At 34.8% G+C, this 60,948-nt stretch overlaps 5 protein-coding genes across 8 annotated transcripts; 3 read left to right on the forward strand and 2 right to left on the reverse strand.

Moving 5' to 3' along the window:
* Nucleotides 1-4,895: 4,895 nt before the first annotated feature.
* On the reverse strand, nt 4,896-7,556 carry LOC105978077 (subtilisin-like protease SBT3). The gene has a single exon (XM_013003487.2). It carries the CDS (start codon nt 7,416-7,418, stop codon nt 5,118-5,120), a length of 2,301 nt encoding a protein of 766 aa, XP_012858941.2. The 5' UTR covers nt 7,419-7,556; the 3' UTR covers nt 4,896-5,117.
* A 26,793-nt stretch (nt 7,557-34,349) lies between these two features.
* Nucleotides 34,350-35,050, forward strand: LOC105978078 (brassinosteroid-responsive RING protein 1). Its single transcript, XM_013003489.2, has one exon. The coding sequence runs from the start codon at nt 34,419-34,421 to the stop codon at nt 34,914-34,916; it is 498 nt and encodes a 165-aa protein (XP_012858943.2). The 5' UTR covers nt 34,350-34,418; the 3' UTR covers nt 34,917-35,050.
* An 801-nt stretch (nt 35,051-35,851) lies between these two features.
* LOC105978043 (subtilisin-like protease SBT3.5) lies at nt 35,852-39,594 on the reverse strand. Its single transcript, XM_013003454.2, has 10 exons — nt 39,468-39,594; nt 39,047-39,138; nt 38,851-38,948; nt 38,523-38,678; nt 37,738-38,414; nt 37,560-37,651; nt 37,227-37,469; nt 37,021-37,138; nt 36,745-36,937; nt 35,852-36,652 (listed from the first exon to the last, which is right to left on the reverse strand). The coding sequence occupies exons 1-10, from the start codon at nt 39,564-39,566 to the stop codon at nt 36,090-36,092; spliced, it is 2,331 nt and encodes a 776-aa protein (XP_012858908.2). The 5' UTR covers nt 39,567-39,594; the 3' UTR covers nt 35,852-36,089.
* A 4,744-nt stretch (nt 39,595-44,338) lies between these two features.
* LOC105978105 (beta-1,6-galactosyltransferase GALT31A) lies at nt 44,339-47,950 on the forward strand. 4 transcript variants are annotated; one of them, XM_013003522.2, is made up of 10 exons: nt 44,339-44,820; nt 45,977-46,079; nt 46,172-46,203; nt 46,294-46,569; nt 46,669-46,741; nt 46,853-46,973; nt 47,061-47,148; nt 47,258-47,383; nt 47,492-47,601; nt 47,686-47,950. In XM_013003522.2, the coding sequence occupies exons 1-10, from the start codon at nt 44,687-44,689 to the stop codon at nt 47,820-47,822; spliced, it is 1,200 nt and encodes a 399-aa protein (XP_012858976.2). In that variant the 5' UTR covers nt 44,339-44,686; the 3' UTR covers nt 47,823-47,950. The 4 variants fall into 4 exon arrangements, with proteins under 4 accessions (XP_012858976.2, XP_012858977.2, XP_088675781.1 ...); XM_013003523.2 differs by having other exon boundaries at nt 47,689-47,950; XM_088819655.1 differs by lacking the exon at nt 46,172-46,203 and having other exon boundaries at nt 44,473-44,820; nt 45,977-46,083; nt 46,260-46,569; nt 47,689-47,950.
* A 7,386-nt stretch (nt 47,951-55,336) lies between these two features.
* Nucleotides 55,337-58,313, forward strand: LOC105978081 (uncharacterized). Its single transcript, XM_013003492.2, has 6 exons — nt 55,337-56,263; nt 56,347-56,509; nt 56,627-56,803; nt 56,941-57,024; nt 57,404-57,485; nt 57,596-58,313. The coding sequence occupies exons 1-6, from the start codon at nt 55,971-55,973 to the stop codon at nt 58,045-58,047; spliced, it is 1,251 nt and encodes a 416-aa protein (XP_012858946.2). The 5' UTR covers nt 55,337-55,970; the 3' UTR covers nt 58,048-58,313.
* Nucleotides 58,314-60,948: the final 2,635 nt, after the last annotated feature.

The following is a 60,948-nucleotide window of genomic DNA, read 5'->3' on the forward strand; positions in this document are numbered from 1 at the left end:
GCGCGTGTATCTCACGCGCGGACTTCGAGGCGGCGCGTGTGTCGCGTGCGTCGTCGGCTTGGTGGCTGTTCTTCGATTCTTCAATCTTCCTCCTCTCGGATTTCACCTCGTATACTTCGATCTACTAAAACGTGGCACTAGACACGAAGTAGTTAGAATTAACGGAAGAAAAAGAAAGAAGAAAAGAGTACCGAAAAGGATCGGCCAATTGATGGCCGATTCCGGTCACGGCGGAGCAACGGCGGCGCGGTGGTGGCCGATGGGAGAGAGGCCGAGAGAGAGAGAGAGTGTAGCGGCTAGGGTTAGGGTTAGCTCTTATATATGTGTGCAAGGCCTATAAATCAAGTATTTATAGTCCCTTGCATAAAACCCTAGCGGGCTTAAGTTGGACCGGGCCCAACAGCTTAAGTCCGTTAGTATCTTTACTTGCTCGTCTCTCTTAATTCAATGACCGAAAAATTGCAACGATTACATTTTCGGATTCATTATAACTTCCTCGTCATTATGAGTGCCATCTCTCATTTTCCAACTTTCCAAAAGTGGAAACCCTAGTTCAGTGCACTTTCTAAATTTGGAAACTTCCCGATTTAGAAAGTTCACTCATATGTTCGCCTATTCTTTTCCTTTTCTTATTCTCATTCATAATTCCAAATTACGAATGTTGGACTCAATCATATTGACTTCCAATCATGCAAAGATAAACTATTTTATCTCTGACCGTTTATTCAAAGATCTCATGTGCACGAGCAGTGTGACCCTCGATGGTTCAGGTGTAAGCTAGCCGTGGGCCCACAACTCTTTGTGGTCAAAACTCGTCCCTTAGAGTTACGATTAAGATGAAGCTCGTTTCACCTTAATCACCCAACGAATCAAGATTGGCGTCTAGCAACTACGCGTCATGATTCCCTAGATACAAATGAAGTGCCTGCAAGCACCTTCAGATATAGTTAACGTACAGTACGGTCCCTTCGATACATATGTCCCGATCGAACTAGAGGCATTGGTTCATCGAGACCTCTTTATATGTTCGATGACGGTGCGATCGTTCCAAGTGTTGTAATCGTCACGTGCATGACTTAGAGAATCGAATTCTCTAATCATCACTTAGTCAGCTCTGGCCAGAGACTTAGAATGATTACAAACTTTCAGAACACACAGGACATCCAAGACTATTCTAGCGATCGAATCCCCGACTACAATGCACAGACCTCCCACTAGATTTCGGACTGCACGAACACTGGCCCTTGGGATGGTCCTCGGTGGAACTCAGAGACAGGTCACGATACAGCTGGTCCTCTAGTGAAGTCACGGTGATGTCTAGGTCATAAGGACTAATGGTGTACAACTATACCATAGATATCTCTACTCGATTATTGGGAACCACTTAGAGATTTCTAGGGTGAGGGAGTTCAGTGAACTCGTCAACTTACGAGCACCCACTTATGCATGCCGATATCACAATACCGTTTACTGATGAGATGCAGTACACATACACTAAGTGCTAGTCTTCTAATGGGAAAGGCCGATATCCTCATTGGTGGCGTAACCCTTCGACTAGGAACACGTTTAACAGTTATAATACTTAAGTAAATATCTCACGATCCTAACGATCAATTACTAGTACTTGTAATAACTGTATGGACTATATCTATGCTTGTGACAAAGGGACAAAGATATAGAATGCCAAGGTGTTTTATCATTAATACGAATAAAGGTTCGTTTATTACAGTAATAAATACGAAAGACCACAACCACAAGTTGGCTTGTTGGTCACCTACTCTAACATACACACACTAATGTATAAGGACTATTATTCTAAAATTGGGGGCCCCTAAACTTCATAAAAGATTAGGGGCCCGAAGCGACCGCCTTTCCTGTCTTCCCTCAGAACCGAGCCTGAGTGTAATCATGTGTGACACCACCTAGCAACCGTTGCCAAGGGAATTTGGATTTGGGTCAATTGCGAACCAAAAATCCCTTTTTACTGACATTCAAAGTGTTCTACATCCATCACCTCATTTTATATATTATGATTGATAGGTTAAAAATTAGATCAAAGCCTCAAGAATAGGTATGGCTTTTAGATACATCAAATTCTCCACCATAAAAGGTACGCTTTATTTTACTCACATCATCTTGTGTTAAGGTTTTAATATGCAGAACCATATTTCATCTGAGTTTTATTACGTTTCGGAAAGAAATCTCATAATACCCAAGAGATCATATCAATGAATGTTAGGATTGGAATTATTATTTCAATTAATTCTTAGTTATTGGTTACTTAGAGTTATGGTTATAAATGGTTACCATTAGTTAGGTGTTACCCCTTAGTCGGTGACATCGGCTATGACTCGAGTGTGGCCGAGTCATGGGCGAGAAAGGGTGCCAAGCAAGGGTTGGCACGAAACAGCCACACAATCGGCCAATGAGTGGTCGAGTGTTGGGCAAGCATCTGGGGTGTTTGTCCGACAAATCAAGGAATGACTTGATTCAAGTGGGAGCGGTGATCGAAAGTACTTGTGAGCTAGCACGAGCGTTGCTCGGCAGCGAATGCGGACAAGCGTGAGCAGTAATCGGCATGTGGCCGAGAACTTGGGCAAACGAACGTTCGAAAGAAATTGACCACGACTTGACAAGTGTGGGCAAGTTGGCACGACTGGTTGGCAAGTCAAGGAAGACAACCCTATGAGTGGGTGTGCTAATGACCGTGTGGCAAAGAACTGGCAAGTAATTGGCAAGGCGAGCAAAGTATGCGGACAAGGCAAGGCACACGGAGTGCCTAGCAACCGATCGGGCTGTTTTGGCCATTCAGTGCGCGCACGCGCGCTGTAAGGCTTAACATTCGACAACCGAGATTGGGAGCCGGGAGACTCATCTCATAGCTCAAGGAATGAAATGAGATTGGGAAGCAAAAGATTCATCTCATAGCTCAAATGAGATTGGGAGCGAGAAGGCTCATCTCATAGCTCAATTAATGAAATGAGACTGGAAACCAAAATATTCATCTCATAGCTCGAACGAGATTGGGAGCCAGAAGACTCATCTCATAAGTACAATGATTTATGAGAAAATGAGATTGAGAGCTCGAAGACTCATCTCATAATTCAAGGATTTCCTCGACAACCTAAGATTGATTTTAAAGAGGTATATACTCTGATGGTGAATTTTATTAAATACGTGGTCACAAAGTATCTTAGGGGGATCTAAATACAAATATTTATATAAAACTCCCTAAAGGACTATATTTTTCCAAGACAATCCAGACCACGGGACATAAACTTAGTTGAGCTGAGACGTTCACTTAAATTATGGTTTGAAGTATTCCGGAAGAATATATAATAATCGCCTAAGTGAATATTGCTCTGGAATAGAATATTTGAACAATAATCGATTTTGATTGTTCTTATTACTACAATTTATGTTAAGGACACGCACTCGATTTGGACTCCTTAAGAAGTTAAGTAAGAAAAACTCAATTGTTGTAAATTTGAGTTCAATATCAAAAATCTAAATGAGACTAATTTGGTGTTTCTGCTGACTTAAAATTTCTCATGTCAATTAGATTTTTGTCCATCAATCAAAATTACATCCAGAAAATGTTATGGATAAAGTCAAATTATCGAGTAACACCTATGGAAGTTCGACAGTGGAATAGGTCCAATGATTCATTCCGTCCTATGGAGGAGGACGATGAAGTGTCAGCACCAGAAATACCATATGTAAATGCAATATATGCATTATTATACTTAACTCCATGCACTCGATATGATTTAATTTTTTTAGTAAATTTATTAGGTAGATTTAGCTCACCTTACCGACACGCCGTATGCATCACTAAAATGTGTGAAGCTTGTGGTTTATATTTGCTCATTCACAATCTATGGTTTAATATCGGGAAAATAGTATGTCTTGGGGTTCTGTGAAAAGTACATTAGTTGTCACTATGTTAAATCATGCATGATGTTTGCTTTAGGAGATAGTGAGTGATGGCATGAAGTCATGATTATGCATGTTCGAAATTCCTGTGAATTGACTAATAAAGAAGATCCTACAGAACTGTATTTTACTGTATGTGCAAATGAAGATGGACTTCATTAAATGTGACAACTCCAAATACATAACTTTGGAGTTTTCTTCAATCAACAACAAAAATAGCTTAAACAAAATAATAACTCCGCATATCAAAATTCGAGATAACTACTCCAACTTTTAGACTAAGTTTTTCCTAAAGTTAACTTTTGAAAACATGATAAGGCTATTGACTTGAGTAGATTATCCGAGTTTTCTCCCTTGTACATTGAGGGGGAGTACCGTGTAGGTGCTCAGTATCCAGAATATACCCAGATGCCATATCGTACTATTTTTCCTTCGTGCGAAATTTAATATTCCCACGGGGTTTTCGTTACTCGCCAAGGTTTCAACAAGGCGACACATGCTGATTGAAAAGATTGTGCGTTGTACTATTTTTTAACCGAGGTTGTTTTTTTCTCATTAGGTTTTTATTACTCGGAAGGTTTTAACGAGGCAATATGATAAGTATAGTAGTGTTTTGATAGGAATCCCCAAGGGGAAGTGTTATAAATAACATGGAAAAATTGGTCTTCCTATCCTAACACATGAGAGGTTGTAACCTCCATATTTCACTATAGATTCTCAACATCTCACTATCCCATTATACCCACACTTTGTAGTGGTTTTAACTCCTATGTAACTTCCGGTGGATTACACATATATAATGAGAATCTTCCTTTCCCTAAAGACCCACATTTGCCTCTCTACGTTTGTCTCTCTGGTTGTTCATTTGTGTTCTCTCCTTCTCCTCCATCTATTATCGTTATTTACGTTCTTATGTATTTTCACAATCACAAACCAAAGAGTTAGATTAAATAGGCTAGTTTACAACACTAATAAAATTCTTTATACGCTTGTGAGAGTCTTTATATGCAAATATGCAAATATTGCATATTTGCCAAAAAATACATTCACCGTGTACATCAAATTGCATATTTGCCAAAAAATGCATATTGCTGGTCCAGAGGAAGGTTACTGGATTATATATTATATCCCACCTTCATTCATGCTTTTATGCTTATTCAAATTACAAGCATTTCCAAAAACTAGGAAAAATTATCAGCTCCAGCTGAAACCATAATTGGACTTCTCACCGTGTACTTGCCGCTCTGCTCGATCCAAGTGAGCGAACCTGGCCTATGTTGTGTTTCAATATCACCGTTATAACGAATCGTAACAGTGTAGCTCTGTTTCTCATTCTTCTTTTGAAACACCAAAGTCTGTGGCCGAACTCTGACCGTCGTATTCACCGGTGCTTCGACTTTCACTCGGTACTTGGCTGCTGCGTCCCCTACATTCGTCACCGTCCTCTCAAATCTCCTTGTCAAAACCCTTCCTATATCCTCAAAGTTAATGAGAGCAACGAAAGATGGATAGTTGAGATCCGATGAAGGATTCGAGCAATTGTAGTTTGTCGACCTTACAATCGTTTGAGTTTGTTCGCTTGTGAAATTCATGGAGCAAACAAGATTCACGAGGTCCTGTGTTGTAGCATCGTAAATTAGGCCCGGATTGAGTGCTCGGTTCGGATCAACCTGGCCCGATCCGATGCCTAGAGGTGTGGCAACTGTGCCATCGACTTCCCTGATTGGCTGATTCGTATTATCGAGAGGATTAGCAGTTGTCATCATAGCGGACTGAATAGCTGCTGGACTCCAATCGGGGTGCGCGGATTTGAGAAGCGCAGCAGTTCCGGAGATGTGAGGGCAAGCCATTGATGTGCCTGATAAGAGAGTGTAGTCCGTCGTTAAGAATATGTTGTTTCCGATTGTTGGTGTACTCGTTGCGTACGGACTGTACGCTGCTAGAATCGACACTCCGGGCCCCATCAAATCGGGCTTCAAAATGCCCTCGTAGCTCAATCCCGGGCCTCTCGACGAATCGTCCGATAGTGCTGGAGCTGCTCTCGGCTCGGTCCCGAGAATCGTCTGTTGGAAAGCGATGCTTGCTGTTGGCGCAGAGCTATTAGCTGCATAGCTGATTACCTCTCGTGCTTCGTTCGGTGTGATTACGACTCCCGGGTAAGGAAACGAATTGAATCGAAATATACGTGGATCTTCAGCGATTACGATAGCTGCTCTGACATTAGAATCGGGTAGATTTCTCATCACGGTGTCGAAACCTGTATTTCCGGTGGTGACATCACACACGATGATGCTTTGGTCGGGGGCTTGCGCCAGCTCAGCTGAGCTGCAGGCCGATAAAGTTTCGTTGTAAACGAGGGGCAAGTTTCTGATTGCGGCTCTTGCGGGAAATGTGGTCCATCCCGTGATGACTTTTCCGTTGCCTAAAGTCAACTTCCCGGCGAGCCAACGGTCAACGGTGCCAGCTGCGACAACTACAGCCCATGGGATTCCGGATCGTATACTCCGAACAAACGGGCCCCGGTTCCCTGCCGAGAGACAAACTATGATTCCCTTCTCTCTAGCGCCGAAGCTAGCTATCGAAAGAGGGTTCTCGTATAGATCGATCCGATTGGTGCCTAAAGAAATCGAGAGTACATCGACTCCATCGGCCACGGCCTGGTCGATACCCGCGAGTATATCGGACGAAACGCCCCCGCCCCAGAGGACCTTGTAGACCGCCAGCCTGGCGCGTGGGGCCACCCCTCTGGCGGTCCCCGGTGCGTAACCGAAGAAGGAAACGCCGTCGACATAATTACCGGCGGCAATTGACGAGACATGGGACCCGTGGCCGTCCACGTCCCTCGCCGAGTTCATGGTTATTACGGAGTCGGGATTATCGGCCCGATAGCCTTGGTTGAAATACCGGGCCCCGATGATCTTCTTGTTGCACGACGATGAGTTGAATTCTTGGCCCGTTTGGCAAATACCCTTCCATCTCGGGGGTATTTCGGTCATTCCGATGTCGCTGAAGCTCCGACTTTCCGGCCAAATACCGGTGTCGATGACTCCGATAATCACGTCTTTGCCGTAGTCGGAAGCCGGCCATAGCCCGGTGGCGGTGTTGAGGGAGAGGAATTTAGTGGAGTGGGTGGTGTCTGCGGTGATGACGTCATCGGGGTAGGAAGAAATAAAACCTGGGGATTTCTTTAATGCTTCCAATTCATATTCAGACATGACTGCACTAAATCCATGGAAGGCGTTGTCGTAAGTATAGATAAGGTTTGTTTTGACTTTGTTGTTGTTCGGAAGTGATGATTTAGCAGTAGAATGAAGAAGAATGGAAGAATACCAATGATGGTGGCTGGAGAAGGCTTTGGGCATGTAGGATTTATCCATGTGTACAATATATGTGGATCTTTTTGCTGCACCATATGCATATTCAAATTCATTACACAATAATATTAACAGAATCAGAGAAACTATATAACTGGTAATCTTCATTTTCTGCAATCTGAATCTTGGCTTCAATTTAGAGTTCTAATAAATAAGCTTTTTGCTCAATTATTATTCATTATAGTATAATAGCTATAGCTTGTCTTTTTCTTCATATGCTTTGATTCTTATTTAGTGCATTAATTAATAATAGTGCATTTTGACCTTTGAAAAATCTGTTTGTCTGCAATCTTTTATGGGTTTTTTTTTCTTTTTTTTTTTTTGCAAAAACAATCCCCAAGTAATCTTGAATTGCCTAAGAAGTTCTTATATTAAAAATATTAGAACAAACCCACCTATGAAAATTAGTCGAACGCAATAAAGACAATGAGAGTTCGCCGTTTGATATACTCGTGATTTGTGCAACTGGATAATGTCTTTTGACTGTAAAAGACCTAAATACCCTTTCAATCAAAATCTTAAAAATTACAGATTTACCCTATAATTTTCATAACCAAAAATGAAGTTTTAAATTTTTCAATCAATCCCTAGCATTTTCAAGAAACTCACTCTCCAAATCATCAAAACCCTATCCCCATTTTCTTTCCCTAGAATTTAAATTCATAAACAAAATACAGCAAACAAATAAACCCTACGCGAAAACAACACACTAATTGCCCTAGACAAGAAGCCTTCGTCGCCTCGTGCAGCACCGGCACAACCGCGCTCTGGATGTCACCTAGTGAGATGGTCCGAGGCAAAGAGGCAAAAGCGGTAGGGCTTATAAAATGTGTTGATGAAAATTTAGAATTAATTAATAATTAAAAGTTATTACAAAAATACAAAGTAATTATAAAATATTTAGATAAAATTAATATAAAATATTTAATTATAGAATATATTTAAAAAATGCAAAAGAATAAATAAATAATATTTATAAAATAATAAAATTTTGATGCAATTAGGGGTCCGGGGTATTTTTTCCAGTTATAGACGGTATTTTTTTTTATTTATAATTAATGGTAAGTTAGTCATTTCCGATAAGGCAACAGCCCATTTCTCAAGGGCATTGTACTTTGTCAAAAACAATATAAGAAGATTTGTGCTCATTTTTTTAAAACATGGGCTGTTTAGCTATTCAAGATTATATATGGGGTTATGTGCAATTAACTCAATCTTTTATTCAAAACACACCCCCAAAAAAATATCCATCAAATATAATATAGTTGAAACAAATCAGAATGAAAAAAGAAATGAACATCAATTAGCTGCCGACAAAATAATATAGGATGCGCAAATCTTTGAATGTTCAACGTTATGGTCCCCATGCATGCATATTTAATTTGATAAGATATTCATTATTTTAAATTTAGTTATTAAAATTGAACTAGTAAAGATCTGTGTTGAACGGACATTTTTAGGAGATGAAGAGTCCCCGTATTCAATACCTGGACACTCGGACACGCTCGGACACGGCTCGGATCCGTACCGCGCCGTGTTGTAATTTTGCTAAAAGTAGGACACCCGTGTCGGACAGTGTCTGCAATTTTAAAAAAGTTTGGACACTTCTCTTGTGTTTTAAGGGAAAAACCTAATAAAAAATATGCATTGTTTTTGAGTAAATTTAAGTCCGTTACAAGCGGAAGTAGGAAGTAGGGGGAGGGGAGGACTCGAACCCTAGACCTTTTACCATATTGGTAAGGCTATACACCAACTCTCTTAATCATGGTTGGTTGCATATTCTTTTCTATGCAACCCATATTTCCTCTATTTTATTTGAGAGTCCACCCAAAAGTCCAAAACTCTAGCCACGACGGCGACCAAGAACACGAGCAGCAAGGCCGATCGACTCTCTTATGCGATTTGGCGACTTATGAATATGTTTTTACAATTTTTAAATGAACCCCTATTTTTTTAATAATTTATAAATGTACCCTTATATGTTTTTTATTTACGCATGTTCCCGCGTGTCCGTATTCTAATTTTTTGAAATGTCGTATCACCGTGTTTGTATCCGCTTATCGCTGTGTCCACGTATCCGTGTCCGTACAGCATAGGTAAAGATATATGATTCAACTATTGGAGGCATATTTTTCTAGAGAATTTGCATATTGGAGGTAGAAGTTTATTAGGATTAATACACTAAGTTTTCGATGCATAAGTCGGAGAAATGGTTAGGTGTGATTATTTTAATAAAAACAATATATTTTATTGTAAAATATAATAATGAGTTTGACCACTTTTACGAGGGTCATTAGATAGTGAATCTTCAAAGTCATTATTGTTCTACATAAAACACTATAAATGCCTATAATTCTATATTAAATAGAGGTTTTTATGGGAGTCATATTATATAATACATAAAGTGGGCATTGTGGCTTTGAAAATGTATGAGAGAAGATAAAAAGAAGGGTCAATTACACTCACATCCCTTAGGTATACTTAAATAACTTTAAGCCCATAACTCTATGTTGTCCGTTAGAACTCTATCGGAATAACGCATCGAATGCATTATCCCATTAGAGATTAACTACGTTTCAGAGGGGGTGAGTGTAATTATGAATACCATATGTACCTTAAAGTTATTTAAGTATACATCAGGGGTGTGGGTGTAATTTACCCTAAAAATAAATACTTTTCTTATATAGTATATATGTATACTTTGGCCTTTTGTTGTGTGGTGTAAGTTTCTGCTTCACTTGAACGTGCAGTTTCAGTGAAGTTACAGCGGAGAGATAAACCCAAGCTGTTGTATCCCATAGGCGACACGATCGGAACCTTTATGCACCTCATTAGAGAAGGGGTCGCGAAATTTGTCTTAAGAGAGCGACCTAGTCCCCGCATCACCTTGCCTATCTCCATTATATTATGTATATTATTGCAGCTAATAGAGTACAAGCTTCAATCCGTCAATTTCGCGATCGTTCGTCAAAGTGCAGCCGTGTGGTTCAAACAATTTAAGACGGATTTTCAACCCGTGAAAATGAGCTTTGGCGATGATCCAAAATAAGAGACGTTTCAGCCTTTGATATGAAAATGGAGATGATATGTTCCATTTTATATTTTGGTTTTAATTTGACAAAAAAAATTAATGATCTAATTATTGTTGTAGGTGACTTTTCGTGTAATTCACGAGTTATTACTTGGAGGCCAGTTTCGGACCTGATACTCTCCGAATTTAAGAATGAGTAAAAGACGAAAGTTTCAGGATTTTGTGTTGGCTGTCCGAAACATCTTGAGTCGCTGAAATCGGACATCGAACAAGAGAGATATGCTCCAAAATACTGAGCACTGCCAGAGCTGTCAATTGCGCACGTTTTTTAGGTATCGAAAGAATTTTTGATTGAAATTCATCGAATCTGGTATGTTCTTCAATTCCAAATTAATTATGATGTCTTACAATACAATAGTAAGTTTGTGATAGTTGTGTGAAGAATAATTGCATACAAAATGATATCTCTAAAAGCATGGTAAAAAGAAAAGTCAAAATGCATGTTCTGCCATTTAATTGTTGCTTTGAACAATTTATTGCATTTCATTGTATTGTTTATATCTATAAACGTATGTGTAACTTATCTAATATATGAGATATATTGATTTGAATTTCAATATAATATGTGATCGTTTATATAATATAAGCTATAAATTAAATGATTTCAAATTATACTATTTGCTCAGTATTTGCAATGACTGTTATGATTTATGCGTAGACGATGAAATAGAACATTTAAAAATAAAAATTAATAGCAATTATATTGTTGAACATGTTGGGTGGTAAACCTAAGTGGATTATTTCTTGTTATTTTGTGCTGGTGTCTTGCACTCAAGATGAACTACATGACCAGTATGAAATATGGGTTTTTTTGCCCCTGCGTTATCTCTAATTGCCAGAAAACCACTTGTGATAAAATTATTAGCAAATGCCCCCTATGAAATTTAGTCAAGGTCACAAAACCCCCTGACAACTTTTCGTGTAGCGCTAGCGCAAATTATGCGAATGGTTATGTATTTCGCGTCAAAAAATACCCTTAAAAGTCAAAAATACCCTTAAATTTATTAAAGAACCGAACGACGTCGTTTTATATCTTCTTCCCGATATAATGGGTTTTTGCTTGTCTTCTTCCCACAATTTCTTCAGTTTATTTTCTGCAATTCCCAGCAAATTAGAGAAATAATATCTTCTCACACCTCAAGCAACGCGACGAAGAGAAAAGAATGCAAGCCATATATGGATCTGAGGTATCCATTTAACCCATTTTGTTTCTGCAATTTCAAATCTTGTATAAGGGTGGTCGAAACTACAGCAAAACCATTAAAATGAAGATTATATTATTCTTGTCAGTTTCGTCAATGCCATTTTTTCCATTGGTGTGACCCGTATCGAGCAACTTGGGAGCCCATTGGGATGACTATACAATATCCAAGTTGGGAATATGCTGATCAAGCTCTGCCATATGATATCGAAGAACTAGATGAAGTTATTTCTAAAGCTAGTGTCGCTGAGAAAAGAGAAAACCATCGGCATAATCGAATCTTATTGAAAATCTCATGGGTTATATGCATAGCATTGTTCACCATCGTTCTGGTGTTGTTAATGAAGATTTGAAACCTTTAATCAATTTAATATATTTTATTCAATGCAAGATGTAATGTAGTGTTGTTGTTTATCAGTGTAATATTGATAATGTTATTATTCAAGTATTATTGAGAATTTGAGATGTTATTTGTTCATTATTTGTTCAAATTTGCAATGGTAAAATTATGTAATTTCCCTTTACGAAGTTACCAGTATTTGGTTACCAAATTAGCAAATAACCCAACATATAAACAAATATCAGAAGCACCCCCTTATGATTTGAAATTAATTAGCAAATAAACCCTTATGAAAATTGGCAAGTATCTCCACTATATTTTCAATTTCCCTGTATTTGCCAGTAACACACCAATTCATATATCAACAATAACCAACAAGCAACATCTAAAAATAAACAATAACCTAATATTCAACTGCAAGTAACCAATCCATAAAAAAAACATCAAAATATCTCAAACAAACAACAATATTTTTCAGAAACAACCAACAACAAAAAACAAATATCACAATATCGCCAAATACATCAAAATATTTCCAACAAAAATAATGTTCAATAAACAGCCAACATTTCATCAAGAAACCATCACGGGCTGTTACAATTGCATCAAAAATCACAAAAAAACCATCAAAAGTCATCAAAAAAACATGTTCAACTTTCAACACATGTAAATCAAACTTTCCAAATGCGCTTCTTCTTGGAAGCCTCCCTAATATTATGAAGGACTTCAGATATTTGAGGCTTGCTTTTGCGCACTAGAGGGTTACTGGAATTTGGAAGATTTGGAGGAACATTAGTTGTTGCCATTGGAGGAACAATTGCTTGTGAAGTTGGAGGAACCATTGCTACAACAAAATGCACTTTTTGTGTTTGATTTATTGCCCGCGCTTTTTTGATTTTCTTACTTCTTCCTAATAAACCCTCATTTCTTCTTCACACATATACCTACAAGTGTAACCTATGAGTTAGAAAAATAAATGGGGCAGAAAGATAAAACAATTTTAAATGTTTCTAACCCTTTCTGGTGGAGCAGCAGGTGCAACAAAGCTAGATTGTTCTTGAATGGAAGAAGCTTGAGTAGAAGATGGTGCAAAAGAACTGGAAATATTAGACCTTGGTGTAGAAGAGCTTGTTTGAACAGATGTTGGTGCAACAGAGGTTGATGGTCCTTGACTGGAAGATGGAGGAGCACCTTGAGAATTTTGAACTTCCTCAGTTGCAGGGTTTCCCTATCACAAAAAAATAAACCAACAAATAACATATAATAATGCTTGAAATCCTTTAAAACAATTCAAGTAATTAAAAGGAAAAAAATTTATAAAAGCTACAAGTACCTTGTAAAGTTTAGACCTTGGATTTGTAGGATTTTTACACGATGTCTTATTATGGCCTAGTTGTAGGCAGTTCTTACAAGTATGTGTGAGACCCTTTCTGTAAGAAGTGGTGTGAAGTTCATATGGACCTCTTCTTCTCATTTTCTTAGGTCTCTCAGCTTTCTTGTTCAACATTGGGGCTGCAAGTGGCTCAAAAGAGGTCGTGGTGTAGTCTTTTGGTCCAGGGACTACATATATCATATATGCATAAACCTTCAAGTATGTATCTTTTATATACCACGAGTTCACATAGTCCTATACCTCCTATCTGCAATGCAAGCCAATGCATGATGACAAGGATACCCATTTAATTGAAACAGTCCACATGTGCATGTTCTGGTAGCTAGGTCCACGACATATCTGTCATTATGAATATCCACTTCAAATTCTTCTTGTCCATGCCATCTTGGAAAACAATTTCTTGCAAGTTGTTGAGACTTGTTGATCTTCTTCAAGATATTTGGACAGATAGACCCTTCGCACTTCTCCATTCCAACCTTTTTTGTTTGAATTCTACTTGTCAATTTACTTCTGATCTACTCAAACATGCTAATGATAGGCTTCTCTCTGGCCTCAAGGATGTAGCTATTGAAGGATTCACAAAGATTGTTTACTAACACATCCGTCTTCCAGCTTCTTGAGAAATAAGATCTGGCCCAATGACATGGAGGAATTTTTCTTAGATATTCTGCTGCTGCAGCTTTATCAAACCTGCTAATCTCCACCATAACTGCCTCAAACTCATTCTTGTTGCCTGTTGAAGCAGCTCTCCATAACATTGTTTTCAGCTCCAAAGCTGGCTATCGTTTCTTGAAGTTGTGATAGATGTGCCTCACACAAAACCCGTGATCACAACCAGGGGCAACATCTTTAATAGCTTCAAGAAGATCTTTTTGCCTGTCAGAAATGAAGGTCCATTTCCTTTCTTCAACACCTTCAATTTCTTCTAGCAAATCACCCAAAAACCATGTCCAAGATTCTTTGTTCTCAACTGGAACCACAACTAGGGAAATTGGAAAAAGGTTATCATTCTCATCCCTTCCAACATCACAAAGGAGCTGCCCTCCATGTGGTGTTTTAAAAAAATTGCCATCTAATCCAATTAGTGGCATGCATCCTGCAAGAAATCCCAACATCATTGGGGGAAGGCTGAAATACATCATCTCAAAGATTGGAGGATCTGAATAAATAATCTTTCTCAGCAATAACTTAGCACCAGGATTTCTAGCTCTAACAGTTTTACAGTAGTCCCACAGGCGACTGTATTCTTGAGCATCCTGTCCCCTTATTTTGTTTAGTGCATCTTTTTTTGCCCTCAAAGTCTTCCAATAGCCAGCTTCTACACCCACCTTTCTCATCATTGAGTTTCCAAGATTGCTTATTTCAACATCTGGATTGTCTTTAATGGAGTCTCCCATTCTCCTTCCAATATATTTTGCACTGGCATGCTTGTTAATTATTTTCCTTGAACGGGTGTGTTCACCAGTTAGTTTCTTGATCTGCAATAAATAAATTAAAAAATACTCAGTTAAAAAACAATACAGAATAGATAAGTACATAAATATTACAAAGACAAAAAAAAAAAACCCGGAAACCAAGAAACCATAATATAAAATAGAATAGTACACAAAAAATATAATATTTGAATACCTGAATACTCGACCACCTTATACAACAGATGCATGGATTCTCCAACTACATCTTTTTTCTTTGCATTCTGCAGTTACCCTTTTCTTTTCATTTTTCAAAAAATCAATTTCATACGCAATTTCTCACTAACCAATTTGTGAGAGCCTCTCTAAATGCATTAACATTTGAAAATTTCATTAACTCTTCCAAATTTTTATTCTTCATACTTTGTCCTTCACTGAATATAGGGCATTTGACTTTAGTTGAGTCATCCAGATTCTCAATAATATCATCAACTTCTGGCTCATTGTACCATTGGGTTGTAGATGGCTGCACTGCACATTTCTGCAACCTTCTAGCTGGTCTTTTGGATTTCTTGCCCATTCTTTTCAACTTTTTGATCAAGTCTTGCTTACTGAACTGTCTATCCAAAAAAATGTCATCATCTGAAGACCCCTCAATGTCTTATAACTCTTCACTTGGAGCATCAGAATGTACATAAATATCATCTGAACAATCTTCAGGTTGAATGTAGTCACCATCATCTGAATCGTCATCCTCAGAAAACATTACATCATCATTTCTGGTCTCTTCATATCCTGGTTCTTCAGTTGGTTGTTGTTCATTTCTTCAGCAAACAAATCTCGAAGTGTTGGTTCTTCAGTGGTTAGGAATTCAGCAAAAATCTCTTCAAGTGTTGGTTCTTCAGGCTGTACGTCTTTAGCTGTTTTCATGATGTAGTTCTTCACTTGTTGGTTCTTCAGGCTGTACTTCTTCACTTGTTGGTTCTTCAGGCTGTACTTCTTCAACTGTTGGTTCGTCAGGTTGTGGTTCTTCATTTGTCGGTTCTTTATGCTGGGGTTCTTCATTTGTTGGTTCTTCAAGCTGATGTTGTTTGTAATGACCGTAATTTTGTGTTAATATCTTTTATTATTATGCAGTTATAGAATTTATTTATTATTTAAATCAAATAAATTCTAATTGGACTAGGAAACCCTAGATTAAGAAAAATGCGTGAGAGAGCGATAAACGATAGTTTAAGAAGAAGGGGTCGTACGGCGATTTTTTGAGAATAGAGGGAAGGAGGTTGCATACCAATTTATTTGACCTTTAGAAAAGTGTGTTTCTTCCGATGAATACACAGGATTGAACTAATTCACAAAGGTAATATTATATAGGCAGAGTGTGTGTGTGTGTGTGTGTGTGCGTGTGCGTGCGCGTGCGTGTGTTGTGTTTATGCATGTATGATTGCTTGTGTGCACGAATATAATATATAAATAAGTATATGTATACAACGTGTGTGTATGTGGTGGATGTATGTCTCTATTAGTATTGTTTTCTCGTTTTATACTAAACTACCAAATGGAAGTTTAATTGTGTGTAACAGTAGTCTTATAGGATATTGTTAGATATTTTATTTGTGTTACTGAGGTGTGTATATGAAACACCGATTGTGAAGTTGAATTCCTCTTTATTTGGTTGTCCATAGGTCGTGGTGCGGAATGTGGTGAATTAATGTGATCACTTGCGGTGGATTGATTTAACGAATTTAAGGTAGGGGTTTTGATTTTGAAGTTTTTAATACATGTGAATGTCAGTGTGATTTATAATGTTTGTTTACTCGTTCCAATCGATCTTTTCTGAAAGTCTTTATTTCAAAGGGTTGTTATGAGAGTTGTGAATTTGATAAGCGAAATGGTTTGAAGTTGTTGTGATGTGTACGTGGTGAAATTAAGTTGGGCTCGACTAGCTCCGCGGTGAAAGACCGGAAATATGCGCATGAGGTAACTTTTCCTTCGGGGTAGCACCCTGTAAAGAGGGCAAAGTCCATAAGGGACTATAACGGGATCACTGTGTGTGATCACGGGCATAGTTCATGAGAAACTATAACGGGACCGGCTGTATACGGTAACGGGCAAAGTCCATAAGGGACTATTACGTACATTACATGATTTGGTTTAAACTGTGAGCTCTGAAAGTAATGAATTCTGACTTGCTCATTAAAGATGTTCAAAAACTATTTTCTATAAAGTATTTCATGTTTCAGCATGCATTGTGAGTTGCATAATCGTTTACTTTATTAAATCTTTAAAATCATTATTTCTACGGAGCTTTTGCTCACCCCCTACTATTTTTGAGGTGATAAGTTAGGTCCAACGAATGATTGAATCAAGAATGTGTTTTGGAGTGGATTTGCGTATTTTGTTTATGAGACGTTTCATGTTTACGCTTATTGGTACCTTTAGATGTTGAGAACTCATTTTTGAGATGTTGGCTTGAAGTGAATATGTTTCCTTTGCTTTAGATTTTATTATTGTGGTTATGAATGAAATTTGGGATCTTGAGATGTAACTTTATGTTGGATATACATTATTGGGTTGATCTTAACATCCGTTTGATGGTGAATTCTGATATTCAAAAGCTATGATATTTTATTTTCATATTGATTATCTTGTTAGCTTCAGATTCATATCGAGTTTGTTGAAATTGAATTTCAACTGAATGAGTTATGATTTTGTTTTCAAAACCTGGACAGTTTTACGCGAGTTTTGAATTATACTTAAAACCTCAATTTTAGTTATCGGATCGAACCGAGTCCAATTTCATTTGAAACTAGACTCATAAAACTTGACTACTGCGACATTTCATATTTTTCGGGTGAAGATCGATTTTGTTATGAATTTTTTTTTGTTTCTTCCACTGGATATAAGTTTTTTCTGTCAGCACTGTACTGTTTTGGTTATTACTCAAAATCTGTTAAATATTTTATAAAACTGTTTTACGGGCATATTTTACAGTTAATTATGAGTATTACGTTAAATTTTCAGATTTTTCCGATACGTAGTTTGAGAGAAATAAATTTTTGAAATTACAACAGTGAAGCTGCCCGATTTCTTTAATTTGTGTTCTTCATTCTTAAATTTATTAGTTATTAATCATGTCTGCATTTCGGGGCGTGACAACTTGGTATCAGAGCTCTGGGTTTGAATACTTGGAGCCATGGGAATTAATATAGTGTGGTTTGATGTGTTGGCTTGTTGTGTATTATATGCTACATTGGCTTGTATTACTTGCAAAAGTGTTAATTGACCACCGTGATTATCGGGTTATATGTTTTGCTGGTTTGAGTAAATTGGCTCATGTGCGTGATTGAATACGATTAATTTTACATGATATTGCGAGTGAATTAGTTAATTAATGTGGTTATCTTAATTAGAGAAATGTCTACTAGAGGTAGAGGCAGGAGAGGCGGCGGCGGTAGAGGCGGGGGCGATATTCCAACTGGGAACCCAAGTGCAAACGAGAACAATGCTGGAAATGCTGCACATAGGAATACTACAAACGTTCCATCTACCCAACCTATCCCATAACAGTTTATGAATGAAGTAGTCAATACTTTAAAGGTGATGGCCAGCGCATTTGGACAAGGAAATTCTGCACAAGTAGTTGGAGATAATCCGGCATCAGCTTCCATAGCTTTGAAAGAGTTTTTACGTCTAGACACACCCACATTTCACGGTGAACCAAACCCTTTAGCAGCAGAGGAGTGGTTGGAGCAGATTACCCGTAACTTAGATACTTCAAGGATCACTGATGGGGGTATGAGAGTGTCTTTCGTTGTACACCAACTGAAAGGCGATGCATATCATTGGTGGAAACGTGTGAGGTCGACCGTTGTTGATAATTTTGAGACCTTCTCCAGAGTGTTCTTGGAGAGGTACTTTCCAGAGACGACTAGGGATACATTTCGACAGCAATTCATGGACATTATTCAGGGTAATATGACTGTTGCCTAATACGAGGCCAAGTTTACATCCCTAGCACGTTTTGCGAACGAGCTTGTTTCAACTGAAGAGTTGAGGTGCAAGAGATTTGAGAGGGGTTTGAAGATATCTATTAGAGATCGTGTTGCAGCTTTGAGGACTCTCATCTATTCTGATCTTGTCGACACAGCAGCTACAGTGGAGGATACTCTCCAGGATACAAAGAGGATTCGAGATTCTAGGCCACAACAAGTAGATCTGATGCAGTCTGAAGGTCGGTTTGCTAAACGACAAAAATCCTCGAACACCACATCACTTTCTCAAGGACAACATCAATCCTCGAAGTCAGCTCCTATGGCATCAATAGCTTCTACTGGACAATCTTCTCAGAATACAATATGTTATCATTGTCACCAGGTAGGACATCGTCGATTCGATTGTCCTGAGAGACCACAAATATGTTATAATTGTGGTCAAGCAGGACATATCAGTCGTTACTGCCCGCATAACCAAGGTATGGCGATGATGACTCAACCTTATCAGTCAGCTCATTCGACCCCATCTATGCCGGCACGCCATGAGTATGGACCACCACATCATGCAACAACATCTCAGGCTCCCAGGAATAATTATGGGTCCAGTTCTTTATTTTCTTCTCAGCATCAACAAACACAAGTAGGTGGAAAGCAAGGGCAGGGAGGTCAGAGAACTCAAGGTCGTGTCTATTCAGTTGCGAGAGCACCCAACCCGACATGGGAATTTACAGATCCTTCATTTTAGAGTTTAATTCCAGGGCATTTGTTTTTATTGACACTGGAGCATCTCATTCATTCATATCTTTGGCATTTGCATTATCCTTGGGTTTGAAAATGGAGTCTTTGGATGTCCCTTTTAGTATAGATACCCCGGTTAGTGGTGGGGTTACCTTGAGGAAAATTTGTAAATCTTGTGAGAAAGATTGCAGACCGTTCTTTAGTTTTTGACTTGATTGTGTTAGACATGACCAGTTTTGACGTCATTCTTGGGATGGATTGGTTAACTTCCTATCGTGCCAACATTGATTGTTATAGAATGAGGGTCACTGTCTCGACAGGAGCAGGCAATTATTCTTATGCCTTTGGTAATAGAGGAGATGGTCTAAGTTCATCTATAAATTGGTCGCGTACTACCAAGAGATCCAATATTCTCTTTGCCATTTTAGCCGATGAAGTTAGTGCTACCAGTAAAGAACTTCCACCTGTGGTATGTGATTTCCGGATGTTTTTCCAAAGGAATTGCACGAGGTAGCACCGCACCGGGAGGTTGAGTTTTCTATTGATCTTATTCCCGGCACAACTCCTATTTCTATGGCTCCTTATAGATTTGCTCCAGCAGAGTTGAGTGAGTTAAAGGTGCAACTTCAAGAATTACTAGATAAAGGCTTTATTCGCCCTAGTACTTCACCGTCGGGAGCTCCTGCTTTGTTTGTGAAGAAGAAAGATAGTTCTTTATGTATGTGTATTGATTATAGGAAGCTCAACATAGGTACTATCAAGAACAAGTACCATTTACCAAGGATCGATGACTTATTTGATCAACTTAAAGGCTCATCCTGTTTTTCAAAAATCGATTTGAGGTCAGGTACCACCAATTGAGAGTTAGAGAAGAGGACATCCCAAAAACGGCTTTCCGAACTAGATATGGGCACTATGAGTTTCTTGTTATGCCTTTCGGTTTGACAAATGCACCTGCAGTATTTATGGACTTGATGAATCGTATCTTTCGCCCTTATCTTGACAAGTTTGTTGTAGTTTTTGTCGATGATATCTTGAATTACTCTCCGTCAAAGAAAGCGCACGAGGAACACTTGGAAACTGTCCTACTGGTGCTAAGAGATCACAAGTTGTACGCAAAGTACGAGAAGTGTGAGTTTTGGATGACTGAGGTTAAATTCCTTGGCCATGTTGTGTCAGACAATGGAGTTTTAGTTGATCCCTCGAAGATAGAAGCAATAATGAACTGGGGACAACCGAAGACGGTGTTTGAGATTCGTAGTTTTCTTGGGCTTGCAGGCTACTATCGCAGATTTGTAGAGGATTTTTCACGTCTTACTTCACCATTAACACGTCTTACGCGAAAGGGAGTCAAATTTATATGGGACGAAGCTTGTGAGCTATCTTTCTTGGAATTGAAGAAGAGATTGACATCAGCACCAGTACTTGTAATACCCGAAAGAGGCTTGGGTTATACAGTTTATTGTGATGCTTCTCGTGATGGTTTGGGTTGTGTACTCATGCAGTTGGGAAGGGTTGTTCCGTACGGTTCTCGTCAACTAAAGACACATGAAAAAAATTACCCCACTCATGATTTGGAGTTAACAGCTGTCATTTTCGCACTAAAGAGCTGGAGACACTATTTGTATGGTGAGAAATTCGAAGTATTTTCTGACCACAAGAGCTTGAAATACTTATTTTCTTATAAGGATCTTAATCTACGACAACGGCGCTGGATGGAGTACATGGAAGATTATGATTTTGAATTAGAGTACCACCCAGGCAAGGCAAATGTTGTAGCAGATGCTCTTAGTAGGAAATCACTTCATAGCATAGTAGGCGTTGCAGTTAAGGAGTGGGAGATGATGGGAGCTATTAGAGACTTTGGTTTGTACCTTAGTGAAACAACTGAAAGGTTTGCCTTATTCTCCATCGTGTCACAACTTGCGCTTGTTACTCGAGTGCTTGAGGATCAAAAAAAAGATGTTGAAGCTGAGTCTATTCGTACAAGTATTTCTAGTGGTGGTGGTCTATCGGGTTGGAGTCTTCATTCTGATCAAGGTTTGAGGTTTATGGATAAATTATTTGTCCCACAATGTTGTCGAGATAACGTACTTCAAGAATTTCATCACTCTCGTCTAGCCGTACACCCAGGTGGAACAAAGATGTATCATGATCTACGTCGACAATTTTGGTGGAGAGGTATGAAGAAAGACATAGCGCATTTTGTTTCAAAATGTTTGACTTGTCAACAAGTCAAGACCGAACACCAGAGACCTGCTGGATTACTTCAGCCACTACCAATTTCAGAGTGGAAGTGGGAACACGTTAGAATGGATTTTGTGAGTGGACTTCCAAGGTCGCCTAGAGGGCGCAATTCGATTTAGGTTATCATCGATCGTTTGACAAAGTCTGCTCATTTTCTTTCTATTTGTATTACTGATTCGATTGATATTCTTAGCAAACTTTACATTAGAGAGATTGTCAAGCTTCATGGTGTCCCAGTTTCTATTGTTTCATACCGTGATTCATGGTTTACTTCTCGCTTTTGGCAGGGTCTGCAATCAGCTCTAGGGACCGATTTGCGATTCAGCACTGCTTATCATCGTCAGACAGATGGCCAGTCAGAACGAACTATTCAAATTCTAGAAGATATGTTGAGGGCATGTGTACTCGAATTTCAAGGTTCATGGGAGGATCACCTACAATTAGTGGAGTTTGCTTACTATAATAGCTACCAGTCAAGTATATGGCGCTAACTCATGAAGCCCTATCATGCCCTCACCCATGTCGGAGGATTCCTCCAGCAAGCCTGCTATCAATTGAAGCTGATGAATGATGAAAAATAGGGTTTCATTAAATTTAAACCACGGTAGGGTTGAAACCAAAAATGGGGCAAGTTCATGACTGAAGTCTTCATATAGGAATAATGGGCGTGGGAATTTGGGAAGTTAATCCGATATGTTGCTGGAGGAATCCTCCGACAGGGGTGAGGGCATGATAGGGCTTCATGAGTTAGCGCCATATTCATTTATGTTTGTCTATTTTTACAGAAAATATTGACATTGTAGATGAATGTAATTCTTTTGTAGAATGGTGTATATATATATATATATATATATATATATATATATATATATATATATATATATATATATATATATATATATATATATATATATATATATATATATATATATATATTAGTACTTCACCCGTGCGTTGTACGGAGGTCAATTTCAAAATGAGAAAAATAATACTATGTAAGTGACTATCTATTTGTAACAAATCTTATTTAAGTAAAACAAAATGAAAGAAAATCAAAGAAAGATAAACATTATCTATTAATCTAGAGTTGTAACATATGAAATGCAATTATATATTAAAAAGAAAAAATGGGACAACAAACTCTTGCATAATACTAAAACGTTATTAACGGCTTCCAATTCTGGAAGTACAATACTAAAACAACAATACTAGTTGTAAAAATTTCAAAAGACATAAGACGTATACGCCACTACCTTGACAAAACAATGTGTTGAACACGAAAGCAAGAATATCATATATCAATAAACTAGTACTGATATCAATACTAATACTAACACTCGTACTATAATACTAATACTAATACTCATACTGATACCAATGTTCTAAAAATCGGGCGGCCGCTTAATCGGTCTCCAAGTCAAGGGCAGTCCCAAACCTTTACGATTTTGGTGAAAATGTTTGAAAAATCGAGTTTTGACATGTGAGGTGGTTTTAGACGGGTTGAGGCAGTCCGAGGCGGTCAAACCTTGGAGGCGGTTCAAACTGTGGTGGCAAAAAATCGGTCCAAAATCGTTTTTTTTTTTACTTCAAAATAAAAGTTGGCTTTTAATAAAAACAAAATCAGTTTATACTTTATTTGGTTTATTTAATTGTTATTATAAAATAACATAATAATATATGCTTGCAATGTTTAAGAATAAATTTAAATCCAAAAGATTTGCGTTTTATTTGTATAAGGATTTTTATTGTATTATGATCCTATTATTATTAAAATTTTATCATGTTTAAATATATTTTTATATATGTTTGAGTATTTATAAACACTATGAGATTTATATTAAATTTAGAAAACCGATTTATTTTTGATTTATTGTCGATTAATCGTGAGGCGGTGCCTAACCGCGTCCGATCCAATTTTCGCTTTTTAGAACCTTGACCAATACTGATACTGATACTCATAATCATACTCATACTAATTACTAATATTAATACTCATATTGATATTGATATTGATATTGATACTGATACTGATATTGATACTAATATTGATACTCATATTGATACTGATACTGACACTGATAGAAATACTGATACTAACACTGATAGAAATACTGATACTATTACTAATACTAATACAAATACTAATACTAATATTAATACTAATACTAATACAAATATTAATACTAATACTAATATTAATACTAATACTAATACGAATACGAATACTAATACTAATACTAATACTAATACTAATACTAATACTAATACTAATACTAATACTAATACTAATACTAATACTAATACTAATACTAATACTAATACTAATAATAATACTAATACTAATACTAATACTAATACTAATACTAATACTAATACTAATACGAATACTAATACGAATACTAATACTAATACTAATACCAATACTAATACTAATACTAATACTAATACTAATACTAACACGACCACTAATACAAATACAAATACAAATATTAAACTAATATAGGTAATATATAGGTAAAAAGTATGGGTTAATGTGCATTATCACGTGCCTCGCATGTGAGTTTTCCGTCTTAACTAACGGCAATTTAAAACGATGGACGGAAATTGTAAAAAAACTAGTTATTTGAGGATCAATTTCGTGCCAGAAAAAAATTGAAGGACCAAAATTAAAATTGATGTATAATGTAGGGACCACAAATATAATTATCCCTTTATTTGTTCTTTTCACTTAGTAAAATACGTAATGTGTACATGTACATAAATATAGTAGCATAATAAATCAGAAATTCAGACTTTTTTCGTAAATTAAAATCGGATAGAAAATCTAAAATTCATATATATTTCCAATCTCAATCCAAAAGTATCCGTAAACATTAGAAATTGGAATTATGGAAATCTGAATAAAAAAACGTTCCAAAATTAAAAGATTCGAATCAGAATTGACGTAAACATTAGAAATTGGAATTATGGAAATCTGAATAAAAAAACGTTCCAAAATTAAAAGATTCGAATCAGAATTGACGTAAACATTAGAAATTGGAATTATGGAAATCTGAATAAAAAAACGTTCCAAAATTAAAAGATTCGAATCAGAATTGACGCAATCGGAAATTTCGTTCCTACTTTCATCCCTAAACAAAAGTGAAATTATTTACAGAATATAAGAAAAGAAAAAAAAACAAGCCGAGAATTTTGTTAAGAGTTATATTGAGCCGGTAGATATGTCCCTTTTATTGTATTATAAAAGCGATTAGTGGGGGCAAAAATGGACTCCAAATAGTTGTTGCATGTTTGATACTCTTTTCATTCTCAGCACAAGTTTCAAACTATATAATATAATTAATCTACTTTTTATATATAATTAATAATTTCATCTTGTTCCAACATATTCGACAATAACAACAAACAACAAACGCAAATATATTTGTTAAATGAGAACAAGACGAGCTAATAACAACCATCTTTTAGAATATATTGGTTAAACAATGATTGAATTGTGTTACATGTGTATTTCAAACAGTGAATATATATTTTGACAGGGAAATCGTATGTTGACAAAATATTATTAGTCGATGCAGGAACTCAATTTTTCTTTTTAAGAAAATATTGCTACGTATTGTGCTATCTACAATTGTCTCCAAGATACGACTATTTCAAAACAAAAGAGCGGTACAATAATTCTTGGGGCACCATGAATACAAAGGTCGGTTTGAACTTTTAACAAGAACCGTGTGTGTCACATACACGCCATGGACATCCCGCCTTTCTATGTTCTATAAATTTGTATGACTCTTTGGTACATAGACGGTTGAAAAACCACGACACCTTTATAGAAGGACATAACCCCAATTCCATCAAGCAGTCATTTCGACTGACAAGGCACAACGTTTGGCATGCGACTGTGCAAGCATGTCCATTTACTTGACAATAATATTGTCGTTTTCACATGTTACTCTTCTTAATTAATTCGGATAAATTCAATTGAATTATAAAAATAAATAGAAACAAATTTAAAACAAAACTTTAATTTACATGTTTTCCCGAAGGACCAAGCACAGGGCCCACGGGACACAAGCACAGACGGGTGGACGGCGAAATTGTGCTTGTGGTTTTCGCAACAAGCACACGTTGCGGATTTGACAATATTTTCTCCTCTTAAGAGTTATATACTAGCCAACTCACTTGCACTAAATGAATTTATTATGAATCTTTTTTTAACGAGGAATAGTAACCTTTCATATCTTACACTATAGCTCATTTAAGTTATTTAAAATAGTTCATATCGGATTTCAGAATGTCTTCTCCATTTCTAATTCCGACTTCCATATTTTCAATTTTTTGGAACTAAATTTGAATTAGAAATCCCCTTCCATTTTTTTTTTGTTTCGAAAATGCTAATTCTGAACCGATCAGTCCAATTTCCACCAATGTATAATACCATAATAAAATGTTGTTGACTTGGTGCTTAGTGAACACGATATCTTTAATTAATCAACTTAAGTGTTAATTGAAGCCGAACATACTTCACGCTTAAATAGGTAATCTCCTGTAAAGAATAACATGACATATCCAACCTTAAAAAGTTCATACGAATCATTGAAAGTTATTAGACTTAACTTCTCCACATTCGACCTGTAAGACTTGGTTATTCGTGGAATGGTAGGAATTATTTTAGGCCATGACATTCACATTTCTACTCTAATTCTTATTCAAATTTTGTTGTAACGCTGACAATGGACCTACAACATTTATGGTTTTCAATTTGTTAAAATCTACCTACTATATTTGTGATTTATTTTACTTGAAACTTTTTCATATAAACTCCAATTTCACTAATTCAAGTTGCATAGTAAACCTCGTACAAAAATCTATAACATGTGTGTTTCGCAATTTTCGAGCTTCATTTTGTATCATATTCTAAAATCAATGTGGAAAGAATTTTAAATAAAGTGGTGGTATTTTTTTCATGAAGGACATGTTGGTAAACAAAAAAATGGTCCTGGAATAACGTACTCATTGTGCTCATGGATGTCTATGCAGTTGCCCCGTAGTTTAAACTTTAAAGATATAGCCTATATGTCTCATATTATATTATGTTTTTGGTTGTTGAATAGATATTAAGAAAATAAATAAATATGCATAGATTACAGTAAAAACACATACGAAATAAATAGTTTACCCTTCTCATTAATTATTTATCAATTAACTAATTAAGAGTGATAAATGTTAGAATTAAAAAAAATATAATTAATGCTTCATTGAAAATATAAATTGGCAAATAGTTTGGTACAAGAAAAACTTTCCAAAGAGATATATATTATGGGACAGACAGAGTATGATGATTCTCAAAGTTCAAACAAACACTCCCTCAGTTCCATTTAATTGTTGTTTTTTAGCTTTGCACAAAGATTAAAAATTTCATTAAATGTGTCTTGATATTAGGAAAATGTATGTTTTTAAACTAAAATGACCTTGTCTTATAATTAATAAGATAGAGAAATTAGTTGAAAAAAGAGTATTGGAAAGAGTTAATAAGGGTATAAACTGGAAAATAAGTAATTAATGAAGTGTTGTAAATTTAAAGTGACAGATAATATGGAACAAAAAATTTTCTGCAAAGCGACAGATATTATGGAACGAATGGAGTATTTGGTATGGAGAGTACTCCATTCGTCCTAAATATGTGCCTATTTCTACCTTTGTACAATTATTAAGAAATTCAATAAACGTGTCTTGATTTTACGGCGAAAAAATATACATAAAAAGACTAAAATATCCTTTATCATTTAATGATTTATAAGAGATAGATAATACCTAAAGTTAAATTATATTCTCGCTCCGGGCCCTCGAATACGCCGAATCGGCCCAGGGACAACTGATAGCACCTATGGTCCTATAAGTGATATTAAAGCCAAAGTCACGAGTTCGATTCCTAGCGAGAGCTTTTCATGACACTAAATGATTTTAGGACAAAAATAAAATATAATTGCCCTCAATCCATTGGATCATTAGATTAGCATATAAAGAATATTCATAAATTTATACTATGACTGGTTTTACAAAATATATAGTATTATTATATGTTCTCTTACAATAAAACTATACTATGCCTCATTTTACAAAAATATATAGTATTATTATATGTTCTCTTACAGTTTACAAATATTTATTCTTTCACTTTGAATTAAGTGAAGTATTTTGAAATAGCAATTCATTACCAAACTCCACTTGCCTTAATTTTTTTACTCAAATTCATAGAGGGATATAAAAGTTCTAAATTTGATGTTGTTCAATGTAATAAAAAAGGATCCCACACACCGGCGGAGCTATGTAGAGTGTTGGGTGGGCTGAAGCCCACACTCACTCAATTTTTTTTAATGTTATTTTCATATTGTTTAATATAATTAGCCTATTCAATTCATTTTTAGCCCACCCAATTGTATTGTAGTTTAAAGAGTTACAATAATTACATTTTGAGTATTATATTTAGTTATTTTGTCATGTATTATACGAATAGCTTCTAAAAAAAGCTGGGGGCGCTACCCCCGAACCCCCTGTACATTTTAGCCCACCATAATATCAAATCCTCGCTCTATCACTAATTCCACATACCAATCTTATGCTTCGATTGCATTATTTTCAGTAAAGCTAATGACAAATCAGTAGGCTTTATTCAAATAGATGCAGTATGCCAAAGAAAGCTAGCAAGAAGGAAGATAAAAATTTAAACACTAAGAGCAATAAAGAATCCATGAACAATTTTAACCATAGGATGTCAGTTATGTCAAGAGTTGTTGTCCAAAAATAAAAGAAATTAAAATTAAAGTATCCAACTGTGTAAGATAAAAACAAATAGTAATTGCGTTTGCTTCATGAATAGTATACATATGCAATGATGATAAACCTTTTATATTTTTTTTAACTATGCAATATTATTTAAATAAAAAATATAAAAAAGAAGGTAAATATACAGAAAAATTAACCATAGACGTGCACCTTCCTAGTATATTAGAAAGAAGAAATGCGAAGAGTAAAACTCTTGTATAATACTGAAACTTTATTAATGGCGTCCAATTCTTGAACTACAATACTGAAACAACAATACTAGTTGTAAAAATTTCAAATGAGATAAGACGTCTACGCCACTATCTTGACAGAACAATGTGTTGAACACGAAGGAAGAATACCATATATCACTAAACTAATACTTATATCAATATTAATACTAATACTCATACTAATATTAATAATATACTCATACTGATACCAATGTTTTATAAATCGGGCAGCCGATTAATCGGTCTTCGGGGCAGGGGCAGTCCCAAACCTTTACGATTTTGGTGAAAACGTTTGAAAAATCGGGTTTGGACTTGTGAGGTGGATTTAGGTGGGTTGAGGCAGTTTGAGGCGGTCAAACGTTGCAGGTGGGTCAAACTTTTGTGGCAAAAAATCGGTCAAGAATCATTTTTTTCACTTCAAAATAAAAGTTGGCTTTTAATAAAAAAAAAATGAGTTTATACTTTATTTTGTTTATGTTAATTGTTATTATTAAAGAACATAATGATATATGCGGTCAATGTTTAAGAATAAATTTAAATCCAAAAGATTTGTGTTTTATTTGTATTTTATAAGGATTTTTATTGTATTATGATCTTATTATTATGAAAATTTTATTATGTTATTAGGATATATAATGATGGAGATATAAACATGTTTAAATATCTTTTTATATACGTTTGAGTATTTAGAAATATATTATATTAAATTTAAAAAATAGATTTATTTTCGATTTATCACCGATTAATCGTGAGGTGGTGTCTAACCGTGTTCGACCTGATTTCCTCTTTTTAGAACCTTGAGTGATACTGATATTGATACTCATACTAATTACTAATACTAATACTCATATTGATATTGATATTGATACTGATACTGATACTGATACAGATACTGACAACACTGACGCTGATACTGAAGTTGATACTATTACTAATACTAATACTAATACTAATACTAATACTAATAATAATACTAATACTAATACTAATACTAATACCAATATTAATACCAATGAGGCAGCCGATTAATCGGTCTTCGAGGCGGAGGCGGTCTAAAACCTTTACGATTTGTGCGTAAAGGTTTAAAAAATCGGTTTTTGCCTGTGAGGCGGTTTGAGGCGGTTCGAGGCGGTTGAAGGCGGTAAAACCTTGAAGGCGGGTCAAACTTTGATGGCAAAAATCGGTCAAAAATCGATCAAAAATCGGTTTTTTTTTAAATAAAAAAAATGAGCTTTTAATCAAATATTAGTGTATGTATTGTTTTGATTTGTTTATGTAAATTTTATTTTTAAAGTACCTAATAATATATGCTTGCAATGTTCAAACATAATTTTGGCCGCACAATATTTTTATTATATTTTTCTTTTGTAGAATTTTTATTCTATTATGATGTAATTAATATTAAAATTTTATAATATATTATGATATATAATTGATGGTTTAAAATCATGTTTACATATCTTTTTATATATATTTTGGGTATTTATAAATAATATCTATAATTATTTATATTAAGTTCAAAAAATCGATTTATTTCTGATTTATCGCCGATTAATCACCACCGAACCGATTAATCGTGAGATGGTGCCTAACCGACTCGGACCTAATTACCGATTTTTAGAACCTTGACTGATACTAATAGTAATACTAATACTAACACTAACACTAACACTGACACAAATACAAATACAAATACAAATACTAAACTAATATAGGTAAAAAAATGAATGGGTAAATGTGCATTGTCACGTGCCTCGCATGTGAGTTTTCCGTCGTAATAACTAACCGCAATTTCAAACGGTGGACGGAAATTGTAAAAAACCTGGTTATTTGAGGATTAATTTCGTGCTAGAAAAAATTGAAGGACCAAAATTGAAATTGGTGTATAATATAGGGACCAAAACTGTAACTATCCCTTTAATTATTCTTTTCACTGAGTAAAATACTTAATGTGTACCCGTAATATAAATATAGTAGCATAATAAATCAGAAATTCATAATTTTTTCGTAAATTAAAATCGGATAGAAAATCTAACATTCACATATATTTCCAATCTCAATCCAAAAATATCCGTAAAGATTAGAAACTGGAATTATGAAAATCTTAATAAAAAAAAGTTCCAACATTAAAAAGTTCGAATCAAAATCGACGCAATCGGAAATTTCGTTCCTACTTTCATTCCTAACCAAAAGTGAAAAATTGTTTCTAGAATACAAGAAAACACAAAAACAAACCAAGAATTCTGTTAAAAGTATTGAGCCTGTAGATGTGTCCCTTTCATTGTATTATTAAAGCGATTAGTGGGGGCAAAAAAAGACTCCAAATAGTTGTTGTTTGTTTGATTCTCTTTTCATTCTCAGCACAAGTTTCAAACTATATAATATAATTAATCTACTTTTTATATATAATTAATAATTTTATCTGGCTCCAACATATTCGACAATAACAACGAACAACAAAGGCAAATATATTTGTTAAATGAGTAAAACGAGCTAATAACACCAATCTTCTAGAATATATTGGTTAAACAATGATTGAATTGTGTTACATGTGTAATTCAAACAGTGAATAGATATTTTGACAGGAAAATCGTATGTTGACAAAATATTATTAGTTGATGCAAGAACTCGATTTTCTTTCTAAGAAAATATTGCTATATGTTGTGCTTTCTGCAATTGTCTCCAAGATACGACTCTTTCAAAACAAAAGAGCGGTACAATAATGCTTGGGGCACCATGAATAAAAATGTCGGTTTAAACTTTTAACAAGAACCATGTGTGTCACACAACTCTTTGGAACATAAACGTTTGAAAAACCACGACACCTGTATAGAAGGACATAACCCCTATTCCATCAAGCAGTCATTTCGACTGACAAGGCACAACTTTTGGTATGGGACTGGGCGGGCAGGTCCATTCACTTGACAATAATATTGTCGTTGTCACATGTCATTGTTCTTAATTAATTCGGATTAATTTAATTGAATTATAAAAATAAATAATTTTTTTAAAAACAAAACTTTAATTTACAAGCCTTCCCGAATGACCAAACCCAAGGCCCACGAGACACAAGCACAGACGGGTGAACGGCAAAATTGTGCTTGTGGTCTTCGCAACAAGCACACGTTGCGGATTTGACAATAATTTGTTCTCTTAAGAGTTATATACTAGCCAACTCACTTGCACTAAGTGTATTTATTATGACTTTTTTTTTAACGAGGAATAGTAACTTTTCAATTTTCATATCTTACCATGTAGCTCATTTAAGTTATTTAAAATTGCTCACTTTGTGCGTAGATATATCATTGATCTGATATCGGATTTCAGAATGTCTTCTCCATTTCTAATTCCGATTTCCATATTTTCAATTTTTTGGAACCAAATTTAAATTAGGAATCCCCTTCCAATTTTTTTCTTTTCGAAAATGCTAAATCCGAACCGATCATTCTGATTTCCTCCAATGTATAATACCTTAATAAAATGTTGTTGACTTGGTGTTTAGTGAACACGATATCTATAATTAATCAACTTCAGTGTTAATTGAAGCTAACCATATTTCACACTTAAAATAGGTCATTTTCTGTAAAGAATAACATGATATATCCAACCTTACAAAGTTCATACGAATCATTGAAAGTTATTAGACTTAACTTCTCCACATACGACATGTAGGACTTGGTTATTCGGGGAATGGTAGAAATTATTTTAAGCTATGACATTCACATTTCTACTATGATTCTTATTCAAATTTTGTTGTAACGCTGACAATTGGCCTACAACATTCATGGTTTTCAATTTGTTAAAATCTACCTATTATATATTTTGTGATTTATTTACTTGAAACTTTTTCATATAAACTCCAATTACACTAATTCAAGTTGGATAGAAAACCTCGTATAAAAATCTATAACTTGCGTGTTTCACAATTTTCGAGCTTCATTTTTTATCATATTCTAAAATCAATGTGGAAATAATTTTAAATAAAGTGGTGGTGTTTTTTTTTTTCATGAAGGACCTGTAGGTAAAAAAAAATGGTCCTTCAATAACGTACTCATTGTACTCATGGATGTTTATGCAGTTGCCCCATAGTTTAAACTTTAATGATATACCCTTTATGTCTCATATTATATTATGTTTTTGGATGTTGAACGGATAATAAGAAAATGAATAAATATGCATAGATTACAGTAAAAAAACACATACGAAATAACTAGTTTACCCTTCTCATTAATTATTTATCAATTAACTAATTAAGAGTGATAAATGTTAAAATTAAATAAAATACAATTAATGCTTCATTGAAAATATAAATTGACAAATAGTTTTGTCTAAGAAAAACTTTCCAAAGAGACATATGTTATGGGACAGACAAAGTATGATGATTATCAAAGTTTAAACAAATACTCCCTCAGTTTCATTTTAATTGTCGTTTTTTAGCTTTGCACAAAGATTAAGAATTTCATTAAATGTGTCTTGATATTAGGAAAATGTATGTTTTTGGACTAAAATGACCTTGTCTTATAATTAGTAAGAGAGAGGAATTAGTTGAAAAAAGAGTATTGAAAAGAGTTAATAAGGGTATAAACTGGAAATTAAGTAATTAATGAAGTGTTGGATATTTAAAGTGACAGATAATATGGAACAAAATTTTTTTTCCAAAGCGACAGATATTATGGAACGAGGGGAGTGTTTGGTATGGAGAGTACTCCATTCGGTCCTAAATATGTGTCTATTTCTGCCTTTGTACAATTATTAAGAAATTCAATAAACTTGTCTTGACTTTAGAGAGAAAAAATGCACATAAAAAGACTAAAATATCCTTTATCATTAAATATTTTATAAGAGATAGATAATACCTAAAGTTGAATTAATAAAGTTAAACATGAAGAAAAAAGATGCATTAAATAAAATATTAAAAATGTGCAGTGACAAATAAAATAAAATAATATTATTTTTAAAAAGTGACGGTCGTAGTGGAATAGAGAGAGAACGTTGCAAAATTGTATTAATTAAGTACAATTAATATGTTTGCAAAAAAAAAAAGGAAAATAATTGTTATCCTTATATATAAAAGAAAGAAACGTTGGGATAACCTAAAAACTCTAATGACATATTTGTAAAAATAATTTGTTTGCATTAATTACTTTCAAACCAAATTTCTTCTACCACACAATCATAATCCACTACATCTATATCTTTTTAATTTTTATTATTATTTGTATTTCCTATTTTTCAGTCTATTTTCTCTAATTTTTTCTTTGTTTCATTTATTTAATGATCAATTTCATATTATGACAATTAATTTTATATATATTTTTCGAAATTAATTTATATTAATAATTTTATATAAATATTAATATTGTTCCGATATCACTAATAAATTTTTATTATAATTATTATTAACAAATCATTATTTCCACTTTTAAGATGCTATCCTAAAAATGCAAGTAAACACTAAAATAGTAAAGGTGGGTATACTTTGGTATCGTCGTCCACATATTAAGAGTAAAGACTTGCATATGCCTCTCCGCAAACGACCCTTGCTACTCTTTCCAGTTTCCATTACTCTCTCTCTCTCTCTCTAGATATCTGTTTCTCTCTCTAGATATCTGAGTGATAAATCCTGAGGAGGAATGGGTCTCCTCTACCTGGCAATAAACATACCCAAAGCAATTACGATAACATTCTTTCTCAACATAATCAGTCATATCAGATTCATATTCATCGGCGCACTCACTCAGCTCGGCCTGTTCAAACCAGCCCCTGAAGAAGATTCTAATTCCACAAACAATTCAAACAACTACATCCTTATCCTCGATTCTTCCTCCCCTTCTCTTGTCCCTATCCCTGTTCACGTTGTCACTGCAGCCATCAAGTTAAGGCTCCCCATTCTTCCCTACCATCCTGAATCTGAATCTGAATCTGGTGTGCAGAAAGTGTGCACTATTTGCTTGGAGTGTGTGGAATTGAATGAAGAGATCAGAGTGCTTTGCAACTGCACCCATTTGTTCCACCGGGTGTGTTTGGACACATGGATTGATCAAGGACAGGTCACTTGCCCTTTGTGTAGATCTATGTTATTACCCCCTCGAACTAATCTTACTAGATGTAATCCTATTCTCAATTCCTAATTCACTACATTTTCCATCTTTCTTTTTGTTTTTTGAAGTTGAAGTTGTGCAATTATTGCTTCCAATTTCTTCTTCATTTTGTTGTGCTCTTCTTACTACTGATTGATTAACATATAATTTGTTCTTCTTGGTTCCGTTTTCGCCTTATTGCTTCCCTTTGTTGTTTCAGTCTTTGATTGTTTTCAATCTAAAATATGTGCGGAGAGGCTAACGGACTGTGGTAGAGTTTTGGATTAATAGGTTCTGAATATGATTATTCGAAAAAAAAAAAAAAGTTTAGTTGGATGACCTCCGAGATTATATGTTGATTGATATACCTTTTCGTTAAAATGCGATTTTAAAGAGTCTAGAATTTGATCAACCAAAGAGTTCTAAGTAAACATTTCACTCGTGACTCGTGGAATTGTATAATTTGCTATAGCTTGAGTTACCTACCTAACCCCTAATGCGTAACGAAAACGAAAAATAATTAATAAAATTATTGCTTATTGCAGCTTGTCATTTGGATTGTGACTTAATAGTTTACTGTGAGATTAATATATTCTTTAAAAAAATAGATCATGACTAAGACTTGATGCACTTGTATGTTTGTGTTGTTCAACTCTTTCTTTCAATAGTTATAAAAATATGAGGTAATGAATTGTTTTTTTCTAATTGATTAATCTCTTTCTGTCCTACTGCCTTAATCTTGATTACATATGTTGTCTTGAAGAAGAAGTAGTTGAGTGATAGTTGAGTTGTTTCCATCTCTGCTTTCTGTATGTATATGCTTCTGTCATTTTTTTAATTGGTATTTATAGGTGACCTAACTCTGCTGTTAATTATAATATTTCCATAAGCACTAACATATTTTCACCCAAATGCTACTTTATAATCTTTAATAATTTGATCGAAAGACCTTTCCAAGGTTGGAATTTAGATATGACAGCCGTAGCAATATAGCATTTAGAAAACAATAGGCGCACCAAACTCGTATGGATCAAAATGAATTATTCTTTTTTACAAAATCTTTGTTCGATCATCAATTATTTAAAAAAAAAAAAACCCACATTAAGCATTTGTAGCATGTGGTTTCTGTTTATTTAGTAAGAATGCTGCACAATAATTCCTTTACATGTTTCTTTAAAACCATAAATTGTGATGTTAGGTATTTATCATAGATAGTAAAATACATTATTCACGGAGTTGAGGCATAGCACTTCTTACAGCAATTGGACTTCGCACATCGTGTACCCCATCAGTCCATATTAGGCTCCCAAAATAGTATCCACCAATCAGTGGATGCACAGAAATGACTGTTACTTGGTAGGTGATTTTCTTTATATGCGAGTTAAAAATCAATATCGGAGGGGTTACAAACACAAGTGTACCAGTTGGCGGTTCAACTACGACACGGTATATTGAGTTTGTGGGTCCCACGTTAGTTACGGTTCTGCTCAGGACAGTTGAGTTTCTAAGGTACGGTATAGTTATGGAAGGTAAATTCACATCGAGAATTGAGAATGTTTTATTCGGACACATTATAGGTTGCCCTGTTAGTCGAGAGATAGCAGAGCTATTGTACTCCATGGCACAAAGGTAATTAATATAGTCTGTTGTGTCCATATCATATATCAACCCTGGACATGAAGCACCGTTCGGGTTCGCAATTCCACCTCCGTAATCGAAAGGATCGGCAAGCTTATGTGGGTCCCCCTCAGCAAACATCGGGGTTCCATATGGATCACTCGTCCAAGCTTCATCAAGTGGTACAAAGTGCATTATTTATTTATTTATTTATTTTTATTTATTAATATATATGTATAAACAAGAAAACGAGTTTGTTTACCTGTGGTGGTAAGTGCAGATCTGAGTCCAGCAGGTGACCAATCAGGATGGAGTGCTCTGAGAAGGGCTACAATTCCAGTAATATGAGGAGTTGCCATTGAAGTACCTGACATCATTGTGAAACCTCTTTCTGCTGATGTGTCAACACCTGAGGTTGCCGCTATTATTTGCACTCCTGGCGCCGCTATATCCGGCTGTTCGTCGTAAATAACGAGGTAAGCTATTATACGCAACTCAAAATCGAGGAAAAGAAAAAAAACACTATTGTTATTCTTGCCTTGAGTATTGAAGCTGAAATAGTATTGGGGCCGCGTGATGAGAATTCAGCAATCTTAGCAGAGACTGATTCTTTTCCAATAAGAGTAGTAGGAGGGCTTAGTTTCACCACTGGATTTCTAAATTGGAGAGGGTTATAATTTTAGAATAAATAAAGGATCTCGAATAGGAAGCTAACAAAAAGAAGTTTGTGAAATGTTAGTGTACCTGTTGGAGCGGATGTAGAATAGGATCTGAGTGCCGATTTCATAATCGACTTCTGCACATGGGAAGTTGCGGCATTGACCTGTTATATCATTTTGAAGCTTTGAAACAATAACACCAACTCCGCCTGCAGCTCTCACTAATAACGATGCAATTAATGTCACAACTGGACTCGATACTGTGGTGAAGCATAGAACAACTTTCCCAGCAACAAGACTAGGCTTTAGTGTGAGACCTTCGCACACACTGTATACATGCAAAAAAAATACGAGGATGTTTATTTCAGACACATAATTAATTCCCAAACACCAAGAAACTCTTGGAAAAAAGCCCTACCCAGTTGATGAAGTATTGGCGCCTCCATCCGCAGGGTAATACAAGCCCGTGAATCCGCCTCCCGTTCCGGACCCTGTGTAGATAGACTGACCCTGCAAGATCCATTTTTTTTTTCCTTCGGAAAGTTAGTAATATAAATTTTTAATTATAAATAAAAAAAATAAAAAAAGTTGCGGACCTGAAGAGTCTTGTTGTTGCCAAGTGTGATTTGAGTTGAGAAAGCTCTATCCATGGTGCTGGCAGCAACAGTAATAATCCAAGGGGCAGTGTTCTTTACAGTTTGTGGAGAAGGGCCGTCGTTTCCAGCTCCACAGACGACCGGGATCCCTTTTGCAACTGCGTGAAACGATCCAACGGCGATTGCATCTCGACCGTCCACTTCAGAGTACAGAGGAAGTGATGAAGCCCCAATTGACAGCGTCAGCACATGCACTCCGTCTTTGATTGCTTCATCAAACGCTTTCAGTATATCGGCCGCTGCACACAGCCCGCTCCGCACCTTCCAGCACACCTTGTAGACCGCCAGCCTGGCACGTGGGGCCCCACCCCTCGCCGTCCCCACACCCACCCCGTTGTAGCTCACGTTCGCCACATAAGCACCTGCTGCTGTGCTGGACACGTGGGTCCCGTGTCCAGATGCATCTCTAGCTGATAAAAACTCGCCCAATCTTGTCAGATTGACGGCTTGTCCAATCTCAGCTAGAAATCCGTCCACGAACCAACGTGCTCCAATTATCTTTTTGCTGCAATGTTTAGCCGCGTTGAATTGTTCGCCAGATTGGCAGAAACCCTTCCATCCGGAAGGGATTGGTCCTAGACCTTCGTCACGAAAAGCCTCCGACTCCGGCCATATTCCTGCATGTGTTTATTTTTTTATATATCACCATTAATTATCGATTAATTAGTTGCAAAAATCATTTTGTATCTACGATAGCAAAACGGGAGACTGGTAATTTATTAAACCTGTATCTAGAACGCCTATGATAATTCCATCGCCCATGTTACTTTTAGACGCGAGATTATTGGGGATTTGTGCAGAGAGGCGTAAATAATCCCAGCTTCTCGTTGTTTGTAGATTGTAGAAAGAATTTGGCATTACGGATACTACATCTGGATGCTCTGTCAACATATATCATCTTCATCAGTTAATCGATACCACATAAGATTATGCCATAAGTTATGCTTTTCTATTAACTACAATATCGTAAAGGTGACAACTTTTAAACTAGCCTTTGCCGAATATGAGTAAAGGTATTATTTGGATTCTCGATTGTTGTTTCTCACGACTCACCAGATAGTTGTTGTGCTTGAGAGGCTGTTATCTTTGCTGCAAATCCAGAAAACCCGTGTCTGTAACTATACACCATTGCTTCTAAGGCCAATTGCTTGCTGCAGAATATATTGTGTTTGTATTAGTGGTCTATTTTTCCCCCCTCGTGGAATCCTAATCAAATCGTAATAACGAGTACTGCAGTTTCTATTTTTACCTTCCCAACGAAGTAGTAAGCATGTCGTGATGCGAATCTGTGACGAGTTTTGGGTCATCGTGTTGCCTCTCTCCTAGATAAACGATGTAGACCTATTTATTGAATTAGATAAATGTTTTGTTAGCCTTGTTGAGATTGTTTTATTGATATATTTACATATGCATATGGACAATTTAACCATGTTATTATAGACCCCTTTCCTTTCAAATATCAATACACACACACACACACACACACACACACACACATATATATATATATATATATATATATATATATATATATATATATATATATATATATATATATATATATATATATATATATATATATATATATATATATATATATATATGATGTTGGGAAAATATGAAGAAAGGAAAAACAAAAGCTTAAAAGAATAATAGGAAATCATTCGTACATTACTAGTATCATCAGCAAATGCAAGGTTTACTGTTTGAGGAAGGAGATGAATAAGAAGATGAATGATAAAAGCAATATAGAATGAAGAACTTCTCATTTTACTACAAAAGAAGATATAGTGAGAATATGATATTTGCAGGGTGGGATTTTTTCCAATTTATAGTAAGTGTTGAAATAATGAGAATTGGTAAACGTCAAAATGAAGAGGGTTTTGCTTCTACGATGGAATTCCAATAGTGTATTACGCATGCACAAGATTATTTATTATACTCCAAGCATGCATGGTATAATGTACATGGCCATGGGCCACCATTCTTCCTTTGCAGTTTAGTTTTATTTCTTAGCTTCTTATGCAACTTTGAATACCTAGCTATATATTATCTCATACTTATGGCCATCTGGATTTAACATATAAGTAACAATTGCTCAGTTTATTTTTTTTTTCTGGAAAAAACACAGCGACTTTTTTTTTTTTTTTTTTTATTTAAGTTTTTCAATGACACTGCATGTGTAGGCTGCTGAATGAATTCCAGTTCGATATATAATATATGCGTCGAGTGATGTATCTTTATCCTTTAAAATCTTTTGACATACTAAGCCGAAGATTTCAAACTGAGCTCTCTACCTAAGCCGTCCTTAGAGCAACTTAAAAATACACTTTAATTGTACGGCTCTTTATTGAAGTTCTTCTTGGAATCTCTTAAATGCAGAGTTGTTTGTTAAACTCTCAAACTAAGCTCTATATTTAACAGCTTATAAGTTGTCTTTAAAAAATGCCTGCACCCCACATTTATTATTCAAGATCTTATTTGCTTATTTACCAAACCACTCAAAATACAATATTATCCTCAAATACTTTATTATATTACATGAATGGTAAGAATATATATATATATATATATATATATATATATATATATATATATATATATATATATATATATATATATGATCCGCCCTAAAAATGCGTTGCCTCCTCGGGTAATTATTTGCGGAACAAGCTTGTAGAGCAACTGGGCCTGTTTGCACTGCAAAAGAAAGAAACGGGACAGACGCCATAGTCAGGCTCGTTCCTGAGATTTTGACGGCCCTAGGTGAGATTTAAAGAAGGTTGAAAAATGGGGTCATTCTACAATCTACGTTAATTTTTTTTCTAAAAAGATGATAAACTCTAGGTAAACTCGTTTTTGTAAGGTATATATAATAGCCAGAGGCAAGTTTATAAATTTTTGATATAGTGACGTTATAGTTTCCGGGGGTTTGGGGGCAGCGCCACCGATTTTTTTAAGGATAATTTTCATTATGTTGCACTAAAACAAGTGTAAATATATAAAAATAAATAGCTAATGCACTATAAATTTAATAATTGAGGGCCCCATGATTAGAGGAATTATAGAAACAAGTAAAAATGGTTGATCACTATTTATGACTTAAGGTTCTCAATAGTTATATAGTATATAGTTTGTTTTGAATAAATACTAATATATAAAGGGTATAAAAAATTTGGGGGCCCTAATTTTTTACAAAAATCCGGAGCCCTAGGCGACCGTCTACTTCGCCTCCCCTCATAACCGGTTCTGGTCATAAATAACTCACCGACAGCCAAGTCAGTGAAACAAGAGATATATGAACCTGCATTTTTACGTGTGTGAACTTCCTATTTATAATAGCTCTCTCCGCGTTTGGTTAGGTAGAGTACTAATCATTCGAGCAAAACAATTTATTGAATTATTACTAACTACAAACATATAAATATGAATAAAACTGTAAAATTATTATAATAATTGTATAATTAATATTTAATAAATTATTAATTTTCATATTCACTATTATTAATATTAAAAATCTCCACTAATAATAATAGTAAATATATTTTAATTTTGAAAAATATAAAGAATTACGGTTCAACACGTGTAATTTAAAAGAAATATTGAATTTTGAAGTTTGAATTTTAAAATTTTGAAAAATCTCTCAATTATTATTTTCATTACGGGCCAATATTTGCAATCTCAAAATTTCTAAGGGCAAGGCCTTACTTGATGCAATACCAAAATATAAATAAATTTACTAAGAACAAGACTGAAAATTACAAATATGACCCCAATATTAATTTTGATATTATTTATCAAGTTAGACCTAATTATTATTGCAAGACCAAAATAAAAAGAGACAGAAATTGAAAAACGAGAGGGAATGCTCTAGCGGGAGAAGAGAAGAACACAAGGCGAGAAGAATTGCCGCCGTCCATCAGTCGCCGAAGAATTGCCGCCGCCCAACCACCGGTGTTTGAAGAGGAAGAGAAGAAGAAGATGGAGGAAAGAGGAAGGAGGAAGGAGGAAAAGGAGGAGGAGGAGAAGAAGAAGAAGAAGAAGAAGAAGAAGAAGAAGAAGAAGAAGAAGAAGAAGAAGAAAATTCGACCTGTACATGTTGATTGTTTGGTTAAAAATAGACATTTAGATGTCCATTTTTTGGCAAAATAATCTAGATGTTGATTGTTTGGCGAAAAAAAATCGACATCTAGAGTTCATGTTGATTTTTTGCTAAAAAATCAACATATGGACGTCGATTTTCATGATGTGTCGAATTTTGACTGCGCGAATTTTCTTTTTAGAACTTAAAAAATCGATCACCTAGCTTTAAAAATACATTCATTCATAGTTTGTTTTCTACTTTTTCTATAGAATTCTCTATATTGAAGTCTAGTGACTCCATAATGGTATCATTTGTATGTTTTAGTAAGATTTGAGGATTTTGGGTGTTGATGATTTTTGGAGAAGATGAAGAATTGTTTTTGAAGAATTTGTGTGAAATGGGTTTGTGAAGAAGATAAAATGGGTTTTGATGGTGTGGTTTTGCACAAAGAAAGTTGTTGAGTTTTGTAATTGTGGCTTTTGTATTTTAGTGAGGGTATAATAGTCTATTAGTAATTCATTTGGTGAAAAATTAGATTTGGTCTTCCCCTAAGTAATTTGTGAGATTGCATATAATCGACGTCAATTAAGATATGTAGTATAAATGTTACTCCCTCCGTCCCTTTTTATATGTCGTTTTTGGTGGTTACGCATAGATTAAGATAGTCAATAAATATGTATAGATTATACCAAAAATAGCACAGTAAATACTAAAATACCCTTGTCATTAATTATTTTTTAATTAACTAATTAAGAGTGATAAGGGGCAAAATTGATAAAAATTCAATTAATACCTTATTGGAACTCTAAAATGACAAATAATTTGGAACCAACAGAACACTTCAAAAAGACATAATAAGGGATAGAGGGAGTAGGAAATTAGTAAGACCCCCCTCATTTTGAAAAAGTCATGTAAGGTAGACCCCTCTCAAATAAATAATTAGAGAAAATCCTCTTAGGTTATACTTTAGCTAATTTTTAGACATTAAATTCCAATACTATCCTTCAACAACCCTAATTTAATTCTTTCTTTCTCTCACATTTACCGTCTTCTCTCTTCTCTATTTTTTCCCTCCTCCCTTTTTCCCACCCAAATTCATAGACATGGATCTTGAAATGAAGAATCGAAGAGGCGCTGCTAGAATAATGGGCCTTCCGCCCCTGCCCCCCCCCCCCCGTTGTGAATTCGCCGCTCCCAATTCTTCTATAGAATATATCTCCTTCTTCATCCCGCTCCCAATCCCCTTCGATGTTACGTGTTTTGAGGAAGATGCTGGTGGCGTTGGTTTTATTCGTGAAGTTGTTTGAGGCGGTGGCACATTTGTGTATTTGTGTTTATGGTGGTATGTTTTGTTAGAATCGTGTTGAGATTCTAATTGTTCAAGTATTTGAGTCACATTGAATGAAGGGAAAACAATTCTTTATAGTTTCAAGAGTTATCACAAGTTTCCTTCTTCTATATAAAAGAAGATCGATTCTTTGGGAAAGAGGCTGGAAAGATCTCGGGAGAAGATCGATCCGCCGACTAAAGGGATTCAAAGTTGAAGGGAGTTCAACCATGCGGAGATGAGGCTGACATAATTAGAGTCAATAGTTTTGAGTATTCCACAAGAACGGCGTCAAGATAATGAGGGAGTCTTTAATTTATTGTTTAAGTACTAATATTGTGTTTGTAAAACTAAAATAGTGAAAATTCATTTTTACAGATCCCGTGGATGCAGGGTACAATTGTACCGGAACCACATTAAATTTGTCTCTTTTTAGTTATGTTTGTACGAACTGTTACAACATTTTAACGAAAAACTGAATCAACAAATCAACCACGTTTTTGTGTGGTGACAATGGATAGCAGATCTAGGGTTTTTTTGGATAGATCGGGCGGATGATGGCGCGAACGGAGAAAGTCCGCAACGATTAATCGACAATATTTTAGTAGTCAATTAAGGTTAATTATGTTTTTTAATTCAAGTAACAAGAAATAAGTAAGAGTTTATCTCAAACAGTGAAGAATGGATTGAAGATCTTCTAATTAATAAAATGTTTGAAGAGTTTTATCAGAGAGCCCCATAAATATAATAATAAATTAAACCTACATCCCTTGATGTTATGTGTAATTACAATTAGACGTCCTCCATCCATCATAGAAAGTTACACATACCTCCATTGGCCTTTGATATCAGTTAACAGATAATCAATTTGACCGTTTTTTTTTTTTTCTTTTTTTCTTTTCTTCAAATTTTATTTGTATGTAAAATAATAACTCTATGACCTAAGTTGATAGGAGGATAATTTACATAATAATATTTCGTAAAAGGTAAAAATAATATGAAATGAGGTGTGCATCAAAATAGGAAAAAGTCCCAATGTGTAATTATACGAATTTGAATGACAGTAGGCGAATTTACCCATAGTATAATAATAACGTATACTTAAAAAGGAAGAGCAGCACCGCACGCACGCCGAGAAAGCTGTTGTGAGTTTTGTCCTTTTCCATTTAACAAATGAATAGTTGAATTAATTGCAAATTAGCCCATTTTCCCGTGACAGATGAGATGATATATCACAGTCACAGTAATTTAGTTGATAAATTACACAGAGGCATGATTCGTGGCATTTGCTTCCCAACACTTGTCCATTTCTTAATCCAATTTTCTTTTATTTGAAAAATAAAAAAATGGTTCCAATAAATTAATTGCCCATTAGCTTCCTTCTCAAAAAAAAAACATAAAAAAAATGAAACTTTAAAGCTGAGCTTAAAAAAGCTGATAAGTTTAACATTTGCTAGTTAATCGATATTTAGGGGAAAATGAGGTTAAAGGTTGGGAGCAGAATGCAGAGGTCTGGGATTAATGGTGGAAATGTAAGCAGCGGTTTCTCAACGAAGTTGGTCTCTCTCTTCTGCATTGCCAGTTTCTGCTTTGGAGTTTTTGTTGTCAACAGGTTCTTCTTCTTCTTCTTCTTCTCTTTTTTTTTTTATAAAAAAAATTGTCTAATCCTCCATCAAGTGTTAATTTAGCTGATGTTTGATTTGCAATTGCATATATGAGGGGAGGGGTTGACGAAGAAGCAGCAACATGTTTGTCTCTGTTTATTATTATAATATTTGGGTTATGGTCTCAAGATTCCCCTTTTTTTTTTTTTTTTTTTTTTTTCTGAATGCGAACAATATGGCCATTTCAACAATTTGTATTTCTGTCCCCTGTTTGGATGAGCAACACCATCTTAATTTTTTTCACTAGTGCTGGGTTCTCTCTCTCTCTCTCTCTCTCTCTCTCTCTCTTGATTAACATTTCCTTCCTCTATATATCATTTAGTTACTCTTGCTATATAAAAGGGAAATTTGACATTCTAGAAAAACTTCCTAAAAATGGTTGAAGAGGCTGATTATTTGTTGGAGTTACCCGAGCATACAGGCTAATTAATTAAGAAAAAAGTAAATAAAAAATCAATACCCTTAGTTGGTGATGTTATACAACTTGAATTTCATTTATTGATTTAACCTTGGCCTAAAAGAAGATTTGAGGTTGGTTTTTATGTTAAAGCTGTTGGCAGTATAAAACACGTTGTGGTGGACTAATATGATTAGGATTCACATTGTTTTGGCCATCGATTCTTTCCATTTGGTCTTTCATATATAGTCTTCAGATTTAACACTGACTGAGGTGTTCGGCATCAACTTCCTCACCCAATTGCTTCAAATTAAGAAAAAAAAAAAACAAAGTAGTTGTTGTAATGTTATATAATGGTTATTTCATCACAACTTGTCTTGCAAATACTAGTCATTAACACTTTGTACTACTAGAAGCATCTTTGTCTCTTGAATTAACGAGTCATGATATAACTATATATGGGGTTTCATGCCTTGTCTACCCCCATTTGCAAACAATGTTAATTTATATTGTCATCTGATCTTTGTCAATAGTATGCCACATATCTGCAGACCTTTTACCTTTACTTTTTTCTTTTTTTTTTTTTTCCAAATATATCTAAATTGAGTTTATTACTATTTGTCTAATCGTTCAATTCAATCTCTATTACTCTACATGCAAAATCAAACCAGTCTGAATATTGAAAATTTATTGATAACTTGTTATAGGTTGTGGTCAGTTCCCGATTCAGTTGACACGGACAAGAATATTGCAACATCTACTGGAAAATATGGGATTATAAATCCTGCTGTCAACTGTGATCACAAAAAGGCAAGTACCAACTAGTACGTACTACTTTAATTTTTTCTGGTACATGGTTTTCTAATATTTATTCTAAAAATATAAACTTTCATTTCCCGTAGATGGATGCTGACAGACATTCTCATGCTATCAAGTAACTCTCACCCCCAACTTTCAATAATAGTAATAGCAATCAAAATTATAATAAAGTTGGCATATATATAATAAGAAGTTCGACTTTCAGGACATTAGACAAAACAATATCTTCACTGGAAATGCAACTTGCTGCTGCAAGAGAGGCTAAAGCTGAGAATGAGAGAAAAGCTACGGATGCAAAATCAGGAAACGATTCATCAAATTATAATGCCCAAAAGGTGTTCTTTGTCATGGGAATTATTACTGCTTTTAGCAGCAGAAAAAGAAGGGATTCCATTAGGGAAACATGGATGCCTCAAGGTGAACGTTTGAAGAAGCTGGAGAAGGATAAACGAATAGTTATCAGATTTGTGATAGGGCACAGGTAATTAAGAAATTTCGACTCCTTCCGAACCAACTTAATTTTTTTTTTGTATTCGGCTTATATATTATTTAATTTTGTTGACTCTTGAATCTTGATCAGTGCTACACCTGGTGGAGTATTGGACAGGGCTATTGATGCTGAAGAAGCTGAGCACAAGGATTTCTTGCGATTGGTATTCTTTTTTTCCCACTCTTCTACATACATTATATTATATTATATTACATTGTAGGAAAATTGCATCAATTCTTCTGAACGTGATCTCTATCGTGTATTTATATGGCAGAATCATGTAGAAGGGTATCACGAATTATCATCGAAAACTCAAATTTACTTTTCGACAGCTGTCTCTAAGTGGGATGCTGACATGTACATTAAAGTTGACGATGATGTGCATGTCAATCTTGGTTAGCATCGGATCAACTTTTATCTCATACAACTTTTAATTGTTTTCTGCTCCTTTGGTTAATTAATTAATTAATGTTCATTGTCAGGTATTCTAAGTTCGTTGCTGTCTCGCCATCAATCAAAACCTCGTATTTACATTGGTTGCATGAAGTCTGGACCTGTCCTTGGCCACAAGTAAGACATAAGAGACTTGTGACGAAATTTTATTCAAGTATTGATAGAAAATTATTATTGAAAATGAATAAATAAACTTGTTAATCAAATGGTACGGTGGTCTTTACAGAGGAGTGAAGTACCATGAACCCGAGTACTGGAAATTCGGGGAGGAAGGAAATAAGTATTTTAGGCATGCAACAGGGCAAATTTATGCCATCTCCAAAGATTTGGCTAAATATATTTCTGTGAACCGGTACGTACTTACAGTACTAAAATTGAAATTGAAAAAAGTTGAAGAAAAAAATAGTTTAATTTGGTTAAAAAATATAATAATTAATATAGGTGTGTTTGCACTTTGCAGAGACATACTACACAGATATGCAAATGAAGATGTATCTCTGGGGTCATGGTTTATTGGTCTTGATGTTGACCATATTGATGAAAGAAGCCTGTGTTGTGGGACACCCCCTGGTAAGACATATATATAATTCAAAGGTTTTTCTAAGCATGTATTAATTTAATTTGTAATAATTAATTAATTAATTTATGTAAAAGAAGATTGTGAGTGGAAAGCACAGGCTGGGAACCCTTGTGCAGCATCATTTGATTGGAGCTGTAGCGGCATATGCAAATCAGTCGAACGAATGGCACAAGTACATCAGCTTTGCGGTGAAGATCGAGATATTTTTTAGCATGTGTACGTTTTTGTCCATAGTATGAAATGTGTGCATGTTTATAGTCAATAGTTAATCGGGTCAAAAGGATATTTCACCCAGTATTTGAACCGGTCCATTAAATTCAAAATATTCATTTTCCAAAATAGCCGTTATGCACTGGTGTCTCCTCTCCAAACTTCAACTTGTCTAATTAGAACACTAAATTTACTAGGGCCGGAAAAAAAATGCCAATTACCATATACCATGGTATACCTACCAAGAAATACCGAAAAATTACCGAAAGAACGGTTACCATTGTTAACGGTACGATACTAGTACCGTACTATTACAATATGGTACGGTAGTGGTATTGTATTTCTAATACCACGGTAATATCGTACCGTACCGCAATTACATTTTATAATTCGATTAAGATATTTACTTCAATATTATTTTTTTGTAATTATAGTTTTTATTTAGAAGCTTATGAATTGCAACAATTATTTTTACCTTAAATTAGTGGTAGTGTATTTGTTTTTTTTTTCCGACCAAGTTGAATCTTATAATTTGACATATATATTATGTTAAATTGTCTTTTATGTTCCCTATTGCCAACTAATTTTATTATATTTGATGTATGAATATCTGTTTTTTTACATACATATACATGTATGTATAGTATTAGTAAAATATTTATTGTATGTATTAATTATTAAGTACAATCAAGTACCTAAGATATACCTAGTTGTTTCATTAAACCACATTTATTTTGGTTATATTTTTGTTTTATTGAAGCAAATTATGTTAATTATTCATGATTATACACTCGGGCCTTCTTAGAAAATTAGATATTAGAGTAACTAGAACTATTTTAATTTGAGATTTACATACTTAGCTTGTTAAGTCATTTGTTCTTTAACCTTTGACACGTCACCATGTACGGTAGAGTACCACGTACTGATTGTACCGTACCGAAAATAACGGTATAGCAAACATTGGTATACCGAACTTTTTGGTACGGTAACGGTATGAAATTTTTCAATACCATAATGTACGGTAGGTACACGGTATTGAGCCAAATGTTTGGCAACCGTACCGAATCCACTCTTAAGATTTACCATAAACTACATATTCCTAATACAAGATGTCCTTCATCGAAAGTATCAATCCTACCATGGTATTTCCACAAATAAGATTTGTGAAAAACATGATACCGAATAGTCGTATTCATGGTCTTGATGAAGTAATGGCGGGTGAATTAGTCGAATTTGACGAAGGTACAATAGGTATTGCTCTAAATTTGGAATCAAATAATGTTGGTGTTGTATTAATGGGTGATGGTTTGCTGATACAAGAAGGAAGTTCTGTAAAAGCAACAGGAAGAATTGCTCAGATACCAGTGAGTGGGGCTTATTTGGGTCGTGTTATAAACGCCCTAGCTAAACCTATTGATGGTAGAGGTGAAATTCCAGCTTCTGAATCTCGATTAATTGAATCTCCCGCGCCAGGTATTATTTCCCGGCGTTCCGTATACGAGCCCCTTCAAACCGGGCTTATTGCTATTGATTCCATGATCCCTATAGGACGTGGTCAGTGAGAATTAATTATTGGAGACAGGCAGACCGGTAAAACAACAGTAGCCACAGATACGATTCTCAATCAACAAGGCCAAAATGTAATATGTGTTTATGTAGCTATTGGGCAAAAAGCATCTTCTGTGGCTCAGGTAGTAACTACTTTACAGGAAAGGGGCGCGATGGAATACACTATTGTGGTAGCCGAAACGGCGGATTCCCCTGCTACATTACAATACCTCGCTCCTTATACAGGAGCTGCCTTGGCTGAATATTTTATGTACCGTAAACAACACACTTTAATCATTTATGATGAACCCTCCAAACAAGCCCAAGCTTATCGGCAAATGTCTCTTCTATTACGAAGACCACCCGGCCGCGAAGCTTATCCTTGCTTTGTGAATAGGGGTGTGAATGAGCCGAGCTCGAGCCGAGCTCGGCTGTTTTGGCCAGCTCGAGCTCGAGTCCATGTTGCCGAGCTCGAGATCATCGACCCAATTTTTTTTGGCTCGAGTTCGAGCTCGGGCTCATTTAATTTTTTTTTATTATTTAACTTTTCATTAAAAATTATTTATAGGAAAATAAAAAAAAGTTATAAAATAAATAATGAACTCTAGTTATATATTTTTTTAATTTTTTTATTATTATTATAATATTTTATATAATTATGAATTATCTAATTAATATAGATTTGTTTCTATTTAAATACTAGAAATATTTATTATTATAGACTATTTACTATTTAGTTAATAATAATAATAATAATAATAATAATAATAATAAGAAGAAGAATACGATATATATATATATATATATAATAAAAAAAATAAAAAAATAAAAAGAAGAAGGCAGCTTACGAGCCGGCTCGCGAGCTGTGGAACAACTAAATATGGGGCTCGAGCTCGAGCTCGTCCGAAGCTCGAGCTCGAAAAACCCGAGCTCGAGTTCGAGCCTTTCTCTAGCCGGCTCGTTTACCACCCCTATTTGTGCATACACTTAAGTCTTGAACAACTCTCCTTCACCTATTATAGCTTGAAGCGAACTGACGAATTGAACGAACAAATAGAAAGTCCAATAAGCCAAGAAAATCCAACTTCTCATAGGTCCAGTCAGGTAAAAGGCTCAGTAATATAATTCGGCCTGCTCGTCTAAATGGACCTATCACTTATGTTTAGGATTTAGGAATATTCAAAAGGAAAAGAAGTCACACGCTTATTGGTATTTTTTTTAATAAAACTACTAATGTATTTTTACAAAAAAATAAAATAAAATGATGATGTCCATCATATTCGACGGCCTCAAATAATTGCTTTCACCTCGAATAGATTATCACTAAATGTTCGGTTCAGGGTGACTACTTGGTGACCGAGGAATGGCTGAAATGGACCATGGGAAGTGTAAATGATAATTGTCCACGTATTTTAATATAACATTTTGGTCAAAATAATAGACCATAATAAGAATATTTCATTAGAAAATGATGTTAGAAAGAAATAATTGAAGTTATGTGACTTCATCTACTACACAAAAAGAAAAGAAATGTATGGTTGCCTCCCTTTCCCACTGCAAGGAAAATATACTGGGGAGTGGGTCATTTCACATTGGACGGTACATTCTTGGTCTTCAATATAATATGATTTGGACATCATTCAGTAGGCGTAATTTAATAACCACGTTTTGTGCCTTTTAAGAACTTTATAATGTGGCAAAAAAAAGTTAGAAAAAGGACACATTCCTAAATTTTAATTTAAGATGGAATTTGCAAAATGTCCCTAGAGACTAAAATATATAGCATGAAGGACACGGAAATATAATATTTGGGTCCATTTTACAACAATACCCCGTATTTTTTATTTTTTAAAGTCCCTGAAAAAATGGCGTTCATTTTTTTTCAAAAGTTGACTACCCGTTTTTAAGGTGTCTATTATATGTTTAACACAATTCGAATATGAAAAAAAATGACAAAAATGAAAGTTAAGCTCTGTTTGTTAGATTTCGAGCCCGATTCGAATCACTGAAATGGAAATCTTAATGAAACTAATATGATCAAAATAGTATACTAGTACACTGTCTCTGCTCAGTGATTCAAAAGTTCGTTGTGCCTTTTATGTTTACTGTGAATTTTGGCATTGATCCAATTCGAATTTGAAAGCATGTCAAACATGAAAGTTGCAGATCGATTAGTTGGCGTTCCAACCAACTTGAATCATTCAAACTGGAATTTATATAAAATTGTTACAAGGACACTAATACACCAGCTCTACTTAGTTATGTAATGTTCATCGTGCCTTTAGTTTTTGAGATATTTCTTAGAATTTTGCAGTACTGATCCAAATCAAATTAGAACTAATGAAAAACATGAAAGTTGTGGGTCTATTTGTTGGTTTTCCAACTCAACTACAATTGTTGAAATTAGAACTTATATGAAAATGTGATGATCAAAATCGTACACTGATATACATTTCCTTTACTCATGAGTTCTTCAAAAGGTCATTATGCTTTTGTTAGATGTTTACTCTGCATTTTGACATTGAATCAATTCAAATTTGAACAAGGCAAACATAAAAATTGTAGCATTGTTCGTTAGCGTTCCAACCCAAGTTGAATCATTGAAATTGGAATTCATATGAAAAAGTTATGATAATGGTTGAATGGTGCGCACTATATTTGTTTAGTTTTTTAGAAGTTTGGTGTCTATTTTCATCAATTTCAATAAATTCACTTTAGAAAATCACAAATTTGTGTTACTTCAGTTGCAAATATTCAGCCCATTTCACAAGTTTGTTGTCAATTTTTATACGATTTGAAAACTTCACGTTTCAATTAATTTTCACAAGTTCGGTGCTTTATTGTGTTAAAAGTCTCAATTTTTACCGGTTCATTGTCAATATTTATGAGTTAGAAAACCATTATGTTAAAAATAATCAATCTTCAAAAGTTCACTGCCAATTTGCAGCTAATTTCATAAGTTCGCTGACCACCTTCATCCATTTTCAGAAGTTTTTTTATCAATTGCCAACGTATTTTCAAATGTTCACTTTCATATGATATTAAAATTGCTCAATTTCATCAGTTACTAACACATTTCTATAATTAACAGGCAGTTTATGTATGCAAAATAATTGAAACATTAAAGTTCTTTAAACTAAAAATCTTCATTTTTATACGATCGAAAAATGTGAAAAATTACAATAAATGAAAAAAAAAAAGTTATAGTCTAATCTTACTAGTTGAAATTCTAAGAGCATTCCAATTAATGAAATTGAATTTCGATTTTTCCACTGAAAGTTATTAAAATTTCAAATAGGTCTAAGAGATGTGGAATCGCGAAAACTGACACGCTTGAGTGGCGAAGCTGATGAGTTCTTTCTAATTTGTTGTTTCGCTTTAGAGTAGTGCAACTGCACTTCTCTTATTAATATAAAAGAGAAGATCGATAAAATAATGCATGCTGAAAGAGTGAATTAGTTGAGAGACATTACAGCTTCGTATTACGACTACGATCATCTAGTTTAAAAAGTCCTGATGTTACTGAAACGTACTTATCAAAAGATTTTTTTTTCTTCTTATTTTTGTCAATTAGTATTTATATTTTGTGGAAATCTATTTCATAGATTTCAAATAAATTTATATTATACGACTTTAAACTCGCCGCTAAAATAGCTCGAAAAGTAAATCAACTCGAGGATTGAAATTTAAATTTCATAGCTAGACGAATTCATTAAAGAGCACATGCAAAATTTATTATTATTAATTTATAATACATAGTTTCAACCACTCACATCCAATCTATGTTTTCACATAAAATTAATTGTTTATATTTATAATATGAGAAATGAACAGTGTTTTAGAATACATTTTTGACACTCACTCCAACAATATTATTTATATTTTACATAACCATTATATTTTATTGCTTCAATTTTGTAATTTGAGTTTAAATTTAAACCACATATTTTTACAATTATATTCCCACATACATATTATGAGTAAAAAAAACATATCTTCAATTTATTATCATTTCAGCAAAAAAATGATATTAATTGACTAAATTGATTAATATAATAAGTTTAAAATTGTAGTTATAATTAATAATAAAAGTAAAACTTATTAATATAATTATCTTCAAAATAGAACTAATATCACATAATTATTGTTTAGGGTAAATTACACCCACACCCCTGGGGTATGCTTAAATAACTTTAAGGTCCCTGTGGTATCGATAATTACACTCACCTCCTGAAACATAGTTAGAAACTCTAATGGGATAATGCATTGGATACGTCATTCCGATAGAATTCTAACGAACTATTAGTTTTATGAAGTGGTGGAGACAACAAAGAGCTATGGGTGATTTAAGAAATGTTGGGGGAGCCATGTCACCCCCTAACTCTACGTTGTCTCCACCACTAGCTAAAAGTAATACTGCGTCAGAACTCTATCGGAATAACGTATCCCATGCATTAACCCATTAGAGTTTCTAACTATGTTTCAGGGGGTGAGTGTAATTATCGATACCACATGAACTTTAAAGTTACTTAAGCTTACCTTAGAGGTGTGGGTGTAATTTACCCTATTTTTTATTAGTAAACTTCCACAAAGTACAACATTGTAATATTTTAATAATTTCTTGGTTGTCTAAATTCTAACTTTGATTTGTTAAATTTGGCAAAGCAAAGGTCATGGTTTAAACAACATGTAAAATTTACATTTTATTGTTGGAGCATGAAATTTTGAAATTGGTTGTTTAAATTATGTATAATTTAGATTTAAAAAACCCTCATGGAGATGCTCTAAGTCGTAATAATGTAAACGTTGATATATAAGATCAAATTACCACCCTCTCTATCTATCATCAAATTCATCTCTCCATTGCTATAGTAATAACAATTGTAAACACAAATTTTGATTTCGTAAATAAATAAACAAACAATAATTGTACAAATGACATTTTATTGATTCAAACTAATTTTTTTCTCCAAGTGAAAAACTCGAAAAACTTTGTAATATTGGATGTGAAATTCCCTTCTGACCGCTTTCTGATAAAAAAAATTGATTTTAGTTACAATTCATAAACGCTAAGTATTAGAACTTTAACACATTTCTGTTGGAATAAACTTGAATAAATCCCATGGAACCGTCATGCCGAATCATCAAGAATATTGTGCATAAACATAAATCGAAAGCGTACCTTACTCCGTAATTTATTCGTGAAAAACGACCATAGATCTTCCAGATCATCATGTACATCCGAACTCGAGAACCCTTTAGACTTCTCCTTCGTTTTCTTTATGTCGATGGAATACATAGATAATGGAATTCGTACGTGGTCCGAGGACGATGACCAATATATATACATAACCTAATGGGCTATCTTCTGTAATTTTATTTTAGCCCATTACTATAATAAAATTACTCACATATTAAAGCCCAATCCAGATAAACCTTAGTGGATCACTTTAATGGGCTTAACCATATGTGAGAGTCTTGCAACACATAATATTTCACATATAAGTCCAACGTTGGATTAATGATCCAACAATTCCGACTCTTAACAATCAAGAAAGATGTTATATAATTTCAATCCAAAATCCTAAAAATAGGAAATTGGAATATTAGACATCAGAATGAAGATATGTGTTCAAAATTAGTTGGAAAAATTGGGATCCAAATGAGCGTAATTCAAAAAAATTGTTAGGACTTGCACACTTAACGTACGCGATTACGTGTTATTGTGTTGTGTGTATAAATCTATAGTAGAAAGCTATACAGTATAGTACTAGAGTGTATCTAAACAAGTATAAATTTGGAGAAGTATTAATTGAGATAACATGGCATATGCAGAATTGCCTGATATGAATCATAAAACTCCTTTTTCTACTTTATTAATAGAAAAGTGGCTCCATAATTATAACTAAAATAAATAATACAATATATTAATATTAGTCAACCAAAGGCCAACAAAACGTGAAAAATGAGAACGCGGCTTATGACAAGCCAGCCCTTGAAAAACAACCCCAACTATTAACTATATATACATAATAATAATATCAATCAACCCAAGAACCCAAACCACATTTAATAATATTATATTAGTAATTAATTAACCACCACGAAATTTGTTTGTTCTAAAATCCAAATCGAAGTGAGCAGCATAGAGAATAGTTATCTTGTTGTTGATTAGCAGCTCTGCCGTTTTTGTGGCTGCTATTATTAAATTGCCAGAAGCCACATAAAGAAAGAGAGAGGAGAGAGAGAGCCGTATTGAAAAGAAACATATATTGGAGAGAGAGAGAGAGAGAGCGAGAGAGAGAGAGAGAGAGCAGAAGGTGCCAAATGTTTGGTATGTGTGGTGGTATGGAGGTGAATACTGTTAACTGAAATCTAGTAATTGGGCCTACTCCAATCCGACCAATGCGCTCATCTACCGCCAATCTCTAACATCCTTATCCTCTCCCCATTTTACTCAGCTTCTCTCTCTCTCTCTCTCTCTACACTATCCCCTTTCACATTTGACATTTGGGGTGGTAGTAGAGTGAGTAGCAAGGGTTTATCGGCGTGCTCCAAGGCTGAATCTTTATCCGATTGTATCGAGGGTTTATAATTAATTATGGCTCTGATTGGCGCTTTGGTTGAGATTTTAGAAAAACCGAGTGTTGTAGATGTGATGATTGAGCTGATTGTTTTTATGGCTCCCATTTGGATATCTGTTTTTATTGGTGTTTTGGTTGGTTGGGCATGGAAACCTAATTGGGCTAATTCTTCAAATAAATCTGTCTCTCTCTTTCCCCATTTTGCTTCTTCTGTCTCAAATTTGAGCTCCTTCAAAGTTCAATTCCCCGCCTGCATTCCTTGGGTTTCCGATTCTCCCTTGCCTCCTGTTTCTTCCGCTCCTCATTACAGGTACAATGCTTTTCACTTTTAACTAAATTTCCAATGTTTATATTGTTCAATAAATCATATTTTAGTCTTTTTATGATCATCAGCTTGTCGGAGTTGGAGAAGGAGAAATTGAGTGTTGTGAATGATGAAGATCTAATACATTTGCACAAATTAGTCGAAGAAAAAGACGGTGGCCCTGCTTGGATTAAGATGATGGATAGGTCTACTCCAAATATGAGTTATCAAGCTTGGAGAAGAGATCCTGAGGTAATCTATATTTCATTCTCATCTTATTTTACATGGATGGTACTACTTCTTCATTCATCTAATTCATTTACGTGTTTTACGAAAAAAAACAAAAATTGGCTTTCTCTCGATATACAGACCGGACCTCCACAATATCGTAGTAGGACCATATATGAAGATGCCACACCTGAAACATTGAGGGACTTCTTTTGGGACGATGAATTTCGTGCAGAATGGGATGATATGCTTATTAAGGCTAAAACCCTTAATGAGTGTCGCTCCACTGGTACAATGCTCGTTCAGTGGGTACGCAAGGTATTACTAAATTCCCGGTTTTTTTTTTTGTGTGTTTTTTTTTTGTTTGAAATTTGATACTTTGTTGTTATGGTGGTGGTGGTGAATGTGATGGCATGATATTATTTTGACTGGATTGTTTTGTTATTGTGGTGCAGTTTCCATTCTTTTGTAGTGACAGAGAATACATCATAGGCCGTCGTATTTGGGAATCTGGGAAGACATATTACTGTGTAACAAAGGTAAGAAAACAGACTCCGTATTTGCTATTTACGATTTCATTGTTACGAGAATGTCCTTTTATTGTGTATTACAATGGCATCTTTTAAGATTTATTATATCCACACACTTCAAAAAAAAAAAAAAAAGATTTATTATATCCTCAGATGGTACTTCATAGTTGTACTTAATATAATACCTTTGAAGAACCGATTCTTCGATTATCTTTTGATAGGAGTACTCAAGTATTATAATGTTTGTGTGGAAATCGTGTCAAGTACATATTTATATTAATACATCTACCGACTCTAGTCAAGTTGATTAACATCATAAATAATATTCCATCTAAATATGTTGGCTGTTACATTATTTCTTATCAATACAAATTGCTTATTGTAATAGGGTGTGCCATGCTCTTCTGTGCCACGTCTCAACAAACCAAGACGGGTTGATTTATACTATTCGAGTTGGTTCATTCGTGCAGGTATAAACTTGTAACATTATGAATCCAACTCATAATAAATAATGTTATTTTTTATATTAGGATTTAATTTTCATATCTAAACCTGTTTTTTTGTTCTTGGTTTGTTTCAGCGGAATCAAGGAGAGATGGAAGTCTAAGTGCATGTGAGGTGGTGCTGTTCCATCACGAAGATATGGGAATTCCATATGAAATAGCAAAACTCGGTATTCGTCAAGGAATGTGGGGTGCTGTCAAGAAAATCGATCCTGGTTTGCGTGCCTATCAGAAACACAGGGCATCGCCAATTGCGTGCCTATCTCCCAGTGCTCAAATGGCTCAAATTAACGGTAAAGTTAATATTGAGATTTTAGAAGAAGCAGAAGAATCACAAGACAAAAACACAAGCATCGTTTCACAAGAAGAAGAAACTCGTGATGATAAGCCAGCTGGAAAAAGCATACCGAAGATAATGGTTGTCGGTGGAGCTATTGCTCTTGCTTATACTCTTGATCGAGGCCTTTTGACTAAGGCTTTAATTTTTGGCGTTGCTAGACGATTTGCAAAAACGGGTCGGAGGTTATGACCCCCCCTACCGACAAGGCTTTTATTGCATCTGGGGGTGAAAAATCATGCTAAGGGCTCGGGTCCCGATTTGTAATTACCTTCCATAATTCGGTCGAAGATCTCAAGTTCGATTAAGGAAACCACAGGCCGAAAAATCCGTTTTTTTTCTTTTCTCTCTCTTCGATCATCATTCGTTGTGATTGTCATTTGCAGTTTCATTTACTTGTATTGAATATGATATATAGACCAAATGGAGATAACTTGGTTCAGTTGCTTTCTTGATAACTCCAGCTGTCCTGTTTTCTTTCTTCTGTTTGTTCTGTTTTGTTCCACATTTATTTTGTGGTCACAACTTTATGGGGGAAGATTTATGCTCATTAATAAGTGTTTAATAATTACACTTCGAACCGAACTCTATTAAATTGGTGTGTTGCTATCGAACACATCAACACTAAGTGCCAGAAAGTTCTTATTAATCACAGTGCAGATTGGGAGTTGGGACCAACAAATTTTTTTAATTTAGTAAAATATTAAATTATCGGATTAATAATTTAGCATGTTGTCATCGAGTCGGAACCAAGAAAAGTTATTATTTAAGAGCGATTATTAATTTATTGTTTATTATTTTATAAAGGATTGTTAGCTACACGTCGTTAAAAAATATTTAGTACCACTTAAAATCCATAAAGTATTTCTTAAAGTCCTCTAAAGATTTTGATACCGTTAAATTCCATGAAATATTTTTTATTTTGGCTAAAGTACTCTAATTCACTAATTGTGTTACGCGGAGTCACTGGCTCAGAACACGCAAGTCAGAGTACTTAAGGGCATCTCCTATGGAATGGGAGAGTGATGTCGCGGAGGGCTGAGGTGTTTAGTGAGTAGGGGGTGGGGCTGAGGTGGCTGAGGAGTGAATTGAACCCAGGCATTATTATTATTATTATTATTATTATTATTATTATTATTATTATAATTATTATTATTTAAATTGCTTTACATACTCGGAATTTAAGATTTAAAAGGAAAAAAAAAAAATATACAATCAATCAAGTATAGATAGTAAACCAACTTGCCCCATTCCTTCCTTAACCAAAATCCTCCCCCCTTTACGTACGATCCCTCATTGCACTTCACTGTGCAAAACAAAATGGTGAACAACAATTTCACGAAGATCGTTAAACAACATTCCGGATGTTCAAAAGAAAAATCATTGGAGTTGGAGCTGGTGTAGATAGTTGAGTGGTAGAAATATGAGGTGGAATATCAAAAGAAACATTGGAAGAAGATTCTTCAAAGGAAGGGAGAACAATAGAAGAATCATCTTGAACACCGCTATAAGATTGAAAAGTAAAAGTAAAAATATCTTCATGTAAAACTACATCTTTAGGCACAAAAGTATCATGAAAATTATGATCCAACAGTTTATAACCCTTCATATTAATAGGGTAGTCAATAAAAACACATGGTTTAGCTCTTGGATCAAATTTTGATCTTCTTGCAAACTGGGAAGAGGTAATAGTAAGACAACAAAAAACTTTGAAAGCATTATAATCAACAGATTTAGTTTCATTGAAATATCAAGAGAAAGGAGTTTTATTTTTGAAATTGTGTGCAGGAATTTTGTTGATAAAAAACATTGTTGTGAGCACACAATCAATCCAAAATTTGATAGTGATGTCATGGTTCGCCGGAACGGAACGGGCAATGTGGATCCAACAAGAGAAATGTGGATCCACGGTCTGCAAAAAATGAAACCAAAAGCCACTACGTCAAAGGATAGATCCACAGATGTTGATACGACTGATGATAGTGATAACACATGTGATGGAAATGATCAAGAAATTACCGCCAGAAATGAAGAATTACGTGGTGGTCAAGGACACAATGATAGTGGTGCGTCTTGGGCCCAAGGAAGGGAAATTTTTTATACCACTCAAGACACAGATCATGCATATCGTCCAGGGATTGAAGAACTACGATGTCATTTAGCGGGTTTGCAGAGGTTTCCTAGTGCGATATCGGAATGTGACGGCCATATGCAAGCTTTAAGCTTTTTGCTTCCCAGGATAGATACCGATATCCATTGTCTTATGGTACAACTGGTGTTGAACAACGTTGATGATGTAAGGATCACCTTGATAGATTGATACGTAAACACGGGGTAGGTTTCTTGCACGCGAGCAGATGATCCAACCACGCAAAGAGGAAGACTTGAATATCCAACATGTAAAACCAAAGCACGTGAACTAAGTCGGGAGTTGATCCGCCGGAACCCCTATGACGCTCAAGTCAGATGCTAGCACATAAAATAAGGTAGAGAACACAAGATCAATAGAACTCAAGAGATTTGTTAGAACGTACCTTTTTCAATGAGGTTGAGGTCTTATTTGTACTTAATTAATGATAAATTCATAATTAGAATATAAATATATTTAGACTTAGATTTAGAACTATAATTAGGTCTTTGAACTGATATTGTGGGCTCGAGTCCTCTATCCGGTGGGCTATTGGGCCTCTAATTTTCAGCCCACATAACTGAATAACTAAATGGCTCATTGTATTGATAATTTATCCCATTTTAATGAAATAGTTAGTGGGCCCGATCCACTTAGGTGTATCAAACATGGTCACCAATATGGATATTCGGGCAATACTAATGGCATGCATGGTGATTATGAGGATTACTATAATCCGGCGCATAACTTATACCGCGGGTCTTTATCTAGTGGCATTGAATATGATTATGAGTCCTCCAGAAGTAGAAGTGCGAGATATAATGATCCCTATTATACTTCTTCTGGCAGTAGTGAATAATGAGGATTTGTTTACTATTATCATAATCATAACGCATTTGCACACACCGATTTATCTCATGCATGAAATGAGCCTCAATATGGACAGTTTGGGTCTCTTTTACTCA

This window comes from Erythranthe guttata, chromosome 1, assembly GCF_056151865.1.
Source record: "Erythranthe guttata isolate IM_541 chromosome 1, IM_541, whole genome shotgun sequence".
NCBI classification, from domain to species: Eukaryota; Viridiplantae; Streptophyta; class Magnoliopsida; order Lamiales; family Phrymaceae; genus Erythranthe; species Erythranthe guttata.

What these genes read in the sequence shown, in the direction of transcription:
- LOC105978077 (XM_013003487.2), bottom strand. Translation starts at nt 7,418, where the DNA reads ATGAAGATTACCAGTTATATAGTTTCTCTGATTCTGTTAATATTATTG.
- LOC105978078 (XM_013003489.2), top strand. Translation starts at nt 34,419, where the DNA reads ATGGGTCTCCTCTACCTGGCAATAAACATACCCAAAGCAATTACGATA.
- LOC105978043 (XM_013003454.2), bottom strand. Translation starts at nt 39,566, where the DNA reads ATGAGAAGTTCTTCATTCTATATTGCTTTTATCATTCATCTTCTTATT. An exon ending in GCCAATACTTCATCAACTGG is followed by an intron (nt 37,470 to 37,559) that starts GTAGGGCTTTTT and finishes GCATGTATACAG; the next exon opens with TGTGTGCGAAGGTCTCACAC. An exon ending in ATCTGCACTTACCACCACAG is followed by an intron (nt 36,653 to 36,744) that starts GTAAACAAACTC and finishes CACTTGATGAAG; the next exon opens with CTTGGACGAGTGATCCATAT.
- LOC105978105 (XM_088819653.1), top strand. Translation starts at nt 44,687, where the DNA reads ATGAGGTTAAAGGTTGGGAGCAGAATGCAGAGGTCTGGGATTAATGGT. An exon ending in TGATGTGCATGTCAATCTTG is followed by an intron (nt 46,974 to 47,060) that starts GTTAGCATCGGA and finishes GTTCATTGTCAG; the next exon opens with GTATTCTAAGTTCGTTGCTG. An exon ending in GTGTTGTGGGACACCCCCTG is followed by an intron (nt 47,602 to 47,685) that starts GTAAGACATATA and finishes TTTATGTAAAAG; the next exon opens with AAGATTGTGAGTGGAAAGCA.
- LOC105978081 (XM_013003492.2), top strand. Translation starts at nt 55,971, where the DNA reads ATGGCTCTGATTGGCGCTTTGGTTGAGATTTTAGAAAAACCGAGTGTT. An exon ending in TCGTTCAGTGGGTACGCAAG is followed by an intron (nt 56,804 to 56,940) that starts GTATTACTAAAT and finishes ATTGTGGTGCAG; the next exon opens with TTTCCATTCTTTTGTAGTGA. An exon ending in GAGTTGGTTCATTCGTGCAG is followed by an intron (nt 57,486 to 57,595) that starts GTATAAACTTGT and finishes GGTTTGTTTCAG; the next exon opens with CGGAATCAAGGAGAGATGGA.